Here is a 60,948-nt window from a genome sequence, read left to right as displayed (position 1 = left end):
AAAGGTTGATTTTATACTGACTAAAAGTAATTAATCAGTATCTGGGGGCACGGCAGTGCCCCCGCCAAGACGAAATTTTGTATGTAAGCTAGTATTAGCACACAAACAACAAAAAAATTATAAAACTTGTAATTTTCATCCCCCAACCCCTTAAACTAGGGGTTGGGGGATAACCCCTTAAACTAATTTTAAATTAAATTTTGATGACGCTAGAGGTCTAATCTAATTATCTAAAACTTGGTTCCCCTAGATATATTATATATATGTATAGGTACTCCTTGTTAAAAAAAAATAAAAATTTAATCGACATAATACATATATTGAGACTTGATTGAGACATATACTTCAGATCAGATCATATAATTCTAAGATATAAATATGAATGAATAGAAGTGTTGCGAACGTCTCCTGCCTCTTACGTCCACACAGTAGCTAAAAATAAAAAAAAAATTGTCCTTGACAAGAGAGTGGGCTATAAAAAAGGCGTCTCTGATGTGCAAGAAATACACCCCAAAAAATGCATGAGATCTGATAACTTTTTGACAGTGCGAGTCATATGGGCTCGTCTTGGCAACATTTTACATGAAAATGTTTTTGGTGGGATTACTTATTAATATAATGTTTTAACCGGGACTTGTAAAAAGTACAATATCTATCTAAGAGATGGCGTTAGTAGCTGTAAAGGACTAGTTTAGGCATTGTAATCTAGTCTCCTCTCCTCCTTATTGTTGTTAAAATGTGCCATAGATGGCGTGAGTTGTACAGTAACTTACAATAATATTCTGTTATTAATTATTTTCATAATTTGAATTTGTTCATTAACTTTCTTTTTAACTGAACTTCTATTTCGGTGATAAATGATGATGATATATCTAATATTACGAATTATAACAATACAGATTTTGATTGATTTGTATTTATAGAAACAACAACGTTACAGCTGCGTACCTATTTAAAAAGCATAAGGAGGTTTATTTCACTCCAAGAACTTTAATTATTTGAAAATATTAACTTGGGATCCTTCGAGGCCATAGGAAGACGTCTTTGGACCGATGCTGCAATATACTGTCAGAAAGTTCTCCTTCATTTAGTCCGAACTTAGTAAGATAGTTTTCCGCCTGATTTCGGATTGTTGCAAATTTAACGCAGAGTCAAAGCGAGCTGCTCCGATCGCAAAGGCACTAAATTAGATACCAGTTTAGAAACTCTTCGCTGACTTAGAATTATTTACCAATAAAAATATCTCTCATGGCTAATAGAACCTACGTGAAAATAAATTTAGAGTAACGTTCTGCATACTTACATGTTTTAATTTTATCTTCACAATATTTTGGCAACTCAAACTTTATTTTGAGTATGATCTTCCTTATTTATTTATAGCCATTATTGACAATTCTCGGTTCCTATAATCTTAATTTCCTGTTAATGTAACGAATGTTTAAATGATATCGACTCTATTAAATTTTAACTACCTACCACGATTTCGGAATATCGAAATTATTAAATTAAGTCAGTACATAAAATGGTAAATGGTATTTTTGGTACAGTTTAATCGAAACAAACGAACAGAAATAAAATACATTAGTAGATATACATCGAGTTAATTAAAATACAAACTAAAGTCATTGGACTAAAATTTTCAACTAATTTAAACTATTGCCGCCAAATCGAATATATAATACAAAGATCGCCGGGTCTATTTAGGACAGGTGTCTCTATGTCAAGCGAAATAAATAGCTGCGGTGCGATGTCTGCCGGAAGGTGTTATCAATTTGTCGCACTGAATGAGATTGTCGCCGCTTTCTGTATTGTGTACTTAGCTTTTATAGTCCATTTTACAAGGGACATCTTCGGTTCAATCATACACGCTCTATCTTACTATGTACATTGTACATGTTTTAGGCTCTTCAGTGAAGGACATCTGGCTTTCATAAAAGTATGGACTCTTTTGTATGTAAATTGTTATCGCAAATTCAAACTCATCAATATCAAAATTCACCTATTACTACTACTACTAAAAGTAGTGTTTACTTTTTATCGCATTTTGTCTTCTCGGAGTTATGAGTTTTATAAAGAAAGACTAATATTTATTGTTTACTAGATTTCCCGCCCGCGTTTGCAAAGGAAAACCCGCATAGTTCCCGTTCCCGTGGATTCCCGATTTCCGGGATAAAAACTATCCTATGTGTTAATCCAAGTTACCCTCTATATGTGTGCTAAATTTCATTGTAATCGGTTCAGTAGTTTTTACGTGAAAGAGTAACAAACACCCATACATCCATACTTACAAACTTTCGCCTTTATAATATTTAAGATAATACACATACACATTGTATAAAACAATTAGAATTATTATAATTATACAAACAAAACAATTTTTTAGTGTTTTTCACCTATAACAGTGACTATTCCAGTGTTAATTTCAACTATGACAAAATACTATTGACTCAAGAGGATAACCGATGCACGATTCCGCTTTAATTCAGGGAATGCATTATTTGCTGGCAACACCACGGTTATTTAAAAGCATCTATATAAACAAACCGGTTTCATACATATAGTACTTCAATAAGGAAATTTTTATTGTGCGGTATACCGCCACTATATAAACTTGTCTTAATCTGAAGCTCTAAAGTAATATTTAAAATGATTTTCAAGAGTAGTATTGTATTATTTTGTGTATTTTTCGCCGTTGGCGTTCTTGGAGGAAGAAAAGGTATATTTATTATTAAACAGAAATGCATTTTAGTCGTTAATTAAATTTATTCAAATGATAGCCAAAGCTGTCCTTAATGAAATTCATACAATTAGTTTACAATGTGATTTATAATATAAACAACTTACCTACTTAGTTGCGTATTATGAAATTTAAGAAATTTAGTATTGACTAAAATAAATTTAAAGTTCAAAATTTATGAAAATCAAAAATGTTACAACTCTCAAAATAGGTTACAGTTACAGTAAATTAAAATTAAATATTGAACTAATATATTTCGTACTTTTGCAAGCATCTTCAACAAAGGAAGCCCAGGGAAATGACCAAGGTAATTATGGTGAATTAAAGAATTATGAAGGATCTAGTCGTAAAGTCAGACAATATCCTTACTATTACGGCAAGTATTGAACTATAGCAATACGTAATCATCATCACGGGATAGCTACTAAAACGGTGGTATAATTGAAACATACACACACATTTTCCCTAACAAATTATTTGTATTTATTTAATCTGTAACATTGTGTCTTTGCTTTGTTTTCTTGCGCAGGATTCCATGTTATTCTTATGAACCTTCTTATAAACTACATTTTTATGTACATTGAAGAAAAGCCATCTTTCACATTATCCTAGATAATCATTGGGCAAAAGCAGTAACCATTTCACCGTCATTTCAATTTCCTGTTCTTTCCCTTAAAAATTATCAATACAATATATACTTATCCAGTAATATAATTTAATTTTGAAAATATTGTTTGTTTTTAAGATGGATTTTCCTTTTTTTTAATTATGTCATCTCTTAGATCTGCCATAAGTTATATAAGAACTATAAATATGGTATCACTGAATATTTTTTAAAATCATTTCATTTTCTTACAGATGAATATGCAAGAGAAAATAGTTACGATCAGACACAGCAAATCTATAACAATCAACCGCAAAACACGTAAGTAAAATTATAAATACCTATATCAAAGATTAAAATTATTATGTTCCCTAAATTATACTACCTAATAACTTTAATACAAAAATTTAACAAAGTTCAATACTCTATGATTTATACTCTATACCTAATTTATATCTAGGTGTATACAATTAACTATATGAACTAAGTATATTGTAAAATATTTTATATGTAAGTACTTGATTTCATTGCGATTTAAATTAAGTCGCACTTTACTAATCTTTGATTACAAACGTTCCATAAGATGTGCAATATTTTCTATTTATTTTGTGGAGGCCTTGCCTTGTCTATTAATGTTGTTCATGGAAAATGGGGTATATATACAAATAACAGGTATGATTTATTCACAAACTTTAGAAAATGCCATAAATTTAATAAAAGAATGTGGAGATCATAAAGCTGACTTCCTGGTTCAAAATTCGTCGTTTGTAAATTTCAAAATATTAATATGATTTATTTATTGATTTCATTTAAAAATAGTAAAAATGTATTTAAAATTTAAATTGCAATAAAATATTTTCTGCGCCAGACATAAAACGAGCAGTTGCGCATGAGGATAACTTGGCTATTTACTTCTCTAAAAAGTGACGTCAACATGAATAAATCCTCAATATGTTATATTTGTAAACTGGTTTATGCATGGTTTAAATTTCTTCATATACTTCATAAAACTTATTTTAAGTTGGTTTATCGAAAATGAATAAATGTATTTTTAAAGTTAATATTTACCATATTTATTTTCAGAAATGATTACGGTCAGTCCGGACAGAATGATTACTATGGCCAGAACACAGTAAGTCCTTGACTTTTATATTTTGGAAAGACATACCTAATACATAATATGTGAGCAAAATAATTACATCTGTTTGATAACAATATCATATGGTTAACAATTATGGACCATGTTGATAATACATTTTTAAATAACGAAATTATTGTTAGTATACAACTATAAAGTAAAATTTCTGAATTGTACTTGTCTAACTTTATTGTCAGAGCTTTTTAATTTATCGTATATGAATGAGTATGTTGACGTGAAATGAACCTAAGTAATATTTTTGTTCTGTCACTTTTAGCACAGATTACCAGTATATAAACCTGTGATTATTGGTAATGGTCGACAAAACACAAACGTTGTCGCTATATCAGGAAGCGATCCTTCATACATAGTGGGATATACTAATCAAGATGAAGATTACGATCTCTATAATGATAAACGAGGACAACAGTACCCAGGCTCAAAAGGTAACAGTTTTATTGCGGTAAACCAAAGACCTGGTGAGCCAGAAACTGTTATACTGTCGTCTAGATCAAAACACGGACATCAAAGTACTATAATTGTCAATCAAGAAGGAGCCGATCAAAATCCAGGTCCGTACAAAAACTTACCAAATAATAAAAAACACTTTATTGGCAAACAAAACTACAATCAAAATACTCGTCAAAGCCAAGAATTTGGAGGTATTAGGTATTAGGTTCATTATGGAATTGAACCTCTAAAAATATGTCAATGATCACTTTTGAATTGTCAAGTACTAAAACTGAGGTACATAATAAGAATTCTTAATTAAGACAAAATATAATTTGGGAAATTTTCTGAAAGTTTTCGGATTCCTATGTAGGTATAGATTCGTTTAGAAAACTGTGGTGTCATATAGTATTTTTAGGTATTTATAAACGTTTTTATATCACTAAGTGTCTCTTATATAGGTTTCCTATATTTATGAGGTACATTCAAAGCAACCTAGGTAGAAAATAGAAAATATTTGCATTTGTAAATCTTTATAACAGGATATACCTAATATATTACGTACAGTTTACTATAATAATTTTCAAGTTACTTTTACAATCGATATTTTCCAATAAAATTTCTTCACTTTCTTTTGTAAAAGCCACACATAGAAGTACAAAGATCAGTTAAATTATGCATGCGTGCATCATGTAAATAACTATGTACCTATATATTTAAATTTATACATTAAATAATTTAAAAAAAATATTTATTTTTATTGATTTTTCTCATGAAGCTGTAGTCAACACTGTACACCCCGAGACATGAAGCTAAAATAAGTTACCACTTATCATATAGGTAAATATTTATCCACTCTGTGCTTATACCAAATTGATAATTTAGATTTTTTCCAACCTCAATATTATATCAAAAATATGAATAGCCAACCTGAAGGTTGACACACTACAGTTTGATTTGAATAGTTTCATTTTAATTCAAATCAAAATCAAATAAGGGATTATGTTTCCTTTTTTTCTGTTAATTAATAATTTTTTTATAATCAGATCAATACTTCCCAAGATTATACCTTTTTAACATAATAAATTATAAACTTTACCTTTGTTTAAAATTAGTATAGATTTAGAGACTTAGTTATGTTCCAAAAACTAGAAAGCGATAACTAGTAGAAAGAAGGAAAGGTAACAAAACAAAATTCTACGTTTTAACATTTTAAGAATGGTAAAATATATGTAGATATTGAAATACACATCATATTAATATCTTACAGTTTATTATTAATGAGACATCAGTTTATTTAACATAAACAATTTATTAAAAAGTCGGTAGGCATCTTCCATCAGCAGTTCTTTTGAAACCAGTTGAACACCCGCCTCCAAAGTTTTCACGACCATCTTTTTTTTCTGTTGTGCTAGCAGATGCAACAGTTGAAGAAGGTTCCATAACATCTGATTTCACAGTACTGGGTTTTGTTTCCTCTGTATCTGTACTGGGAAAAACAATTGCCGTTTCACTCGCATCCACTTTTTCAATTGTATTTTCCTTTTTTTGTGGTGTGGCTAATGTTGTGCTGGTAGTTATTTCATTGCGTGGGCTCGCATTGGTTGGATGTATTACTCCCCTTATGTCATCTCTTATTTTGTGCGATGTTTCATGTAATGATTCTGCGAGATCTTTCAAGAGCCCCGCATTCGCTAATGCGCAACATAGAATAAAACAGAGTCCAAATAATAAATTGAATCTCTTCATTTTAAACACAAATATTCCACGCAAATAACTCAGCCGTATTACTGGCAACTGTGATCAATTTACTCAACTAAATAAAGATATGTATGTGACCTTTTGGCCTCGGACCAACGAAAGCGATAATACGGCGTTTCCAAGAACAGTAATTTAATATGGTAGGTAATTTAACCTAACTTACTCAAATTTTTATTGGATCTGAAATCAAAATATTGTACATATGAATTGAAATCTTTTAAACATAAAATTTATTAAATCTAAAAACCAACCTTCATAACTTTTGTCTACAGTTTCTATAACGATCACGTCTGTAGCCATCAGGACAATCTAAGTCCGGCACTCTTATGATTTGGCTTGCATCCACGCTTTCCGTCGTTGTTGAAGTAGCCATTCGTATTTTATCATGAAAATTAAATACAACTCCCGATTCTACTGATGTCATAACGCCCAACAATAAAACTGCTAATACTATTGCAAATTTTACGTCCATTTTAATGAATCGTAGATAGCAAACTGCGTCATACAAACAATGGGAAATGGGCAATCCGCTCACTATCAAAAAGGACTTCTACATACTCCGTGTCTGTCTTTCACCTTTCCAGCTTCACATGATATAATGTTTGGAGGCACATCAATCATACTTGTATCAGATTTATCATCAGAGTCACTATTTCTTTTATTTTTCTCAATAACACTTTGTGCGTTTGGTTTCAAATGTGAAGACTGTCCAAGAATGTCTTTGAGAGGATTAGCGAAAATACTAATAATATCTTGAGAGGAAAATGGTAACGAATTCACACCTAACAAAAATTGAACAATAATACTGAACACTACTATATGCAAGAACGATCGCGTCATATTATATGAATAGACTCAGAGAACACAATTCGCTTATCAGTCACAACTTCCAACCGGTCAACAAGAATCGTTATCTATTCATATGATTAATATTTAACCTCGTTATATATTCTAGCACTTATCGTTCTTAGAAATGATTAAAATGTTGTATTCAAAAAGTTTTATATTACACTGATTATGTTTTGTAATCTCATCCCCCTTTTTACCACATTATCATCCATAATATTAAATACAAACACAATATTAAGTTAACATCTATCTACCAACCTTATCTATTATCATAAATAAGGAAATGAACACATTGGTGTACGTATTTATTAACCACTAGCGGTCCGCGCCGGCTTCGCCCGTGGTACATTTTTACGTTTTCTCTTCATAAGAACCATCCTCGTACTTCAAGGAATGTAATAAAAAAAGAATTAACGAAATCGGTTCAGTTGTTCTCGAGTTATGCGCTTACCAACGCATTTTGCGATTCATTTTTATATTATAGATTACATTGTGTTTCATGGCTATTCGAATATTCTTTATTCATAATTGTAATATCAAGCTCGCAATACAAGCTCACCTCAGTGATTCCAACCGCTGAGGGAAAAAGATAGTTAATTTTGATCCAGATTTACGGCTAGGTAAATTTTAAATAATTATTAAGGTTCTTTTTGTTTGTATATTCAAATATTTTTTTATAAAATACAGAGTCGCACAACTTATTAGGTACTTAATTCATTGATTCGCGTGATATTTTATTGTTTATCCATTCTGATAATAGTAAAATCCCAAGCATCCTTTGATAATAATATTGCCGCTTAATGAAATATGTCGGAAACGCAGTGTGAGCATCAAAGGAATTTCATAATTAAAACGTCTACCCTTTTGGATCATAATATCAGAAGCCGAATTTCTATTACAGATACTTTTTAACGTGCATTGAAATAAGATATGCATAATGTTATGACATATATTATGTATAATTATCTAGATTTCTAGATTTCATAGTTACATGACGTCATTTAAGGCTTTCATCTAATCTATAGAATGTCATAACTCTGGGATTGCACAAATCTCACGTTTTTGCCAATGCGATAAAATAAATGTATTGTTTCACTTTAGTTTCGTGAAGTAGATTTGTGTATCCAATATTTTTCCATGTGAATATTTGCGTACAATTCACATTCAACGCACATTCGGACGCAGAACGTTTCACCTGCCATAGTTTATTACCTATTCAACGGACTCGTACAAATAAAATTGTATAATGCATAAGCGAATAGCGAATGGAGAGTTTGATTTACGAGGGAGCGGGTGGCCGCCCGAGTTACGTGTTGAATAACTAACATCAGGCCATTGCCCAATGGAACGCTCTATCATATCTTATAGGGGATGAGACCCTACTGAGGCCTAGCCCAACTAGATCAGTTACCTTGTATTCAAATTAAATAAAAACACATAATTAGGATTAAACAGATTACAACAGTTCCAAAAATTGTGATAGAAAAATGAAAATTTGATTAACAGCTCTACAACATGATATTCTGTGTGCAATTTATATCTTAATATTCATTAAAAACAATGAAAATCGTATCCCGCCTTAAATTAAGTAAACTTATTGTTAACTTTTGTATTTTATCTTTATATTCGAGAGAGAAGCAGCTTTGATACTATAAAGTTTTAAACAATTAATGCGTTACAACATAGCGGGGTGTTCAATTTTAGCATCAGTAATTAATAACCGATGAACTAGTAGCAGATAGAAGGTAATAATATTCTTACCAATTATTACAATCATCTACCAATACACATCCAAATTCAATTATTCATTTCACCTTTTCATTTGAACGTCCATCAAATGGCCTTCACTATACTGCACACTAAACCAGTTTCATTATTATCGATACTGTCTACAAGCCTTGGGAGTATCCTGCCTCCACATACTGGAAAAATGACTCCTTTTTACAATTTACATATTATATAAAAATCACTTTACTTCTATTTCTTTCTAGGATCAAGACTTTATTCGAACACATGTACAAGAAGCATAAACAGCATTTTTTTCTACATAGTGGTGCTTGGATTCATTAAATTATTGGCATAAACATATTAATTGAATAAATATACAAAAATGACATATAAATAGACATTATTTGTTTGCAAAATACATCCTTGTTTGGTATTTTACAAATTCTTTTTTTTATGCATAATGATTGCATTTACTTATTAGTCAATGATTTTTGCCTATAGTTATTATAAATAAAATCAGATTAACACTAAATAATACTGCTTTCATATTTTAAGAATTATCGATTAAAATAGAGCTGAAAACAAGTAAAAAGTACAGTCAACCAAAAGGTTCAATATTTTATTTTTATTTGTGTCAATCAAATACAAAATATGTATATATTTTGATGAATCATCAGGAAACTATGATGTTTGCATCATTAGAAGTAATAAATAAAAGAGGAGCAATTTAATTCATATTTAAATTAATTCTGATAACAATCATAAGATAAAATTATTGAATAGATTAAGTTCAACCAAATGATACGTTATGATAACATCTTATCAAATGTTATGTTTGATCCCTTCAGCAAGAACTACTGATATGTCTTGCAAAGTACAGATATTTAATCAATTCTAATTCAAATTACGTGGAATATTTAAATCAATTTAAGCCTAAGGTTATCTCGAATGGAATTGTTTCGAGGTATTATAAAATACTTATAGTTTTAAAGTTTAATATCCCCAAAAGATCCTATCATGCCATAAACATAAGAAAGTCAATCTTCTCAAATACTGACTTACATAATATTATGTGCTTACTTAGGTGATTACTCTTTCTAACGGTAATCATAAAGATGATGAGGAAGAATCTTCTTTATAATTATATTTCTGGCTTTTATAAAAATTGACCAGTTAGATGTTTAATAATATTTTTAACACGACTAAATACTCCTGAAAAAAAAGAATGTTTGCTCATGTCTGTGAGTTTGTCTTCGCTAAAACCTGAGTTAAGATAGTTAGTTTTTGTTAATTCACCTTAAATATCAATTATCATGTAAAGTTCGGTTTTTATGAAAATATGAATGATATGAGATGATAAGAATGTGATGAAATCTGAAATTTTTTTGTTGCTGCATAATTGTATTTCTCTGAAGCTGAACGTGCTTATGAAGACTACGAAGAATTTTGACTGTAAGATTGCAGTACCGTCGAAGTGTGATACTGAGGAAAGATGGAATTCGGACCTTATAGGAACTGTTACCCTTTTTACTGCTATATTTATTAAAAAGTCATTAGTTCATTGTTTATGGTGTTTCTATGCTCGATTATCCAACCTATACCTGTCCGCATTACCCCCGACTGAGGTGCAAGTAATAATTTATTAGCACATAAATATTATAAATAGTTTCTTAAGGAATGTAAAGCCCTGTTTCGTTTGTGAAACATTATTTCTATAAAACTTTCATGTTTGAAAACGTTCCAATACATTTGTATTTATCAACAATAATAAAATCTTTAAATAGTAAAATATAACATCATATATCTTATGTTGTTATCATATTTATATATATTTACCTTGAAAATAAATATATATTTAAAAAACACGCTTTAATGATGTTTAGCGATCTTCATCTATAGATAAACTCATGAAATGAAATTGCAACTACACAGATTTTAAATTGCTTTTTTCTTATCAATTTCATCATTATTTTCATACACTTATAAATAAATAGGAAATTAGATGGGCCCACACAGAGCGAGCAGCCTTTCTAGGCAATTGCTGCGTGAAGTATCTCGTTTAGTGTAGACGTGGCTGAGCTGATCATTTTCCTGTGCAGCACACGCGTTTTCCTCTATGTAGGTCCGTCTAATTAATTATTATTATATAATGTATTATTTAAACAGTATCAGTCAATTTCCTCATCAATTTAATAATATGTACAATTTGCCTATGTCCCATTAACTATAATGGTTTTCAGCCAAACATTGCTTCGATAGTAAATTATTATCCCTATAGGAACCTTAACACTATCAGTTCTTCGATAAAATTTTATTCAGTAAATGTCAGCAATAATTGCACTTTTATTTAAGAAAAGCTATATCGCCTTTTTACATCACTGCATAGTTATAGTTCAAAGTCTCTATGTGTCTATGTGCCCTTATGAATGCTTAGATCTTTAAGTATGCAATGGAATTTGTTATTATTTGATAGATAGAGATTAAAGAGGAAGGTTTATACATATCACTAGCTGTGCTCCGCGGTTTTATCCGCAGTGCTCCGCTCCTGTTGCTGCATTAGTAAGACGACCAGATGAATTAACCTTTAAACCAACTCTAGATTATGTTATCTCTTACGTAGGTACCTATATTATTTAGTTTTCACCTTGACATGTATATTATCAAGATTTATATTGTTTATATACTAATACTATCATAGCTGACAGCTAATTTATTTATTAATTATATATTCTACAATTTACTTATTTATGATATTTGTTAAATCCATTTGCTATCTTCATATTTTAAAAACTAAACTTCTTACGGTAAATGTACCAAATTCCGAGGTGTTCTAAAAATGGCACTATATTGCGATCTATTTAGGAAACGCACTACAACAACTTTTAGAACAATTTACAATTTTACGTCACTATCCCAACGTAATTGCGCAAGAATTTTCTTCTCTTTTGTATCGATGAAAAAACAGTCATCTTCAGCAACCAACGACCAGCAAACGTTGACCAGAACCCATTCAGAAATATAAGCCCTAACAATCAAGTATACATAATTAGCATAATCTTAAGGTAATAAATAAATTTAAACCAATATATTTTTTTCCAATAGATACAATCATGCTTACCTGTAAAAAGCATTACTGAAATGAAAAAAGAGTGTGCATTAAATGCTTTTTCTTATTTCAAGCAAGTTAGCAAAAAACAAGCGTCTTAAATACGAATAGAAGGGATTTTAATATCCTTAAGTAGTGATGATACTGGTTTTCTCTCTTATAAAAGACTTGCAAAGTAATCCCAAGAAGGCGTATAGATATCTTGCAAATCTGCTTGAGTCATCGCATCCTTTACAAATAAATAGGGTCCAAGAAATGTTTCAATCTCAAAAAAGGGATTTTAACCTAAATTTACAAACAAACATCGATTGTAATTACATTATACAAAACATTAACTTTCTGTTAGATAGGATTCATATCTTTTATAAATTAAAAAACAGAAATGTGATGAAAAAATATATGTTAATTTATTAAAATTGATTTTTTTCATCAAATTTCTCATGGTTTATTTAGATTAAAATTCTTAATAAGTTATTAACTACGAAGTTAAGAGTAACAATCAAATAAATTAGTTTTTATGTATTTTATTTTATTGTACTGTTCAAATAAGATTTTGATGCCTCCCTTTATACAGCAAACACTTGTCCTTTGCCTAAGGGGTCGCCTGGTAGAGATCACTCTGAAGTGATAAGGCCGCCCCGTTACACATATTAAAGCTGTAACTATGAGATTTATTATTTACTTTCAAATTTTATAAAAATAATATCTACACTAATATTATAAAGAGGAAAACTTTGTTTGTTTGTTTGTAATGAATAGGCTCATAAACTACTGGACCGATTTTAAAAATTGTTTCACCATTCGAAAGCTACATTATCGACGAGTACGAGAGGCTATTATAATGCTAAGACCAACAGGAGCGGAGCGACGCGGATGAAACCGCGCGGCACAGCTAGTGTGTAATAAAGTGTTAAATAATTAAATAAATTATAATAAAATAAGGATGGCTGGTAAACTAAACATTTTCCTCACATATTTCCTCATTGTAAATTTCCATATAATATATCCTGCAAAGGTCTCAAACGGAAATTCATCATCCTCATTCCCAAATAAAATAAAATGCGGTTAAAATTAATCGATACTCCATGTTTAGGAAAATGGTATGTGTGATATGCTCGAAATCATTTTCTATATTTGAATTAATTGTATTGTTAACTAAATTAATAATGATTGCTCAAAATACCAATATGTTTTGAATCCGGTTTTAATTATAAAAATATCACAAATGAAAACCAATTTATGTTATAAAACCGGTAACTAAAATATATTAATGGTAAGGAGAAAGAATAAAACACTCATTTCAACAATTCACATTTATTCTTATTAAAAAACTGACTAATTGTGTGACTATCAATGATAGTAAAAGACGGAATATAGTAAAGCATTATTATTACTACAATATTTAAAATATACAAATAATATGTAAACTTAATTCTCCTTAATCCCGCCTTCCCTTGATGTGTTTAAACTTCTTATGCTGAAAATAGAGATTGTGGCACCTTAAGAGTAATTTAATTAAAGTGATATCAAATTTAATTATACTAATGAGATATTTATTTAGGCTAATAAATAAATAAAACGAATAGCTAAACTTTGACCAAATGATAACATAAACCCTGATATTACTTATTAAGGATATATTTTAATCCACAGTCCATTTGAGTTCTAAACTTAATTACCAGGAAAATATAAAGAAATTTAATTGTTACAAGCTATTAATATAATGGGTACCTAAATACATTGTTATAGAAATCTGAATATATCTTTGCAAGAAGGTACTGATTTTAAATCATAACAAATACAGATCTACTTACTTGAAATCCAGAATGATTATTCGACTCATTGCTGTCATCACTTTCCTCCGAAGAGGAAGATGATGATGATGATGATGAAGAATCATCATTTTTATCTCGGCCCTGCATGATTTAAAAAATACAAGATAATTCTTGTGGAGAAGACTTGGTTTGATGTTAATTATCAGCAAATAACTATAATTTATCTTACCTACATAAAAGGAACCTAGAGATTTTTAGCCCCGGTTCAACGCTGACTTCGTTGATGTTTGAATCTTTATTGAGTAAATCAAATTAAAATCTCAACCAGATCAGAAATCTTGTATAATTACTGCACACAACATATTTGGGAAATGATATAACCTAGTAATAAATTAACACAATAAGTATCTACCCAGCTTAATGCAAAACAATAACTCCAGAGTATGATAAAAAAATATAAAGCATGCTTCGCTAAACCATGGATTCAACAACGTTTCTCAATCTGCACCAAACTTAAAATAAAAATGTTGAAGTAGAAGTTGGGCAGGCATTCGTCATTATTGCTCATTAGAGCCGCAATCCAGCCTCGCTTGAAGAAACTCGGCGTAATGCGAGCGTTCTCTAAACAAATTGGAGTGTTTCCTGTGTACACTACTTCACTAAAAATACCAATGATCCTACAAAGTATCCAGTTTTGTACTGGATGACTATGATATTATTTAATTAGCACTATCACACATTATAGATTACAAGAAGCGATTAAATCTGCATTAAATTATACCCATAATTTTTTATTTTAAGAAAGCAGAATATACCATCATCAGGTATGAGCCAATTTTTTTTTCTTGTTTAGTACTTTATAAGACAGCTGTCGCTTCTCTTGAGGTCCTATTTCAATTATAATTGGTTCAGGTCGAACAATTCTGGAATTTTCATTAATCATGCACACATTATTGTTGAAAATGTTTAGTATATTATTTGCTTTTTATTTAAAACCATACATATTTCATACCTTATTGCAATCATTATCTTCCTCTGAAGATGAAGATGATGATGATGATGAAGACGATGAATCATCTTCTTGACACTTCAGCTTGCGATTATTTCGTATTATTATTATCTGAAATGCATAAATAATTTTAAAGAAATAAGATAATTATAGTATTTATGTACAGAATCAAAAAAGTTATTTGTTAGAAATAATATACAGTTTGCTAGTTGCCATATCTAAAACTATCTAGCAAATATTATCACATAGCATCCAGATATCTCATTTATTATACAATAAAATTAAGGAAATCGGATGAAGTCATTACGGATGGATCGGATGAATCATTTGAAGTCATTACCTCGTCACTGTCGTCATGGTGCGAGTGCCTTCTACTGAAAAAAGTTTATCTTTTAGTGCATCATAACAATTTAAATTGAGTATTCATATTATGATTTTGTTGAATAGGAGAATAAGTTTTGATTGGTAGAAAGCATCGGGGGCATTTATTTTATGAGAAAAATACTAAATCCAAAAAGGATATTACATTTTTAAAAGATGCATTGTATATGCGATGCCAAAAAGCAGGAATAAAGGTAGCTTAACGAATTTATCTGTCAATGGATAAATTTTTGCACAATTCATACGTACCTTGATGGAATACATTCTACAACAACTAAGAATGCAAGGGTGAAAGTAACAAAAATTAAAGTTTTCATTTTCTTATAATATCTATAATTATAAATTATGCGCAAATTCTTGTCTACTTCGAAATCACTCCTAACACCGACTAAAATAGACTTGATAAAGTGGACTTTTGAATAAGGTCGTATTGATAAATATTAATTTTGCAATTAACCCTTTTAGAGATTTAAGTCACTGACACAAATATTATTGCACACATTATATCAATTTGTATTCTAAATTAGATCAATGTAAGTAAATAGCATTGACATTTGTATATTAGTATGTATTATATACTCACTAATATCATCAATATGTGTTTTCTAAACATGTCACATTATTTGTACCAACATAATATTATGGGCTTTGAACTAGCACTTTGAAGAAAAATATAACCTATAGAATACGTTTTTTAATTTAATTTTATAATTAAAAGTAAATAAATGTCATAATTATTATAGGTTTTATTATATCTGCAAAAACCTACTTTAAACGATAAAGTAAACGTTAAATATATACCTACACAAAAATTATACAATATATTCAGCACTAACAATTAATGATAAACATTACATGTTAGCTACATAATGTGTACCTACTTAGTGTATTATTAATTACCATTTCTTTCTACTTAGTTGAAAAAAGTCAAATCATTAACCAAAATGGTTAAAATACATACCTACCTAGCAAACCATACCATATTGGTTGGGAATGTGACCCAAACCACTTATTTAATCATTTTAACAGACAAAAAAAGGAGGTTCTCAATTTGAATGCATTTTTTTTTCGAAGATAATCATTTTCTTTTCTGTAAAGCTTGTTATACTATTTTAGCTTATCGTGTTAAGGTTTATCAAATTATAATATACTAAAAAAAGTCATCAGCTATTAGTCTTAGTGTTGCTTTCCTTCCCTTTATTATTTATACTTCAAAAAAGATACCGTTCAAAGCATAGATCACGTAGTTGTAACAAATACAAATTTAATAAATATTACTTTTGTTTTCTTTGTGTATGGTTAACTACATATTTTCCTTATTGTAACATTTGAGGATAAAATATTTTCTATATATTCGGCTTTAAAATTGAAAGCAAATATAATAAAATATAATGAGGTTAAATTATTCATCGGTGTGTCATATTAAGGATAAAGTGTTATGCGAACTATATCATAAGCTCAAACAACATCGTGGTTTCCTTATAAATTTGCGTAATAGGTAACTCGTTTAATTATTTAAGGAAAATATAATGGAATGCAATACATGTAAATTAATATTGTGCATCATCATCATAATAATCATAATCATTTGAATTCAATATTTTAAAAAAATTAATTGAATTGTTCAATTAATTTATGTAAGGGGACATATATACACACTAATATTATAAATGCGAATGTAACTCTGTCTGTCTATCTGTCTGTTACTCAATCACGCCTAAACTACTGAACCAATTTGCATGAAATTTGGTATGGAGATATTTTGATACCCGAGAAAGGACATAGGCTACCTTTTATTGCGAAACATGTACCACGGGCGAAGCCGGGGCGGACCACTAGTAATATATATATGGGGTATACATAAATAAATATTTCTGGACTTTTTTCACACACGTTACGATCTGATCCCACACTAAGCTTTTGCTTGTGTTATGGAAACCAAATGGCTGATACACATACATAATATATAATATTAAATAAATATTTATATAGATTAAATGGGAGATAATATTATAATAATACATTTGACGTTTTATGTAGGTACGTCAATTCCACTTGGAAAACCAAGACAAGTATTTTTAATACAAATTAATTCCCCGTCTTGCGCAATGTAATCGTTTTGAAAAACCTTACTCATAGCACATAGTGTATACCTTACATAATTACAAATACCTTTTGAAAAACCTTACTCATAGCACATCGTGTATACCTTACATATTATACCTTATTCCTAGTTTATAAGTCCTAAGTCCTTCCTTACGTCCTAAAGAACCGCACCGCCGCGCCTGTAGCGCCTTTAGTCCGGAGGTTTAAATTTATGTAGAGATATTTTACACCTAAACTTCTGTAATCTTAATTTTAACTAGGTATATGCTGTTTTTTTTTTTAATTTATTATACAATGTAAGTACGTTTAAATGTTTGTAGGAATGATTTCTTCAAAAGGTGAAAATATTTCATTAGTAAGAAATTATGAATATCACCGTATATTCTGATTTCTGCTACATACGTACCTTATAAACATTTACATAATGACCATAATTCAAACCAGTTTTTAATGACACATAAAAAGCGTCTCGTGCTGTTCAAACGGACGATCGGTATTTTTGTTTCGTAAACGACAACGTAAATAAGGAAAATATACCGATTATTATTTTAAAAAACTAAAAAAATTGCTAATACATTAAATATTTCGAAATCAAGGCTGATTATTATAATCTTATGCTAAAAACGAGTTTCAATGGCGACAGAGGTTATGTAATATAAAAATAGGACTCCTCAAAAATGCAGTAAAGTAAGTGTTAAAAGTTAAATAAAACTAGTAAAATTACTTATAAGTTCACTTTATTTCCAATAGTTTACCTGGTTTTTATATTGATATAAATCTTTGACAATTTTGAATTTTTATTGAATAAAGGGAACTTTGAAATGGCATTATAAATTCAACAGTGTGCAATCAAAGCGCCACCGGCCGAAGAAAAAAACCTTAGCGGAAAACTCGTTCTAACTTTTCCTATTTTTCTGCGTTAATTTCACCTGAACCCATTACACTTTACAACAATTCTTAGTGCGAACGATTCTATTAGGATGTTTAAATTGTAATTTTAAATGACTTTCTGAACTTTTAGCGACAAAGAAATAGTAAGAGATCATTTAAAGGAACAAAGGGGAAAGGATTTATTACAGAACGGATAGATTTTTATGGGGCATTGTAATGATACTGTAAATTATTGAATACTAAATTTAGGTAGTTATATAGAATATGTATAAATATGATCAACAGAATCGATTCTAAATTACAATCTCGTTAAATATAATACAAAAAACAATTTATGAAATACCTTTACGTTGCTGTTTCAAAAAGAAAAATATAAAATCGATCAGCTTCAATAGCCAAAAAGATTGAATGAAGGAACCGATATGAAATTGGTACTAAAGTTGAGCAATGAAATGTTAAGGGTGAATAAGTTAATTGGTCCCCCGAGCGTATCGGCGAGTCTCTTGTGGTACAGAGGAATGCATTTAAATTGGATTTTAAGAGTAGAAATCGCCAGCGCTCCACCTCTCCGAGCCTTGTTAGAGTCAATCTCAAAGTTTACGTAAACGAATAAAGCTTCGCTGTGAAACTGAATTTATTGGTATCAATTGAAGATGTATACGCGGTAGGTACGCCTGATTTACGTAAACTCACGGTATAGGCACAGTATTACAATATTATGGTAATACTGTGGCATAGGTATATTATATGTCTACATTTATTTACATACTGGTTTAACATTCGGTTTTTGACTATAAAAGAACAATATTATACACAATGTTTTTATGTAAGTTCGTATTTATTTACCTACAGATTACAATCGGACTATTATAATACCTATTCATACCCACGTTTATCTGTGCATAGTCTGAGAAGGGAAGCTGTTTTCTTTACGAGCTATTTCGCTTAGCCAATATTTCTCTGCGACAGTACGCGCTATCATAAAATAAAACGAAAAATTCCTGTTCACTTCCTTCAGCCACGGTCGTCATGAAAATCATAAGAGGCGAGATTTTATGACCGCCGCGGACAATACGTATGGTTAATAATAAATACAATAAACATTTATATAATGTTATGTCCATAGATCATATTGCATATGAAATATAATAAGACTTAATGTTACGAGGTGAATTTTCTTAATAACATTATAATATAATGTTTAAACTAATATTTTAATTTCTGAGTAAAAAAAAATATGACTAGCGAGGTTTTCTCTTAGCTTATGTGCTAATTGATGTTTTCTTCCATCCAGCTGATTTTCATCGAAATTAATGCTATGGGTCGCGAATTTCTCACTACTCACGCTTTTATAGCACATATTTAATTAACCGACTTCAAAAAAAAGGAGGAGGTTATCAATTCGGCCGGTATATTTTTTTTTTTTTTTTTTTTTATGTATGTACACCGATTACTCCGAGGTTTCTGAACCGATTTACGTGATTCTTTTTTTGTTCGATGCAGGATGGTGTCGAATTGGTCCCATAAAAATTTTATTCGGCTAGGCCCAGTAGTTTTTATTTTATGAGCATTTTTGTCTGTACTCGATGACTTAATTGGAATGTAGCAAGTAACTTTGATTCACTTCCCGGTAACCGATTGAGCTGAAATTTTGTATAAGTGTGTAAATTGGATAGCGATGAAACATTATCATGACATAGAGCTGATTTGATGATGGAATCGGAAGGTGGCCATAGGAACTCAGTAATATATTGACTCAACTTTATCGAGTTTGGGCTCGTTTGATTCGTGTTGAAAATTACACTAAAAAGTATTAAATAAAATTAACTGCGTTAAAAACAACCGACTTCAAAAACAGAAAAGTAAAAAATAAAAAAGATTTGATATTATTAATTGCTACATATTATTTAGATGTGCTATTTATTAAATAGGTTTGAAGTCGGTGCCAAACACTAAGCACTTAGTATTAAGCCCGTGCACCGACATCAAACCTATTTAATAAATAGCACATCTAAATAATATGTAGCAATTAATAATATCAAATCTTTTTTATTTTTTACTTTTCCGTTTTTGAAGTCGGTTGTTTTTAACGCAGTTAATTTTATGAAGTATATTATTATCTATCGACTTTTAATTAAGTGTGGTATCTAAAAGTAGGTGCATATAATTTGTGTACGAACACGAGTCTCGTACGACAAACGCATATAGGTATTATACTCCGCCGATTGTCGCAGCGCCGCCCTCAATTGTTCTACATGAAAAATTGCCTATTCGAATTGTTCGCGAACAAATGCGTACCGTGCGGGTCATTACGCTTTGTTTTAAGAGTAAGTACGACAAAAAATTGCCGTAGTAAAAAGCTAAAATTTTTCGCTTCCGCTCTCTTTAAATGAGGGTACTAGAACGCTGTATAAACTCCGTCTAATTGTTCCTGAGCCTGAATCTTTTTTAATCTTTTAATTTTCGTAAGAAAAATTCCCTTTATGTGAAGGCTTATTTTTTTGACAAAAGCATTGTGGACCAACCTCGCTGCCCCTAAAACCGCACTACTCAATGAGATTGGTATTTGGCCGTATAATTTTACTTCAATAAGTAGTAAATAAGTAGGTATCACCGTATCAGTTCTATAATTTGACTCTAAAAATACCTACAGAAATTAAATTAAATTCAACTATTAAGCGCGTCACACACGGTGAAGATAGGTACTATAATATGTTATGTTAAGATTCTCTAATATAAAATATTACAGTATCTTAAGGTATCCGGTATCAGCGTTCTGACCATCATTTTTCTTTTTGTCATTGCGTACTAAGACCCCTGTAGAACCGCCATCCTGTTACAAATGACACGAAACAGTAAACACTGACACAAAATACACTTCAGTTTACCTACACATTTACCAGTTTTACATTACAAAGCTAATTTGATTAAACATAAGAAATTTTAGATACTAGATGATACTAAGTACTAATAGAATTAAATAAGTGTGTCGTTTCTCTGCCATTTTATTTTCTCACTTCTTCACAAATTCACAATACATAACAAATAATAATCTTTTTAAAATATAATATAAGCGTCAGTATGTAATCAATGCATGTTTAAAACTCTACTTATAGAGTAGCTGAGGGAGATGAATGGCCATTAATTAATTAAGTCTGGCCCTTGGTGATTACACCCTTAGGATCCATTACTTAATTAACATTACTCATGTGTTGATTTCGACCCAAGTTTTCAATGGAACATTATCGATTAAATTGTCATACATTAGGTAAGTAATAATTTATACAATTCTTTTATCGTCTTTTTCCGTTGCTATTGCTCAGGCATTTTCTGCGATTTCGCGATAATATCAAGATAATAATGTTATATTTGCTTTTCTGATTAATTCTGTTAACACCGAGGAATCTTTATTGGTGTAATATTTGATAGAAACATTATTTAAATTCTAAATAATTTGATTATCAGTAAATGACTAAGCCAGGCTTGAGTCAGTGAAATATTTTAGTGAAAATGTATTAAATTTTTCATGACTTTATCAATTTGAGCCATTGATTCGATAAGCACTATCCATAAGCATAATGAGTAAACATACCCATATAATAATACTTATTTTTATTCTATTATTCATTGTATATTCATCATATTTAGGGTAGTTGAAAAGTTAACTTTTCTTTATTCTTATTTATTTAATATACAAATAAAGTGTAAACGAAAATGCCGGTTAAATCATCCAATAAGAATTTCCCTAAATAATTCAAGTCAACCTAATTGGTTGTTATATTTTTTAGTCTGGCAAGAAAGCCGTTCAGTAATCTCAGTATTAAGAATTATGCGTGACGAGGGATTTGTAACGTGTTTTTCGCGTATTTTTAGCCCGCGCGTCGCGTTCTAGCACCTTCTGGGATTCCATTCCGAAAAACCTCCATAAATATTTCTTAAAGTATTTGTATCTTCCTTGGGGTATCGTTAACACAATGCTTTCGTTTTTCGAATGTATTTTTCCGCTCTCGCTGTACAAGAGTTGCCACTAAAATTCAAGAAGTTATATTATGATAGATAATAGTTAAATATGTTTTATTTTTTTATTTAAAATATCTAAATGCATTGTATCTATATACATATAATAGAATTAAGAATTTACCAGGATATCCAATAAAATAATTTTTAACATAATTTATGAAGTGTAAAAAGAGTTGGCAATATAAAATATAATATTAGTAATTATTAAATTTGATTACATACTTATTATAAATTATTAACATCTAGCAGGTTTAGTATGGATAGAGCTAAAATTAAGAAATACCATTTGCAAATAGAAAGTCCTAAACTAAAAGAACCAATTTTAGCAAATGCCATAGACTGGGTAGTTTCAGCTTTCTAGGTCCATACATGTTATTCAACATTCTATTCCGAAAACTATCTATGTAGTATTATGTTCATTAGTAAATTGAAATTGAATTGTCCTTAAAGTATGTTTCTATTTATTAGATACAGCATTGTTTTTAGTAAAATGCTTAAGTTCATAATTCATGAATTTGTTGTATAAAATAAGATAAAAAATACAATGTGTAGAGTTCAATGGTGATATATATTTATCACCGCATTCAACACTCAAAATAAATCGCTGTTATCAAAATGCGATTATACTAACTGTTTACAATCTCATAAAATAGCAGACGTCGCCAAATCTAATTTCAGAGGATAATAAACAAGCAATAAACGGCGACATTTTACAACCTACCCCCCCATTATGTGAACAATAATTATTACCGTTATAAGTAGATCTGTATCTGATCTGATTTCATTACTTTCTTTATATTCATTCCCAAAATCATTCAAAATCATCAATCTTGCATCTTGTATCATCCTATAATAGAGACATTCACGAGACATTTATATGACAAAGAATTTACATAAAATAATTTTAAGATCATAATTGTGACTTCTCAACACTCTCTACAAATTAACAATAATACACTTGATAAAATTTAATGAACAGAATTTGTGATAAGTATTCTTTTTATGTTTATAAATAATGTACTGTTTTAAATAGATAGTTTATTTTAAAATATAATATAAGGAAAATTTGAATAATTATTAATTATAATCTTTATGATAATGTTTGAGGAAATAATAACCAGTAGGTATCTATTAACTGTAACGCAAAATGATATAACTGACGTTATTAATAAGGAAGACGATTCATATGCCCACAAGTCAGTCTTCAAGTGTTGACAAAGCAAGAGCACATAATGATTAATAATATTAAAATGAATCACATAATTATTATGTGCGGTTGTCTACTTTTTACTATATGTGTCGATTCCAGATCAATTGAGTAAGAACTACATTATAAAGTACTAAAAACCACCTTTCTGTAATTTTTAAAATATTGTTTCAAGCGTTCAAATTTTTCTGATACTTATTAAATTTTCAGAAAAAACAACAATATCAACATTCATCCCGTAGAAAAGTTTGTTGAGGTACATTCAAATATAAACTGTATGATGATTTAAATAAGTTTAAAAAGTATTAAAACACAAAATTAAATATTTCGTGTGATTTTAGGTAAAAAACAGATACAAAAGGGACTTTTCATATGAAGAAATATTAAACAGACTTCAATTTCCTGTACGTAGATTTTTTTTAACATAAGTGAAATCATAAGTATAGTTTAATATTTTTGGAAGATAAATAAAGTTAAAGGTCAGGTTTTATTATATTAACTAATCACTGCTAACTAGCCATGAAAAAGCACGGTTCCGATCAAATTGGAGACAAACTTTACTTTCTCATTAGAAAGCTATGATTGAACTGAATGTGCAACAATATACCTATTTATTAATTTCAAATGATTGTGGTTTGTTAACCAATTAAACATATATTATTGAATTCGGTAAAAGATTTGGATTTTTTGACAGGATTTTTTCCTTCACTTTGCTTTAAAAGAATGATTCCCCTTGAGTCTAGAATGTTGATCCCTTGCTAATGTCAAAAAATGTTGTCATTGTGATTTTTTGATTATTTGATTGATTTTTTTCAGGACGTGACATCTACTAGTTATGTAAAAAAAATTATTGGTACTGGACCATTAGCCAACAACATTGTTATGGTTGGCTTTGGAAAGGATAATAACAATTATATTTCTTTCCGATAAGAAATGATTAATTGTTTGTTGTGAGTAATGTGAATATTGGAATAAAATTTTCTAATTAAAATAAACGTTTTGTGTAACTTGTTTCATTTTCCTTGTTATTCCTCGAATATGGTAGGTACCTACAGAATGTTCACTTTGTTTTTTGTCAAATAATTCAATATACTTTTTATTCAAAATATTGAGTATGCAATGAGATAAAATTTAAGGTGTTGGAAAGCTCCGTATTACTATACAAGCTACTATATAGGTTTCACAGGAAATCCATTTGAAGTACATATAATATGTATTATGATAAACTTTTAAGGAATACCCTGAATTCCCGAGGTGGGATTTTTTTTTAAATATTCATCAATATTTTTTAAAAGAAATAAAGGGTTCTTTTATTTTTCATCTAGTTTTGATTGAAATCAAAGAACACATAGATTATAACTTTGAAATTTTGTTATCAGTGGTTAACTTGCTATTATAAATCCAAGAGGTCCTGTGTTCTATTCTCGTTGGAGAATCTATACTAATATTATAAAGCTGAAGAGTTTGTTTGTTTGTTTGAACGCGCCAATCTCAGGAACTACTAGTCCGATTTGAAAAATTATTTCGGTGTTAGATAGCCCATTTATCGAGGAAGGCTATAAGCTATATATCATCACTCTTATACCAACAGGAACTGACCAATACGGGTGAAACCGCGCGGCACAGCTAGTTATAAATAAAGTCTCAGCCGGGCTGGACAAAAAAGGCCACCTTATCGCTGGGGACAAACAAAATCGACAGTGAAACAGATATCAAATACATCTGCCCCATACAAGGTGACACAAGACTATATAATACAAGTCATACAAGAATTTAATGTCTATAAGTGACGAAACTTTTTTTTAACAGTTTCCGCCAAGATTCGCCCATCAACATTCATCAAATCTGCTAAATAAAAGTTTACCATGAAAACAAGGTTTAAATAACATAAATTACAACAAAAATTAAACCGCCTTTTCGTCATTTTCCTTCGTTTCTCAAAATACTCATATATTTTAACAACGTATAAATTATAATAGTTCACTTGAATTGATATTTGAAGGAAGATTTACCATTTGGTTTTAAGAAATAGGGCTGCCCAAGTTATTGTACCTATGTATAAAAAATTAATAGATACGAAAATATTCCACACATTTTGTGAAATTGAATTTTATAATATATGTTATAATAACTTTATACACAAATTTGATTTGAATTTCTAGATATTGATATCTATATTAATTCTCGTTAAAAACAAACATAATAATATTATAGTATTGTACTATTCTAATCTTTAAGGCCACAATTCGCTCTGACTTGTTTTATATTGATTCTGTTACAAGATGATATGAAATAGTTATATTGTATGCTTTTAAAGTATCACAAGTTTTTTTCGCTTTCAAGGCAGTTTAAGTTTTTGTTAAAATTTGTTTATTAGTCAATTTTAATATAAGTTATGCCGTTTAAATGTAGACGAAGAAAGAAGAGAAGAAACGCCAGTTCTAAGTTCCTCTCAATTTCTTTGGATTGTCAATATCAAATTCTGGTCCTGTTTCGAACCACGTTGAAAATGCGCTACCTAAGACTTGACAATACGCTACATTTTTTTTTTGTAAGTGGGGAAATCTTGCATAGATTATTATTATTACAAACCCACGGCCTCCGGGGAAGAAACTTTTTTCTTTAATAAATTATACTTACCTAATTTGTATTTTGTCAACCCTACTTCCATGTTAACGAGGTTGAGATACTTTATAATATGTATGCAATTCCTCATTATCCCCATATGCAAAATCATCGTTCTAAAATAAGGAGTATTAGTTACATTATTAAAATCATATTCGTGTAAAATTACCACAATGAAGTTATTGATGGTAACACTTATATGTTTATTACTTGTTTATAGCACTTTATCTGCACCACAGTATTATTATTATATGTAAGTATGTACTTAATTAATAAGTAACTTTAAGTAACTCAAACGGTTTCACCCGCGTATTCAAGAAAACCCTAGTATGTCCTATCCCCGTGGGCTTTCCGGAATTTAAACCTCTCCTATGTACTTTCTCAGGTCTCAATCTCAAACTATATCTGAACCAAATTTTATCCAAATCGGTTTAGTGGTCTAGGCGTGAAGAAGAGACAGACAGACAGAGGGACAGACATTATTTCTAAACACTCGCTTTTACATTCTAACTAAATTAAAATTTCCACCCTGTGTACAGATGAGACTATTTACCTACCAGTGTATTTTAAAAATCATCATTTCCACTATCGTTAGAATTATAATTGAGTTATATAATTTCATTTACTTTTAGGGTGAACGGAAACTACTACTTAGTAAGTTTGGTAAGTGTTGACTTTCAATGTTTGCTAGTAGGTACTTCTTATCGAAAGATAATACCTATAATAACCTTAAATCACATTGGTTTATTTTACTTGAGTTTGCCTCGGGTCCACCTGGGACTTGGTTTTATTTAGATTTCACATTTTTTAAGAGTTATTATGTTTATCCAAGCGGAGATAAATTCAATACAGCTCAATAAAATATGTTCAGCCGTTCTTGAGTTCCTATAAGTGATGTAAGTGTATCTAACGACTTTGTTTAATATACATAAATTTTATATTTAACAGCCAGGTATATCTATTATTAGCTGCTCTTCGCGGTTTCACCCGCGTTTCTACGCTCGAGCTCCTGCTGGTCTTAGTGTGATGATATATAGCCTATAGCTCTCGATAAATGGGCTATCTAACACCGAAAGAATTCTTGAAATCGGACCAGTAGTTCCTGAGATGAGCGCGTTCAAACAAACAAACTCTTCAGCTTTATAATATTTGATTAATCGGGATATAATAAATAATATTTGATCTCATTATCTTGTTTGTTTAAAACTTCGATATGAACCATAATATATGATTTACAAAATTAATTCCAAGCTATGATTAAGGTTATTTTAATAAAGTTTATATTCATTGCAGGTTCCAGGTCAGTGTCATAACTGTAATTATATAGGAAATGGATCCAAAAATACCAATACTGTATATTTAAAAAGTGATTCTCTTAATCCTAGATGATTATATCTAAAAGATAAGAAAAGAATTACACTATAAAATTTAGCCAAAAATAAAGTGACATCTGATTTTAAAATATTTTAAAATAACTTTTACTTCGTTCATTTTGTGTAATTTTGAACTATGCATAAAAAATTAACACATTAAAAAATGTAGTTAATAATTATTGATATTATTAATATTAATTTATGTCTTATTGCTCCTGAATAAAGTAAGAAACCATTGAAAAATTGTGGCTATTTTGTATATTCTTGGATAACAAAATGTGATAAATTATGAAAATTATTTTTTTACAAAAAAAATGATTTAATTTCACTCTATTACATTAATGATTACAAATAAGAAATCACAGAAACTGTTGTTGATTTTACATTCTTACTAATTAATTATAGTAGTACGTAATAAGTAGGTACTTTAATTAGTATAATATTACCTTAGACCACAACCTTTGAGCTTTGCGCAAATACTGCGTTATGATGCATTTTAATCGTGATGTAAGAGATTTTTGTTAATATAAGAATTCAGAAAGGTATTTTGTTTAATTTTATAAAAAAATCTTGCTCTCTTATATCTATTTTCCTATCTTATGTGATACTAGCTGTGCTCCGCGGTTTTACTCGCTGTGCTCCGCTCCTGTTGGCCTTAGCGTGATGATATACAGCTATAGGCTGTATATCATTACGCTAAGACCAACCCTCATAAATGGGCTATCTAACACTGAAAGAATTTTTCAAATCGGACCAGTAGTTTCCGAGATTAGTGCGTTCAAACAAAAATACTCTTCAACTTTATAATATTAGTATAGATCCCTTATTAGATTACCTATTTGAGAGGCAGCTACATTAATGTGATTTACTTTGCTTTAATTCTATTACCAATGCTCAAGTTAGGGTGCCATCAGACAGACTGCATCGCAGCAACTGCGCGCGGTCGATATATATAACTGCAAGCAGTTGTGTGTTCGACTTCATGCTGTCATGATATCAACTGCACGCAGTCGGCTGCAGTCGAGTGAAGTCAATATCAACTGCATACAATCGCGCGTTCAACTTCGCGCGGTCGGCTGAAGTCGGGTAGCGTCGCCGCATGCTGTCCACCGCTACTGCATACAGTTAGTGTGCAGTCAGTCAAAGAACCGAACGCAAAATAATAGCAAAATAATATTCCGTATGGCAAAATAATAGCAAAGGATCAATCCACATTCGTGGTGTATTTTGCAGTTTTTTAATTCGGTTATATCGCCGGCGGCGGCGGCGCCGTAATAATATTAAGAGGCCTACCTACCTACCTACCACCGAAACTAGCACCACCGAACATTTTATTTTTTTACTCCTTAACCAGATCAAATTTAAAAAATCTAGCTCGGTACTTTGCTAGTACTTATATTACTTGTAGTATTTTTGGTATTACTTTTCACTATTCTAACTGTTCATTATTCTAGAGAACTTTTGATTACCGCCAAAAGTGGCCACTTTTGGCGGTAATCAAAAGTTCTCCTTATTTACCGAATGCAAAATAATGAAAAGTAATACCAAAAATACTACAAGTAATATACTAGCAAAGTACCGAGCTAGATTTTTTAAATTTGATCTGGTTTAGGAGTAAAAAAATAAAATGTTGGGGGGGCGCTAGTTTCGGTGGTGTAGTCGCCTTAAGAGACGTAACGTGTGTGCTTCCATTTCGACGTCAAACCTTACACTAACTCTTGGCCTACATGCTTGGTTTCGACTGCGTGAAGTCGGACCCGACTGCAGACAACTGCGTGCAGTTGAGTATAGCAACTGCGTGCGGTTACTAATGCGACTTCGTGCGGTTGTTGTGTTGCAGTCTGTCTGATGGCAGCCTTAGGCTGATTTTTTAAATTTGATCTGGTTAAGGAGTAAAAAAATAAAATGTTCGGTGGTGCTAGTTTCGGTGGTAGGTAGGTAGGTAGGCCTCTTAATATTATTACGGCGCCGCCGCCGCCGGCGATATAACCGAATTAAAAAACTGCAAAATACACCACGAATGTGGATTGATCCTTTGCTATTATTTTGCCATACGGAATATTATTTTGCTATTATTTTGCGTTCGGTTCTTTGACTGACTGCACACTAACTGTATGCAGTAGCGGTGGACAGCATGCGGCGACGCTACCCGACTTCAGCCGACCGCGCGAAGTTGAACGCGCGATTGTATGCAGTTGATATTGACTTCACTCGACTGCAGCCGACTGCGTGCAGTTGATATCATGACAGCATGAAGTCGAACACACAACTGCTTGCAGTTATATATATCGACCGCGCGCAGTTGCTGCGATGCAGTCTGTCTGATGGCACCCTAAGATGGCAGACGTACCTAGGTATAAATTGATTTTTAACCGACTTCAAATAAAAAGGAGGAGGTTATCAATTCGGCCAGTATGTTTTTTTTTATGTATGTACACCGATTACTCCGAGGTTTCTCAACCGATTTACGTGATTCTTTTTTTGTTCAATGCGGGATGGTGTCGAATTGGTCCCATAAAAATTTTATTCGGATAGGCCCAGTAGTTTTTATTTTATGAAAATTTTTGTCTGTATTTGTAAATGTTGCAAGTGCAAGTTTGAAGTCGGTTGTTTTTAACAATTAACGATTTAACGCAGTTATAATAACTCCACTTGTTCAATATGTTAACATCACCACTGCTCGAACAGTGAAGAAAAACATCGTTATATCATCTTCACTTATACTAATAAGAGAGAAAATATTTTGTCTTTATTTATTTGTATCGAATTTACTACCTACTACAATCATTGATATATATATTGATTTCAGAGATTCTGTTACCATTAGAAAACTAAGTCATAGGTACCTGTAAATTCAATATGTATTAAAATAGAGTTCGATTTTGAACGCCTCTTTTGTACAGTGGTTAACGCACGTAAACCCACGCACAATCTAAACATATAATAAAATCGTAAAAAAGTCAAAACTGTACAGTGTTTTTCTTTTTTTATAGGAATACTTGAAATATCGAAGCCAAAAATATAGTTTTTAAAATTTTTCCCTGTTTGTCGATAAACAAAATCGAATAGATACAGAAGTGGCACTGTCCTTTTCTTATATAGTTATGAAATTGGTATCAAGATATTAATCCTTTCTTTAGATTGTATGATATGTAAAGACAGCATAAAAGTTCGCCAAGTAAAAAATATTTCACGATTTGATCAGACTGTTCTGTGTTTATTCACCAAATAGATCCAAATAAAATTTAGTATGGATATCTTTTAAACTGTTCCGGATCAGGAATGAAATGAAATACAATATAATAGTTTTATCTTGAAAAAATCCCATAAAATTGCGTTGACGAATACAAACAAAGTAAATTCTTATCTATACAAATAGTAATTTACGGGGTAACGACCCAGATAGAGCCAGGCCAAGCATATTATAGTTATCTATTAATAAAAATAAAAAAAAAATTTAATTAGGGTTAACGCAACAATCACATACATACAAAACATAAATGTTTGAGTTTGAGTTTGAATTACACATACTTAAAATTAAAGTAGAACCAAATTTAGAATCGAGCTTTAAGTGAAAGTTTCTTATAAGCTTAAAATAAATAATTGTTTTCAATTGTAAACGGTTATGATGTTACTGTGAAAACTTGTTTGCGATACAAAGGTTTTAACACGTTATATGATTTAAGTAGTAGTACTAGTATCCCTGGATTCACCCGTGTGCTCAAAGAAAATTAAATTATCAAATACGCATTATATCCGATGTTTCCTTTTCGACGAAACAAAGATTTTAAATTATTTTTTTATCATATCATTATCACATATCGATTAAAATAAAAATTAGGCATGTACAAAGAGCGGGAAGCAATATCTTCAACGTAGGTAACCTAAAAAGTACTAATTGAACTATTAATATAGGTTACGTTGTATCCTAACGATGATATCAAAATTTAATATTTTGAAAATGTTTTTTATTAAATAACTTCCTCCTCCCACAAACACAACACAACAACTTTGACCCTTAGTGCCCTTACGCACTAGCGGTTAACCGCTAGTGCGTAAGGGCACTTATGGTGTTGCAATAAATAATATTTAAATACAAAGAGCACTACAGACTCGCAAAATTATGACAAGCACTGACAGATCTACAAGATAGGTATACCTAATAGAATCCTAAAATAAATAACCTTAGTATATTACGCCTACTGCCTAACCTAATACAACAATATTATTCTCATCTCGTAATTATTGTTTATCTACTAATGGTTTCCAATAAATGAGTTTTCTTTCATTATCTTAGGACTGTCTTAGGAGCCTGGGTCGCTCTAATTTGTAAATGTTTTAAGTGAAATAAATGATTTATTTATTTATTAAATTTTCATGTTGCAAAATAGCAAATGTGACGGTGACAACACTGTGTAAAGTTGGAAACCAGTTCTTACTAAAATCAGTTTGAAGTTTCCACTGACGTCCAAGACGAGGATAAACACCGTACATGTCGTAAAGTAATCAAGTTACAATAGTACAGTGAAATAACCTTCGGATACAAAATAAATTTTAATAAATAATAAAATGAAGAAGCTACTGATAGTCGTGATATCTTTGTTATTATTAGTAAACATTTGCTATACGAGACCTATGCCGGGGTAAGTTTGACTTTTATAATAACCGTATTTATATCAGATTTCTTATTAACTCTATATCGTCATTTTATACGTGTAAAAAATACCAGTATTTAGTATACAGTTTAATCAAAGTAAAAGATAAATAATACAGATAATAAATATTATACGATTGATGTTAATAACCGGCAAGCAATTTATATATTTTAAAAATATATTTTATTTGGATGTTTCAGGACATAGTTTGTAAATTATATGGAAAATTATTGATATTTTTTATTTTCTAGGCCCGATGACTGGGAGGAGTTTGAAGTAAGTATTTCACTATTCAAATATAGCAGTGAATTATGACAAATATAACAATAAATAGCAGTTTAAGAGTGATCAGTTCCTCGTAATAAAATTTACTAATTCGATGAAAGTGAGGCTGAAATCGACGTTATACTTATGCACCTTATAATATACGCCTATTCTTCGTCATCATCGGGAATCGAACCCAGAACCCCACGGTTCTAAGCTCACGCGCCACCCACAGTGCCAAGGATGCGGTGGCAGCGGTTCGTATTAAAAAATATTTTTTCACTTCAAACATGAGATTATGACCTCGTTTCAACGTTTAATAACTTATTTGCATCGTGCTATAATGAAAAATTAATTGACATGATTGTGTTCATGTTACTATTAAATAATATATTTCCTATTATTAAAGTACTTATCTATCTTTAATATAAAAATGAATCAAAAATTATTATATTAAAAATGAACTATAAAAAGCGTTTTAATGTTTATTTAAAAATAAATGTGTTCTGCAATCTTATTACAGGTTGACAAAGATGGTTTTCCAAAAGGCTGGTTTTTCGGCAAGTGCGATGGCTGTAGAGTGACAAACATAGGAAATGGACGAGAAAACACTAACACGGTGTATATTAAAACATAACAAATAACATTTAAAAGTAAAATTTTTTAAGTATTAGTATTTATTTTATTAAATATTCATTAAATACATTACATACTAAATATTTCAATGTTTCATAAAAAACCTTAATGTTTGTTGATAAATGTTAAATAATTGTTATTGTGTACACTACGTCATACAAAATAAAATTTGACAGTTCCACTTTCTCTTATTAAATATCATCGCTATGGCTTTGTTTTCTATATGTATATTGTTTAAAATGTGTTCAATAATATTAATATTGATTTGCCCTGTCTTGAAAAGGGGAATAAATTAAAAGATTGAAATGATGAAAACTTATCGTTTTATATTTTAATAACATAGTCAATTATGTTAGCTGCCTACATGTCTAACTTAAGAAGTTAATTACTCTTATTTTAGTAAAATACGCAGAGTAGGTACAAGTACCTAGGAGTTTATTAGATACTAAATGTAACAACTAGAATAATATTGTATGTTATAAAAAATGTAACATTTTAACATTAACTAAAACGTATATAAAGGCGTTTATGAAAACGGATAAATACAGAATATTTTTATACTACTACCTACTCCTATGGCGCTGTAACCCCGAAGTGGGTCTTGGCCTCTGAGACGAGAATCTCCATCTTCCCCGGTCCTGAGTGGTCTCTTGCTAATTATTATTATTTGCTCGTACCACGGGCAGGCGCAGAATGTCTTATAATTATTGTTAAAGCCTAGCCTTTGTTTATACAAATGAATATAACATTTAATATTTTCTGATTCTAATATAAATCAAGTATGAAGATACATTGCCCATAAGTATCGACGGATTGGAAAGCTACATAAATATAATATCCTTTGCATATCAATATGTGTAGTGCCCAGATTAGCTAATATGTATACCTTCGAACACAAAATGTAACTGGGTCCACAAAGAGCACATCTCGGTCAGTGTGAACTTATTATCCTTGCCGACGACGACGAGCCGCTATTTTCCTTAATCGAGCCACGTTCACACTGACCGAGCTGCTACGCGCGGAAAATGATTCACGAGACTACTCGATCTGTGTAGACCCGCCTATGATCTCCGCAATTATTTTCCGAGGCTGCTCACTCTAGGTATATGAAACCACCTATGTATTGAATTTATTATCATATACTTTGATATCCAAGACGTATGCAAAACGCAAGAGCTGCTATTCTTTATATTATACCTAAACGTATTTACTTCCAAAGAATGTCTTCTCCTCTCTCCTCATATATCTTAAAAGAAATATTTAAGAAATATTTTTGGGGGCCGAGTCACCTCCGTCCGTAGGAGTATACCCAGAACTCTGAAACCCTACACGTGGCCCCTGGGTGGTGCTAAACAGGTGACATGGTGGGAGACAATCGTCGTGGCTAGAATGACCACCCATCAGCTGAAGACGAGTCGCCAAGCGTCCGTGTTCCGACTCGATGAAGCTGATGTAGCCTTAGTGAAGACGGGTCGAATCAGTTGCGCTTTGACAATCGGGACGATCTGACGCACACTGACGTTTCTGCATCTGGTGGCTAGTCATGGAGGGTAGCGGGATCCGAGGCACGGTGCACCGCTGGCCGACCGCTGGTCAGTAGGGGGCCCAAGTAGCCTGCTAGCCACTCGCGAAAGGCTGCCCCGCCAACCAGCGAAAAATCCCAAGTTGCGCCATAGTGCCGGTCGGCGACCGGATGAGAGGGCCCTATGGACAACTTGGGGGGGCTCGGGCGTCCCCGCAGTCTCCAGACTAGTCCCCAATAATGCGGCTGCTAAGTGTGTGTCTCTGGTCCTGATGTTAAGCGCCTCGATTCACTGCCGTCTTCACACCTACTTCACTCTCCTCTAACAAAATCATGAAAGCAAGATACAGAAATAAGGTTGCACAGCGGCAGCACTCCCTCTCGCTAAAAGTGGACCTCACTAACATCAGAGGTCTCCACTCAAATCTCGCTGCAGTCCACTTCCACCTGGAGACTCATAAACCCTGTATCTTGTTCCTCACGGAGACGCAGATAAGATGTCCGTCTGATCTGGCGTACCTTTCTTATCCCGGCTACACCCTGGAGCACAATTTTAAAGCTCGGTCAGGTGTGTGCGCGTACGTCCGAGACGACATCTGTTGTCGGCGTCTCCGATATCTTGAAGACCCCCATTTTTCCGTACTATGGATGCTGGTGGACACAGGCCCTGAGAAGCTTCTCTATGCATGTGTCTACCGGGCGCACAGCGGAGACCAGGAGACGATCAGGCTCACAGAGTACCTAAGTGAGGCGGCGGACGCTGCTCAACACAAATACCCTTCCGCTCAGCTTGTGTTACTGGGGGATTTTAATGCCCACCACCAGGAGTGGCTATACCCATACCAGTGCACTGACCTCGCTGGGAGAGAGATGCGTAAACTCGCTATAGCATTGAATCTCACCCAGCTGGTTCAAGGAGCGACGCGGGTTCCTGATGTTGAGAGCCATACAGCCAATTGCTTGGACCTTCTGCTGACAACAGATCCAGACCGTTACTCGGTAGCGATTTCCTCGCCGCTTGGCAGCTCCGATCACTGTCTGGTGAAATCTGTATCTGTCTACTCGCCGCCCGATCCCAGTCCTAAGGGCTCTCGGCGCGTGTGGCAATACAAGTCAGCAGATTGGGATGAGATGCGTTCTTTTTTTGCGTCATATCCTTGGCGGCCTGTCTGCTTTTCTTCTGAAGACCCTTCGACCTGCGCGGATGCTGTGACTGATGTGTTGCGACAGGGAATGGAGTACTTTATTCCATTCTCGGACGTAGCCATGTCCGGCAAAGCTCAGCCCTGGTTCAGAGCCGATTGCAGACGCGCTGAAGCGCTAAAGCATGAGGCATACCTAGCTTGGGTTGACGCTCGACACCGCAAAGCGAAGGACGTATCAGAAAAGAAGAAAGCCTTTAACCGGGCCGCCAAGTCCTGCAAGAAGGCTCTACGGAAAGCTCGATTCGTCCACGTTAGCCGTATAGGGAGCAAACTGGCTTCTTACCCCTCCGGTAGTAAAGCGTTTTGGTCCCTGGCAAAGTCGGTTGAATCGAATTTCTGCCGCCCCTCACTTCCTCCACTGCTGAAACCAGACGGGACACTGGCTCACACCGCCGTAGAGAAAGCGAACCTATTTGCTACTCTCTTTGCGGAAAATTCTCGTCTAGATTCCGCCAGCGCAAAACCTCCCAGTCTACCTGGATGCGAGGCGAATATGCCGGAAATTCGCATCCGTCAGACGGAGGTTCTCAAAACGCTGCGGAATCTTGATGTGAATAAAGCCAGTGGCCCTGATGGAATTCCAGCCATAGTTCTAAAAACCTGTGCGCCTGAACTTGCTCCTGTTTTGACACGCCTCTTTCGCCTTTCGATGACGACTGGAAAAGTACCGAAATCATGGAAACTTGCCAACGTGCAGCCTGTGCCCAAAAAAGGCAGTCGCGCCGACCCTTCCAACTACAGGCCAATTTCAGTCACGTCCATACTCTGTAAGACTATGGAACGTGTACTGTACAGCCGGCTCCTGGCACACCTAGAAGCGAACGACCTCCTCAGTGACCGACAGTATGGGTTCCGCCGAAACCGGTCTACTGGGGATCTTCTAGCGTACGCCACCTACATCTGGAGCGAGGCCATCGAGAATCATGGTGAAGCACTTGCTGTCTCCCTTGATATCTCGAAGGCCTTTGATAGGGTCTGGCATGATAGTCTTATTGGCAAGCTTTCATCCTACGGTCTGCCTGCTGGTCTCTGTGCCTGGATCTCAGATTTCCTGAGAGACCGGTCGCTTCGGGTAGTCGTCGACGGCTGCTCGTCCGACCAAATGGCTATTAATGCCGGGGTCCCTCAGGGATCAGTTCTCTCCGCAACACTCTTCCTGCTACATATCAACGATCTGCTGAAACCCGGTATCTATGGGTACGCAGACGATAGCACTGTTGTGGAGAGATATGTATCCAATGCGCGAACCAGTACGGCACAAATTCAGTCTCTACGAGAGGCGATGGTCGATCGCATGAACTTGTCCTTACAGGCGGTCTCCGATTGGGGCGATGCCAATCTGGTCAAGTTCAATGCGTCTAAGACCCAGGCGTGTCTATTCTCCGCTAAACGGAGTCCATTCCATCTGACTCCGACTTTCCAAGGTGTGTCCGTGCCGATAACTAACCACCTCGAGCTTCTTGGTATCACCTTAACGCCTACTCTGAACTTTGGTTCCTTCATAGAATCAAAAGCCCAAGTTGCCTCAAAAAAGCTTGGAATTCTGGCGAAGGTGAGACAGTATTTCAGCCCGGGACAGTTGCTCAATCTTTATCAGGCACAAGTCCGATCGTGTATGGAATACTGCTCTCACCTCTGGGATGGTTCCGCCAAGTACCAGCTGGAGGCGCTTGAGGCGATAGAGAGGCGTGCCAAGAGGCTCATTAACGACGATGATCTTGTAGGCAGAAAACTCCAGAGCCTCGGTCACCGCCGTAGAGTGGCTAGCTTATCGGTCTTCTATAGGATACACTTTGGTGAGTGCGCTGCGGAACTGCACGATCTTGTTCCGCCATCCCCGTTCTTCCATCGATCGTCGAGGCGCACAGATTCTAAGCATCGCCATATGGTGGACGTTCCATGTACCCGGACTAAGCGGTTCGATTCCACATTCTTTATCCGAACCGCAAGGGACTGGAACATGCTTCCTGAATCTGTGTTCCCCGACGAGTACAATATGGGGGTCTTCAAGCGTAGAGTGAACAGGTACCTTCTAGGGAAGCGCGTACCATCTTAGACCACATCTCAGCTTAACATCAGGCGAGATTGTGGTCAAGCTCTTCCCTATCGTCAATAAAAAAAAAAAAAAAAAAAAAAAAAAAAAAAAAAAAAAAATAAGAGGGAAAGGTTCAAGGATGCTTACAATATACATAGTTAAAATTAAGGACGGGAAAGATTTGTTATTTATTTATTTTATTTATTATTATAAATTCGTTATATAGTCGTAGATGTAATAGTTGAAATTATTATTTTAAAGGAGTAAGCTGTCATAAGTAACATCTATGAAAAACGCGAAAATGATACCATTGCATCCAACCTTTATACCCGTCGTTAGGAGGGATTCCTGAAAAAACTGAACGTGAACTCCAAACTGTAAAGCTTTTGGTGTGATCTTCTGTCATGTTTCAGAGATACTGATAGATAGACATACCTATACCTAGATAGATATACAGCAAATGCGGGTCCTTTTCAATCGCGAGCAGACGCTTCACCCACAGACCATAGTAGCACTGTGGGTGAAGACAGTATGCCTTTCGAGTAGGACTCTCTTCTTGAAAGTCTCCAGTTCATAGTCGTATGGAAATGAGAAAGTTTGTTCCAGATATCTGTTGTACTCGGGAAGAAACATCTTTTAAAGCTCGCAGTTGTAGATCGCCAACTGTCAAAGTGAGGGTGGTATTGACTATTGTTGTCGATGTCGTGCTGTCTGATGGTAGAATTTTCTGTTACTAGAGAACCCTCAATCGTTCTCTTAGAACGCAACAACTTATGGTGTAAAAAATGGGTTTATCCTGTGTGGTTAAAAATATCTACACACATATTTAAACGCGAACATGATTAAATTATATTTACGTAATAAAAACCAAATATCTAATTGTATCTGGCTATCACAGGAAGAATTAGTTTTCCTGTAGTGTATATAATAAACTGTACGGGAATTGGTCCTTCATTATGTGCGGTAGACTCGCCTAATTTACCATTAAATTAAAATTATTTTATAAACAAAATCATGAAAATACTTCATATATTAGTGATAACGCTTCTTTTCTGTGTAAGTTTATATGAAGCAAATCCCAAACCAAAGTAAGTAAAAAACCGAGACGGTGAACTCTATAACAGTTTTAAGTTTATTTGTCATATATTAATTATTTGATATTACACTTACACTTGTACTGTTGCTAATTATTTTAATTTTTGTTGTTGAAATTTTTTCTTCTAAAGTTTTAACTGTTGAGACTAGAATTTAAGATTGTCTATTGTGTTCTTCTCCCTAAAAAATTCAGCCCTACGAAAGCTATATTATCACAATTATTTTACTTCAAATGCATTTTACTTCTTATACCTATCGGACTAATCTAAAGGTACTATCTTAGAGTATATATTACAATAGTATAGAGCGAGTGTATTGCACAAATTGCTTAGTGCGCATCGTAGGCAGATGAGCTAATCCATACTAATATTATAAGTGCGAAAGTAACTCTGTCTGTCTGTCTGTCTGTTACTCAATCACGCCTAAACTACTGAACCAATTTGCATGAAATTTGGTATGGAGATATTTTGATACCCGAGAAAGGATATAGGCTACCTTTTATTGCGAAATATATACTACGGGCGAAGCCGGGGCGGACCGGGCAGTAGATACTATATAGATGTGTGTGTGACAAATAGGGATGGGTAGGTATCAATTGCGTGTTGAACTATCGATAAGTAATGTAAATAATGTATCATAAGTAAATTTTATGTTCAATAAGCTATATAAATATGTAATTTTAAATTTGTTTACCAACTGAATAAAGTTTGTTTATTGCACGACGATGCGAAGCATCAGAGAGTGCTTCACGATCGAAACATTTTTTTCGCCTCATTTTTGCAGCTATTCTTATTATTATAGCCTTGTTAGTTCACGGAATCAAGATATTTAGCATACTATTGTCGAGATAATTTAATGGAGATTAATCCCATACTTTTTAAAAATTGATTTACTTCAATAGAATTGGAAAAAAACACCGAAGTAGGTCAAAAAATTTTCCTGTCCGTCATGTGTGAAACCTGAAAACACTATAACTTGTGAAAAAATCCATCATTTGAGTTAATTTTTTTTTTTTAACCGACTTCAAAAAAAAGGAGGAGGTTATCAATTCGGCCGGTATATTTTTTTTTTTTTTTTTTTTTTTTTTACGTATGTACACCGATTACTCCGAGGTTTCTGAACCGATTTACGTGATTCTTTTTTTGTTCGATGCGGGATGGTGTCGAATTGGTCCCATAAAAATTTTATTCGGATAGGCCCAGTAGTTTTTATTTTATGAGCATTTTTGTCTGTAGGTATTTGTAAATTTTGCAAGTGTAAGTTTGAAGTCGGTTGTTTTTAACGCAGTTATCACTTGTTAATATTCTAATCGACGATTGTAGGTCACTGAATGCGAATGATTAATTAATTCAGTGTCGTTTAATTGCAATTAATAAAAAACGAAAACTACAAGACTGTATATCTATATATATATATATATAGATATCTCCATGGGCACTATGTTGATCAAACGTGCCATATAGTTAGTAATTATTTGATCCGTTTTCACTTGTTGATCCGGTTGGTATTTGTGGATCCATTGCCACATCACCGTTTTATTAATGGCCAGCACTGCTACCTAAATAAAAATGTTATAATTATTATGGATTAAGTAAAACATGTTTTTATTTTATAGAATGATCTAAATAAATTAATATATGTGTTAAAAATAAGTTAAGTTTTGCTTCTGATTTATAAAGCATTTGAATTCAATAAAATTAAAAATAAAATATAGACATTCATTCGTATTAATCGATATATTCGACTTTTTTACTCCTGACAACACTGACAATCTCTGCTTGATAAGACCGGTAGTCATAGAAATCTAAATAACAATGCCGGTAGTGAACACATTATCTTTTTTTTCAAAGATTTGTTTTCCCATAGAATCAGAAGTAAATATTTTACCAAGAATTACTAAAAATAACATAATGAATTTTAAATATATTATGATTTCTGTAATAGTTAGGCCCAGTTTCGCCATTCTCCTTTTCACATAAAATCTGCAAAAGTGTTTTAGATGTGTATAAAGTGGATTAAAACGTGTTTTAGTAGTCAAAATTTCAGTATAAATGTTATCTCAGTGTTTGGACTAGTGTAACAGTGAAAATAAAGAACAGTTCTGCTACTTGCTTCAGTAGTACTTTGTGTAATATAGCGAGTAATACAGTATAATATTTTGTATAAGCAAAAACAAAAGTATAAACAGTGATATTAATAGGTATGTGTTATATGAATTAAATGAAAAGTACAGTTTTTGTCATAGCCCAGTGACATTTCATACATAAACAAAGACTTGTGTAGTTCAACTAGTGACATCTGTTGAGTGTGCTAAACAAGTTTGTGATCTATGATAAATGATAATATTTATCTATGATAATAATTACTTGACATCTCGTGATTGTCTTGCCTAAGTAGCTAGATTAGATACGTAGCATAAATTAGCACGATATCATTAAGCTTCCGTGTCACAATAGATACACCACTAGAAATAATGCTGAACGATTCATCTGACCGAGTTCCAGTCTCATCAGAACCAGTGTGCTTTTTTTTTTGTTTGGTTTTTGAACTTTTGTTTTTGAACTTGACTTTGAATACTGAACTTTCAGTGATCCTGGATTTTTTTTTTCTCCCACCTATATTCAGCATTATGAACTGTGCTGCCTGTCTCGTTCCTTTACTCAATGACGAACCTCACCTGCAGTGTGCCATTGATGACTGCAAAAGAAAATTCCATCCTGCGTGCACAAACGGCAAATACCAATCAGATGTATGCAATGTATGGATCTGTCACGAGTGTCTTCATGCATTAACTAGGGGGCGCAACATCGTGCATACTGATCTGTCGGCGGGTTGTCATGATCCCAACGTTACGTTTCGGAAAAAGGTTGTCGCGCCTCACTCCCACATTCCGAACATTGCAGTCGAAGATCTACGCTGCTTGCGTAATGAGGTGTCATTATTAAAGGAGCAACTTAGTAAAGCGGTGACCTTAGTGGAGAGCTATGAAACGAAGTTGGATTTCTACTCCAACCAAATTGCATATCTTCATAGTCTTCTGATGAGTTCCACAGTTCCCAATCTCCCCACACAAGGATCTTCCACAAACAAGGCAGCCATGGTGCCCGTTCAGACTTCGAAGCCTAAAAAGAAATCGAGCAGGCTTAACGCCGTGTCTGGGCCCAAATCCAACCCTCCCCAGAAGGCCTGCTCTGAAAAGGCTGAACTTTTTGAGACTGTCGAGGCAACCCCTAGCCACCCTAAATCTGAACAGCATCAGTGGAGGGAAGTAAGGCAAAACCGCCGGCCACCTTCTCTATGTGGTGCAGCAGGACCTAATATAACCTCCCTTAAGACTGTTGAGCCTCGTAAATACCTACATCTTTGGAATATGGAATCCAGTGCTGATGAAATCCGTGACTACCTCCGCCATCTCTGTCCCGTGGGTAATTGTACTGTTGAGGAACTTCGACCCCGAGGCGATTATAAATCGTATAAACTTGGTGTTCCTGTGGACTATATTGATTCTTGTCTGTCAACTGAAGTATGGCCGGTCAATGCTAGAATCGAGGGCGTCAAGTTGATGTACTTTACTTTGACTTCCAGAAGGCCTTTGATAGAGTCAACAATGACATCTTGTTGGCGAAGCTCTGTGCTATAGGTTTTTCCCCGGGACTTCTTCGGCTGTTGGCGGATTATTTGCGTGACCGTCAACAGTTCGTCAGACTCGGTCTGCATGAGTCTAAACCCTACCACACGCGTTCAGGAGTTAGTCAAGGTTCCATACTGGGGCCTCTCTTATTTTTGATCATGGTAAACGACCTACCTAGAGTGGTATCTCATGCTAGGAGTCTTCTTTACGCTGATGATTTCAAATTGTATTTGGAAATCGGGTCTGAGTTAGATTGCTTAGCTCTTCAGCATGACATCGATGCTATTTATGAGTGGAGCATTAGAAACAAATTGGAATTTAACATAGCGAAATGCTTTGTGATGACCTTCGGTCGGATGAGGCACCCGATAAACTTTGATTACAAGATCAAAAATACATCCATTACCAGAAGCACTGTAATTAAGGATTTGGGTGTCACATTTGATCGCGGGCTCACATTTCGCGATCATGTTGCAATGATGGCACGGGAATCTTTTAGACGGCTTGGGTTTGTTCTTCGTAATGTACGTGATTTTCAAACCGTACACGCTATAAGGCTTGTATATGGAGCCCTGGTCCGCAGCAAGTTGGAGACTAGTTCTTGTGTATGGAACACACACGAGGGAAAATATACCCTGATGCTCGAAAAGATCCAAAAGGCTTTCCTTCGGTTCCTGTTCAAGCATCAATTTGGGTACTATCCCTATTTATATCCGACAATGTTTTTGCTAGGCTGTCTTGGGTACAACTCATTGGAGACACGGAGGAAATACAATCAATTAGCCTTTGTCTGCAAGATTCTGCGCGGCAAAATTGACGCTATTGATTTGAGTGATGAGGTGTGTAAATTATTTGTGCCTGATAATTACTGTCGAGCGCGCAAGCATGTGCTCTTTGCTATACCGCCGGCTCACACTACAGCCCGAGCCTTATCACCAATTCCACGCACTCTCACTGCGCTCAATGCTCTCCTCAATAACAACCCCAAATGCGATCTGTTCGCGGATAGATGGGGCTCGTTGTTGTCGGCGTGCTTGAGCTTTTCTGAAAAGTTTTGAATGGTTTTTGTTTTTAATACTAGCAATCAATTTATTTATCATATCTATTGCTGGTGTTGGGAACAGAAACCATTCATTATATTAATTTATTCTTTTTCTTTTTATATATAATTTGTAATCTGATTTAATTTATTTTTTTTGTTCATATTGTTATATAATTTATGTAATTTTTTATAATTAATGTAATTGGAGCAATACCGTTTTAATTATAATAATAAATAAATAAATAAATAAATAAAATTAATTAATTAATACAGATACAGATAAGAAGTTATTACTACAATTTATTCATTAATGTTATTGTTTTATTTATTTACAGACCGTTCTGGGCCTCGGAAAACGTAAGTTTTTTTTTATCTTCATCTTTATATTACATATGTCCAATCCGCCTTCTTCACTTGACTTGATGTTATAATTATTCATGAATCTATACTTAATATTATAAAGCTGAAGAGTTTGTTTGTTTGTTTGTTTGAACGCGCTTATCTCGGGAACTACTGGTCCGATTTGAAAAATTCTTTCGCTGTTAGATAGCTCATTTATCGAGGAAGGCTATAAGCTATATATCATCACGCTACAACCAACAGGAGTGGATCCACAGGGGTGAAACCGCGCGGAGCAGCTAGTATTGTAATAAAACTTATTTATTTAACAGACCCAGAGAAGGGAATATAGGCGTATATATAGTATATATAGGAAATGGTTCTCGCAATAAACACAATGTATATTTAAGCAGAAGACATTAATAGTCGAAATAAAGAATGAAAAACAGCGACGAATCTAAATTCTAGTCTGTCTCTATATAGATATAATATGTTAAGTCCCATGTACCCTAGTCGGGTGCCAGAAGTATTATGCACTCATCCTAAGCACTCATCTGTTATTCATTAATCAATTTTCTTCAGGGACAAGTAGGTGATTAGCCTTCTGTGACCTGCACTTTTTTTCGTCATCGTCGGGAATCGAACCCAGAACCCCACGGTTCTAAGTTCACGCGTCAACCACTGTCCCAAGGAAGCGGTCTTATTAAAAAATATTTTTTTAACTTCAAATATGAGATTATGACCTCGTTTCAACGTTTAAAAACTTATTTGCATCGTGCTATAATGAAAAATTAATTGACATTATTGTATTCATTTTACTATTAAATTAAATATTCCCCATTATTTTAGCACTTATCTTTAATATAAAAACGAATCGAATTTTTATCTTAAAAATGAACCATAATAGGCGTTTAAATGTTTTTTTTTTTTTAATAAATGTGTTTAATCTTATTTCAGGATGACAAGGATGGTTTTTTAAAGAAGGTTTTCCAAATGATTTTCGGAAACTTAAATGGCTATGTGAACATAGGAAATGGACAAGAAAACACTAACACGATATATATTGAAACAGGAAATAATATTTAAGTAAAATTTTAAGTATTAGTTTTTATATTATTAAATATTCATTTAATACATTGCATACTAAATATTTCAATGTTTCATTTAAGTATGTAATAAACCTTAATGTTTGTAGATAAATGTTAAATTAATGTTAATAATATGTTATGCACTACGTCATATAAAATAAAATTTTACAGTTGCACTTCCTTTTATTAAATTTCATCGCTATCTATAGCTTTGTTTTCAATATATTGTATAAAATGTGTTTCAATAATATTTATATTGATTTGATATTTGAATTTATTATAAAAAGGCCATAAATAAAAAGATTGATGGAAACTTATCGTTTTTATTTTAATAACACAATCAATTGTGTTAGCTGCCTAACTAACTAATTTAAGAAGTTAAGGGGCCATAGACCGAAATTCATGTTTCTAAATCATGTTTTTTTCAGAGAAATTTAAAATCCTAAAAAAATATATAGTACAGATAAACGTTTGATCTAGTGGAATTTTTGGATAGAAACACGATATTAAACATTTAACTCGATAAAAAAAAATCAGAAGTTGCATCGATTTTGAAAGCAGATTCAGTTTTATGCGAATTAGGGAAACGCTATTTTTATGAAAATTTTACATTTCATTTACTAATCAGGTTTTACAGTAAAATTTTTGGATAGATATAATAATTTACCCCTTATTTTTTTATATAAAATATAATACGTAAATTACGACTCGCGCGCACCACGCCAGTGCCGACAAAGTCCAACCGGACGCCATCGAGGGAGGACCTGTGCTAGTTTTACTCCCGACCACGTTGTAGTCGCCGCTCGTATAATTAGAACCGAGTGGCAAGTACAACGGCGAGCACGCCACAATATAAATAAATCAGTAGTTTAATTTTATTACCTATCCTAGGATTGTTGGTGTAAATAAATTAACTTCTTATTCTATACTATTAAACGAGCAATATTTGCATATATTATATATTTGTTTGTAAATACAGTGTGGAAATTTTCGATGTGCCCTGGGTGAAAGTACTAGAAATACTGGAGATAGCAAATTTTGCTGAAAGGAAACATTCCTTTATTTTTAAAAAGAAATAGCATAGCATTCAAAGATTTTCAAGAATTCATTTTCTTCGACCGGGAATCGAAAGAACTAAAAATGTAAAAAAATAAAATTTTCTATTTTATTCTTCAAATCAACACAAGTTTCATATTACAATAATTATTTGTAATTTAAAATTATGTTTTAAAAATTACCTTGCCTGAGATCCTCTTTTTTATGGGTTGTTGAATAGGAATAGCGGCAAAGTTTTGAAGTACTAGTGGGAAGACTATTATGATGTTGGTTGATCTGTATGAGTATGACAAATATTATTTTTATGAAACAACAATCCAAGATGGCGCCGACGAAAATTTTACATCTTTTCGTCATGGGTGTCATTTTCATGGTTTTTGGGGTAGCTATTAGCGAATATGAGGTCAAAACTATAATCCAAGATGGCGCCGACGAAAATTTTACATCTTTTCATCATGGATGTCATTTTCATGGTTTTTGGGGTAGCTACTAGCTATTAACCAATATGAGGTCAAAACTATAATCCAAGATGGCGCCGACGAAAATTTGACATCTTTTCGTCATGGGTGTCATTTTCATGGTTTTTGGGGTAGCTATTAGCGAATATGAGGTCAAAACTATAATCCAAGATGGCGCCGTCGAAAATTTTACATGTTTTCGTCACGGGTGTCATTTTCATGGTTTTTGGGGTAGCTATTAATGAATATGAGGTCAAAACTATAATCCAAGATGGCGCCGACGAAAATTTTACATCTTTTCGTCATGGGTGTCATTTTCATGGTTTTTGGGGTAGCTATTAGCGAATATGAGGTCAAAACTATAATCCAAGATGGCGCCGACGAAAACTTTACATCTTTTCGTCATGGGTGTCATTTTCATGGTTTTTGGGGTAGCTATTAGCGAATATGGGGTCAAAACTATAATCCAAGATGGCGCCGACGAAAATTTTATATCGGCTATATACCAAATTATCGACGTTAACATTGGGGATTTGTCACAAAAGCCTTGAAAATGACACTCATGCCGTAAATATGTAAAATTTTCGTCGACACCATCTTGGATTTTAGTTTTGACCTCATATTCGTTAATAGCTACCCCAAAAACCATGAAAATGACACCCATCACGAAAATAAGTCAAATTTTTTGTCGGCGCCATCTTGGATTTTAGTTTTGACCTCATATTGGTTATTAGCTACCCCAAAAACCATGAAAATGACATTCATGACGAAAAGATGTAAAATTTTCGTCGGCGCCATTTTGGATTTTAGATTTGACCTCATATTGATTAATAGCTACTCCAACTCTTTGAAAATGACACCCATGACGAAAACATTTAAAATTTTCGTCGGCGCCATCTTAGATTTTAGTTTTGACCTCATATTCGTTAATAGCTACCCCAAAAACCATGAAAATGACACCCATCACGAAAATAAGTCAAATTTTTCGTCAGCGCCATCTTGGATTTTAGTTTTGACCTCATATTGGTTATTAGCTACCCCAAAAACCATGAAAATGACATTCATGACGAAAAGATGTAATTTTTCGTCGGCGCCATTTTGGATTTTAGATTTGACCTCATATTGATTAATAGCTACTCCAACTCTTTGAAAATGACACCCATAACGAAAACATTTCAAATTTTCGTCGGCGCTATCTTAGATTTTAGTTTTGACCTCATATTGGTTAATCGCTACCCCAAAAACCACCCACATTTGCTACTTAGGGAAAGTTCAGATTTAAAGATATCATAGGTAATGTGACGATTATAATAATTTCATTCCGACCATTTCTCGGAATAACATACATTTATTATGAAGGGTTTAATATATTGCCGGTAATATAATATTGTGATGTATGATAGATAATAATTAATAATTCATAAAAAAGTATTTTATACATTTCTTAATAAGCTTCGATATTGTATACATTATACAATAATACAATTCATTAATTGATTATTATTCAAATTATTGTTGTAAAATAGTCACACTTTTTTAAGTTGGTTGAATACACTAATATACTTATCAGGATCGTACCTACTAATAAAAAAGACAAAATGAATTTTTAAAGTTCCCAGTAATCTTCTATTATTTTATTTCAATAAAAATAAAATAATATCAAGTATGAAGATGGTCTATAAAACGGAATGTGCTATGTTTACGTGAGCGTGATGTTCCCGCGCACCACGTTGCGACGTTAGATACCTAAATTTGAGTAACGCAGATTTGTGACAGCGTCCTTAAACAAGTTTGCGGTGCAAGACTTCAATTTACAAAATTCAATTATTATTTTGCCTTTTTTATTTGTTTTACTTTTAATTATTATTACCAATATTTTCAGAAGAAAATAAATTATTGATGTATCCAGAACGAGAGTTTCATTTTAAACTTTAAATGTATTTTTAAAATTATAGACCAACTAGGTTTCCGCCCGCGGCTTCGCCCGCGCAGTCAAAGAAAAACCCGCATAGTTCCCGTTCGCGTGGGATTTCCGGGATTGCGTCATTTTCCCGGGATAAAAAGTAGCCTATGTCCTTTCTCGGGTATCAAAATATCTCCATACCAAATTTCTTGAAAATTGGTTCAGTAGTTTAGGCGTGATTGAGTAACAGACAGACAGACAGACAGAGTTACTTTCGCATTTATAATATTAGTATGGATAAACCAGAAGCGTTCTTTATGTTTAGATGACGTTGATGCTACAATAAGAAACATGATTTTTTTTTCTAAGAGCAAATATTTTTACGAGAAATTAACAATAAATTATCTTTTATATTGTTTCTATAAAATTTGAAAAAGGAATGTTTCCTTTCAGAAAAATTTGCTATCCCTCCCTTTTCAAGTACTTTCCTTTCAGGGCACATCGAAAATTTCCACACTGTATATATACAAACAAATATATAAATATGCAAATATTGCTCGTTTAATGGTATAGGATAAATAGTAAATTTATTTATCACTAACATTCCAACGATAGCAAATTAAATCGAACTACTGATTTATTTATACTGTGGCGTGCTCGCCCGCCTCCATAGGTCACCGGAGTTCATGTCGCGCCGGCTCCTGCGCAACGCGGGCGCGAGCCGTCTCAGTTCCTAAAATGCCTAAACTTTCTGGAAAATGGGCTCTTAATTACTCTTATTTTTGTAAAATAGGCAGATTACATACCTACCTAGGAGTACAACAAGTGTAACCACAGTGTAACGTAGTGTAGTGTAACTAGTAGAATAATATTGTATGTTATAAAAAATTTAACATTGTAACATTAATCAAAACGTATATAAGGCGTTTATGAAACCTATAAATACAGATTATTTTTATAGTTATTGTTAAAATCAAGCCTAGTTCATACAAAGCGTATTCCTATCTTAAAGGCCGGCAACACACTCACAATGTCCCCGGCCGTGGCACGGCGTTGTGGCTTATGGGCGACGCTGACCGCTTACCATCAGGCGTCGCGTCTGCTCTGGTGCCTCCTCTCTCATAAAAAAAATATACAAACGATAATAATATTTACACTTTTCTGATTCTAATCTCAATCAAGCATGAAGATACATTGCTTATAAATATCGACGGATTGGAAGACTACATAAATATACACTATGCAATATGCATATCAATACGTGTAGTGCCCAGATTAGCTAATACGTATGCCTTCGAACACAAAATGTAACCGGGTCCACAAAGAGCACATCTCGGTCAGTGTGAACTTATTTTCCTTGCCGACGACGACGAGCCGCTATTTTCCTTGATCGAGCCACGTTCACACTGACCGAGCTGCAACGTGCGGAAAATGATTCACGAGACTACTTGATATGTGTGGACGCGCCTATGATCTTCGCAATTATTTTCCGAGGCTGCTCACTCTGTATGAAACCACCTATTTAATTATCATATACTATGATATCCAAGACGTATGCAAAACGCAAGAGCTGCTATTCTTTATATTATAAGTATTTACTGCCAAAGAATATGTGACCAAGAAAAATGAGGGAAAGGTTCAAGGGTACTTAAAATATAGTTGAAATTAAGGACGGGAAAGATTTGTAATTAATTTTTTTTATTTATTATTATTAATTTAATTCGATATACAGTCGTAGACGTAATAGTTGAAATTATTATTTTAAACGAGTAAGCTGTCATAATTAACATCTATGAAAAACGCGAAAATGATACCATTGCATCCAACTAAAATAATAATTTGAACTATTACGTCTACGACTGTATATCGAATTAATAATAATAAATAAAATAAATTAATAACAAATCTTTTCCGTCCTTAATTTCAACTATATTTTAAGTACCCTTGAACCTTTCCCTCATTTTTCTTGGTCACATATTCTTTGGCAGTAAATACTTATAATATAAAGAATAGCAGCTCTTGCGTTTTGCATACGTCTTGGATATCATAGTATATGATAATTCAATAGGTGGTTTCATGCAGAGTGAACAGCCTCGGAAAATAATTGCGAAGATCATAGGCGCGTCCACACATATCGAGTAGTCTCGTGAATCATTTTCCGCGCGTTGCAGCTCGGTCAGTGTGAACGTGGCTCGATCAAGGAAAATAGCGGCTCGTCGTCGTCGGCAAGGAAAATAAGTTCACACTGACCGAGATGTGCTCTTTGTGGACCCGGTTACATTTTGTGTTCGAAGGCATACGTATTAGCTAATCTGGGCACTACACATATTGATATGCATATTGCATAGGGTATATTTATGAAGCTTTCCAATCCGTCTATATTTATGAGCAATGTATCTTCATGCTTGATTTAGATAAGAATCAGAAAAGTTTAAATATTATTATCGTTTGTATATTTTTTTTATGAGAGAGGAGGCAACAGAGCAGACGCGACGCCTGATGGTCAGCGGTCAGCGTCGCCCATAAGCCACAACGCCGCGCCGCGGCCAGGGACATTGTGAGTGTCTAAGGTGAGTGTGGTGCGGCCTTTAAGATAGGAATACGCTTTGTATGAACTAGGCTTGACTTTAACAATAACTATAAAAATATTTTGTATTTATAGGTTTCATATCCGCCTTATATAGCCGTCGCAGTCTCTAGACGGCGAGCGCCGCGACGAGCCGCGAGCCGCGCACACCGATACATACACACGCAGATTTGACGGCGGACTTGTCGCCAGGCTCTACAAATCCAGCGGATGGGCGCGCTTGTGAATGGTGGCCATTAGAATGCAGACTCGTGATGTAAAAAATCGGTTTACCACATTAAGTTACTATGTACTACGTACCTCAATGGTTTACCATGTGTTGTTAAAAGTATCTACTTACATATTTAAACGCGAACATGATAAAATTATATTTACGTAATAACAACCAAATATATAATTGTATTTGGCTATCACAGGAAGAAATTAGTTTTCCTGTAGTGTATATAATAAACTGTGCGGGTATTGGTCCTTCATTATGTGCGGCAGACTCGCCTAATTAAGCATTAAATTAAAATTATTTTAAAAACAATACCATGAAAATTATTCATATATTAGTGATAACGCTTCTTTTCTGTGTAAGTTTATATGAAGCAAATCCCAAACCAAAGTAAGAAAAAAACTGAGACGGTGAACTCTATAACAGTTTTAAGTACTTTATATTTATTATTTATTACACTTAAACTTGTATTGTTGCTAATTATTTTAATTTTTGTTGTTGAAAATTTTTTTTTTCTAAAGTTTTAACTGTTGAGACTAGAATTTAAGATTGTCTATTGTGTTCTTCTCCCTAAAAAATCAGCCCTACGAAAGCTATATCACATTTATTTAACTTCAAATGCATTTTACTTTTTATACTTATCGGACTAATCTATACTATACTAATATTATAAAGCTGAAGAGTTTGTTTGTTTGTTTGAACGCGCTAATCTCAGGAACTACTGGTCCGATTTGAAAAAATTGTTTCGGTGTTAAATAGCCCATTTATCGAGGAAGGCTATATATTATCACGCTACGGTCAACAAGAGCGGAGCACTGCGGGTAAAAGCGCGGAGCACAGCTAGTAAAGGATAAATAGGAAGGAATAAATATTACAGATACAGATAAAAAGTTATTACTACAATTTATTAATTAATGTTATTGTTTTATTTATTCACAGACCGTTCTGGGCCTCGGAAAACGTAAGTTTTTTTTTATCTTCATCTTTATATTACATATGTCCAATCCGTCTTCTTCACTTGACTTGATGTTATAATTATTCATGAATCTATACTAATATTATAAAGCTGAAGAGTTTGTTTGTTTGTTTGAACGCGCTTATCTCGGGAACTACTGGTCCGATTTGAAAAATTCTTTCGCTGTTACATAGCTCATTTATCGAGGAAGGCTGTAAGCTATATATCATCACGCTACAACCAACAGGATTGGATCCACGGGGGTGAAACTGCGCGGAGCAGCTAGTATTATAACAACACTTGTTTATTTAACAGACCCAGAGAAGGGAATTTAGGCGTATAATAATTATAGGAAATGGTTCTCGCAATAAACACAATGTATATTTAAGCAGAAGACATTTATAGTCGAAATAAAGAATTAAAAACAGCGACGAAACTAAATTCTAATCTGTCTCTATATAGATATATGTTGAGTCCCATGTACCCTAGTCGGGTGCCAGAAGTATTATGCACTCATCCTAAGCACTCATCTGTTTCATTAATCAATTTTCTTCAGGGACAAGTAGGTGATTAGCCTTCTGTGTCCTGCACTTTTTTTTCGTCATCGTCGGGAATCGAACCCAGAAAGTTCCCCGGTTCTAAGTTCACGCGTCAACCACTGTCCTAAGGAGGCGGTCTTATTAAAAAATATTTTTTTAACTTCAAATATGAGATTATGACCTCGTTTCAACGTTTAAAAACTTATTTGCATCGTGCTATAATGAAAAATTAATTGACATTATTGTATTCATTTTACTATTAAATTAAATATTCCCCATTATTTTAGCACTTATCTTTAATATAAAAACGAATCGAATTTTTATCTTAAAAATGAACCATAATAGGCGTTTAAATGTTTTTTTTTTTTTAATAAATGTGTTTAATCTTATTTCAGGATGACAAGGATGGTTTTTTAAAGAAGGTTTTCCAAATGATTTTCGGAAACTTAAATGGCTATGTGAACATAGGAAATGGACAAGAAAACACTAACACGATATATATTGAAACAGGAAATAATATTTAAGTAAAATTTTAAGTATTAGTTTTTATATTATTAAAATATATTCATTAAATACATTGCATACTAAATATTTCAATGTTTCATTTAAGTAGGTAGGTAATAAACCTATGTTAGTAGATAAATGTTAAATTAATATTATTATGTAAAGCACTTCGTCATCCATACTAATATTATAAAGTCGAAAGTAACTCTGTATGTCTGTCTGTTACTCAATCACGCCTAAACTACTGAACCAATTTTCATGAAATTTGGTATGGAGATATTTTGATACCCGAGAAAGGACATAGGCTACTTTTTATCCCGGGAAAATGACGCAATCCCGGAAATCCTACGGGAACGGGAACTATGCGGGTTATTCTTTGACTGCGCGGGCGAAGCCGCGGGCGGAAACCTAGTATAAAATAAAATTTTACAGTTGCACTTCCTTTCATTAAATTTCATCGCTATCTAATAAATTAATAATAGCTTTGTTTTCAATATATTGTATAAAATGTGTTTCAATAATTGGTAACGCCAATATAATTAAAATAGTAAATGTAGAAATTAAATGTTTATTATTTGTGGTGTACTCCTTCATCCTTCCCTACATACGAGCACAACCAATCACCGCGCGCTATTTAGCGCTCGTCACGTGACCTACCTATGTCACGAACGACAGCCAGTAGTTCTCTCCGATCTTTAGCGAGGATCGGGACTCACCGCCGGAGAGCTTCCACGAGGCTCTCTAGATCATCAGGCATTGTGCTTTTGTAACACCCCCGGGGCATCCCGTGCCCCGGCCCTTGGTCGCGCTCACCGCCGCGTGTGTTTGTGTGGAGTGTTGGACTGGACCCGTTCTTCCCCGCCGCGAGCTGGAGGACCCCGACCGCGTGGCGCGGCGTGTGTTCTGGACGCTACTCCCTCCGACGAGGTATGTGCCGTGTGTTCCCGTCTTTCCCCTCTTTGCTAACACCACGTTGATCTAAATACAGTCCACTTTTATATCGAGAATATATTTACGTATATTTTTATATTGGCGCGACCATAGAGTGGTCCATTACGAACCGGATAAAACCTGATGATTCCACCGCCCTTATTAGGATACTCATTGTGTAGGCCCTAATAAGCGTATTAGTAGTATCTTCAATGCGAAATACTATTTAAAATACCGCGTAGAACGACAGTGCGTCTTCTACTATTCATATAAAATATATTTTAAACCCGCCCTTATTAGGATACTCATTGTAGGCCCTAATAAGTGATTTAATAGTACATTCATTGTGAAATAACTATAACCGCATAGATCGACATTGCGTCATCTATTATTTTCCGCTTAAAATATATTTTATTCCGCCCGTGACAATAAGTTACCCGTATATTATTATTAAAATAGTTAGTTAAAACTATATTCATATCGTTTATCCGCAGTTAAAACGCTAAAATCATTATAAATCGAACATATTACATCATAATATTTATCTACGGTCTACCCGCACTCGAAATTTATCGAGTACCTACATTCCGCGATCCGCTGTTATAATCCGACCATATTGTAATTGCATAGTGCATACCTACTCGGTTCTTATTACGCTTGCGTCACTGACCTACTTTATTTGGTCGTATTACTTGTTATTGTAACTTTTATTGTAACATTCTCTGTTTGAATATTTACTTTTGTTATTAAAAATGCCGCCTAAGAAAATGACTAAGTTACCTGATAGTGACGCTTCGGATGTTAATGATTCGGAAGATATAAATGATTCGCAGTTATCCATGTTATTAGCTAAACGCGAAGTTATATTCGAAATGGTGCAACAAATGTATGATTTGTCTTTAAACGTTCATAACAACGCCTCGCTTATGGAAAGTTTCCTTGACGAGTGCGCGCAGATAGAATCACTACGTGGTCTACGTGAAAGATTTGAAAAATGTTTAGACGAATACAATACTCGCTTATTATCGTTAACACCTACCGCGAAACCTGATTATAAAAGCCTCGTTGCATTCGAGTCTTTATATAGCAGAGTTATAAGAATTAAATCTCAATATTCGCAACCAATTCCGTCACACGGAGATATTAATAACTTGCATAAAAATAGGCCTAAATTACTGCCTATCGAATTAGTAAGTACCATTTTCGGGTGATATTCGCTCATTTCCGCTGTTTCTTTCGAATTTTGAATCAATTGTTCATAACAATCCCGGCCTTACAGATGCCGAGCGTTTATATTATTTACTAGGTAAATTAACGGGGAAGGCCACAACTGTTATAGCTGGTATAACCCCCTCCGCTGAAAATTATAATTTAATATTACAAACTTTAAAAGATAAATATGATGATAAACGTATGTTAGTTTCCGCGTATTTAAATCAAATGTTTGATTTTAAACCTTTGCATTGTGCGTCCGCAACAAACTTTGATTTATTTACAGATAACTTTATTAGCGCAGTGCGCGCCTTACAAAATATAAAGTTAGATAATATTACAGATTTAATGATTGTTCATATCGCGCTGAAGAAGTTAGACTCAGACACTGTTCGCGCTTTCGAGACTGAGTTTGGTAGTGAAATGCCTACTTTTGATAACTTAGTTCAATTTATTCAAACTCGTGCGAAGGTATTAGAACGCATTCATCCTTCCACAAATTCGGGAATAAATAAACCGCCTCGAAAGAATAATAATTATAACCGCAGTTCAAATAATACTTCTTCCGCACCGCCTAAGACGTATCAGTCTTACATAACAACAGCTGATTCCGCTTATAGTTGTCTTTGTAAAAATATTACGCATCAACATTTATATAAATGTTCGAGTTTTCATAAAATGAGTCCGCAGGAACGTTTGAAATACGTTAAGGATAGAAACGCGTGTATAAATTGTCTCAGTATAAAACATCGAGTTTCTAGTTGCTCGTCTTATTCTAATTGTCGCGTTTGTAAATTAAAACATCATACAATGTTACATTTGAAACGCGAATCTTCCATACCCGCGCCTGCGTCTCACCCCCCGCCGCGCAGCTCCCCGCCGTTGCCTGCGCCGACGCCCGCCGCCCGCGCCGTCGGGCGAGTGCCGCTCTGATATTGCGCTATGTACCGCTAGCTATACAGCTGATACTGAAAACGCATTTCTATGCAACCCGCCCGCGAATAAACAACATACTATTTTATTATCAACCGCTGAAGTCGTAGCTTATAATTGTAAAGGCGAACGGCTTATTATTCGCGCGCTTTTAGATTCCGCTTCGCAAAGTCACTTCATTACGAATGAATGTTGTGAACGTTTAGGTATTAAACCGCAGAAAACCGAACGTACTATTATAAAGGGGTTCGGTGGTTCAGAAAAAATTATAAATAGTAATTCCGTAAATATAAAATTTTATTCGCGTCTTGACAACAACATATCTTTTAATATTTCACCGCTAGTTGTTGACCATGTTACGGATTTATTACCTACCGCTGTTATAGACACTTCTGTCTTATCGCATATTTCGCATTTACCGCTCGCAGATGAGAGTTTTGGTACGCCAAATAAAATCGATTTATTAATCGGTGCTTCTCTGTTCCCTCATCTGCTTCTCCCCGACGTAGTTCATGCATCTCGTGACTCGTCGGCGCCCGCTGCATTGCGCACGGTGTTAGGCTATGTAATAATGGGTGCAGTACCCACCATACCTAACATACATAAACCGCCCTTGACGTGTTGTCACGTTCAAGAGACCGCCGCTATTGACTCATTAGTCAGGCGTTTCTGGGAGCTCGAGGAGCTTCCTACCGCACCGCCCGTTCAACATCCCGATGATGTTGAATGTGAAGAATATTATAAATCAACTACAACCCGCGACCCCGTGAGTGGCAGATATATTGTTTCGCTTCCATTTAAGGATGATTTCTACACTCTCGGTGACTCATTTAATATTGCCCGCAAGCGTTTCATGTGCCTCGAAAGAAAGCTACAGGCTTCACCTAAATTAAGGTTGGCATATGATGACGTCATAAAAGATTATCTAACGAAGAATTATATTTTACCCGCGCCTCCGTATGATCCGCGTGACCCCACACCTATTTATGTTATACCGCATCACGCTGTTCTGCGCGAGGATAAATCGTCGACTAAGCTGCGCATGGTTTTAGATGCTAGCATGCCAACTTCTGGAAGCCAGCGTTCATTGAATGACCTTCTGCATGTTGGGCCGAATTTACAAGGCAATTTGTTTACAATAATTTTAGGTTTTCGTCTCCACGCGATTGCCATGACCGCCGATTGCCGCCAACAATTTCTGCAGATTTTCGTGCGTGAGTTAGATCGTCGTTTTCAATGTTTTTTATATCGTTTCAGCCCGCAGGATCCGCTGCTTCTTTATCAATTTAATCGAGTTTGCTTCGGCATCAAGTCTAGTCCTTATCATGCACTGCGCACGGTAAGACAGCTCGTAGAAGATGACGGCGCGAAATATCCGCTCGCGAGTAGCATTGCGTCTTCCTCGTTGTATATGGATGATATCGCCTTCTCTATTCCCACGGAGTGTGAAGCAGTTTCCGCGTCGCAGCAGCTCATCGATTTGTTTAAGGGAGCTCAGTGGGATCTAGTTAAATGGAATAATAATAGTAAAAATGTGTTAGATAATCTTCCCGCTTCGCACAAACTTTTACCCTCCGCGGTGGAGTTTGATAAGACCGTGCAACATAAATTACTTGATCTGCATTGGTCTACTGTTGATGATTGTTTTATTTTAAAATTACTGCACCCGCCGATGTGACGTGCATTAAGCACTCCATCTTGTCAATTACCGCCCGTCTGTGGGACATGATGGGCTTCGTTGCTCCCACAGTCGCGTATAACATCCCATCAGATAACTACTACCATGTTTCTGGTATTGAAAATCCCGCTGACGTACTTTCGCGTGGCATTACGCCACAAAATCTCATCTCGCACCCTCTGTGGTTCCAAGGACCCCAGTGGGCTCGTTCGGACCCATCTGATTGGCCTCTTAGGAGTCTCGATGGTGAGTCTATTGTAGACCTTCCCGAACGAAAATTATTAGCGCACACTGTGTGCCCGCCTATAAAGCATTGCGCTTTATACGATACCGCCCTTCGCGTCTCGTCGCGTCGTGTATTTTATATTAATAGGTTCCTTATATTATTACCCCGCCGCGGTGTTATGATCACCGTAGAGGAACCTAATTTTGCTGAGAATAAAATTATTCCCGCCCTGCAAAATAAATATTTTGCAGAGGAGTATTCTAATATACTCTATTATAAATTTTATTCGCAGGCCTTCAACCGCTTGAAGCCTTTTATTCGCAACAGACTTATCCTCATCGGACGTCTAAGCGATACCGCCCTGGAATATGCACGCATCCAGTGATATTACCGCGCAATGATCACATAATTATCATGATCATTGATTATTATCATATTAAATATATGAATATTATAACGCATTTGTTTCGTGTTATTTTAATCACCGCGCTTTTATTAGCATTACCCGCGCCGCAAGTCAAATCTGATCACGTCAGTTTGCTTGATAGGCATTCGCTACTGGGCAAGTTAGTCCAGTCGTTTTGGAAACGTTGGAGAATGAAATACTTACACGGTCTGCAGGTTAGGCAGAAATGGAATACGCCTTCCACACCTATTACTCCTGGAACGGTCGTGGTTGTAATAAATGATAATGCACCGCCCCTAACCTGGCCTTTAGCCGTCGTAGAGAAAGTACATCCTTCAAAGGACGACGTCGCGCGCGTTTGTACAGTTAGAACCGCCAAGGGAACTTACCTTCGCCCGGTCGTTCGTTTATGTCCGCTTCCAAGACAATAGTTATATCACACCCCGGACACTCCATACAAAATTATCGTTTTGACAGTCACACTGTAGAGACTGCAAATGTGTGTGTTAACGCTTTATGGTTGGCACATTTTTGACTAGCGTAAAAAAAATTCGCGTTTTTCTGATGAAATACATCCGTAAACAGCACAATATCTAACCATTTTCTACGAAAACGATAATCACAAATCCAAAATAATAAAATTACTTTAAGTCAATTTGATTAATGTTGTCAATCTTCGTTGCGTATCGTCCCTGTAGAAAAATATGGACCATTTTATGTCTGATCGTGCGGGGTGAGGTAAGTGTTTAATTTTGGCGGGAGGCAGAGAGTGTCCGTTCTGTAGCGTTTAGCTACTATTATGTATTCTGTGGTTATATCGTATTAATATATTACCGCAGTTAGTTAAGTTTAATTTTAAGTTTTTGCACCGCTTTCGTTATAATTTCTTAGTTATAACTTATAATACCGCCGTGACTTTAGGAATTTTTATACCCCGCTCGCATTACGCGATCCTAGAGTCATAGAATTTGTTAGTTATATTTTCCGCCGTGACTTTTAGGATTTTTTATTATCCCGCTCGCATTATGCGCTCCTGGAGCCATAGAATTTGCTATTTATATTACCGCCGTGGCTCTTAGGACTTTATAAACCCGCGCGCATTATGTGATCCTAGACTCTAGAGTCATAGTTTTTCGCTGTATCTTATGATTGGTTTTAAATGGTGACCCATTTAGGGCGGGTGGATATGGTAACGCCAATATAATTAAAATAGTAAATGTAGAAATTAAATGTTTATTATTTGTGGTGTACTCCTTCATCCTTCCCTACATACGTGCACAACCAATCACCGCGCGCTATTTAGCGCTCGTCACGTGACCTACCTATGTCACGAACGACAGCCAGTAGTTCTCTCCGATCTTTAGCGAGGATCGGGACTCACCGCCGGAGAGCTTCCACGAGGCTCTCTAGATCATCAGGCATTGTGCTTTTGTAACACCACCGGGGTATCCCGTGCCCCGGCCCTTGGTCGCGCTCACCGCCGCGTGTGTGTTTGTGTGAAGTGTTGGACTGGACCCGTTCTTCCCCGCCGCGAGCTGGAGGACCCTGACCGCGTGGCGCGGCGTGTGTTCTGGACGCTACTCCCTCCGACGAGGTATGTGCCGTGTGTTCCCGTCTTTCCCCTCTTTGCTAACACCACGTTGATCTAAATACAGTCCACTTTATATCGAGAATATATTTACTTATATTTTTTTATATTGGCGCGACCAATAATATTTATACTGATGTGATATTTGAATTTTTTTTTTTTAATTATGTTAGCTGCCTAACTAACTAACTTAAGAAATTAATTACTCTTATTTTTGTAAAATAGGCAGATTACATACCTACCTAGGAGTACAAAAAGTGTAACGTAGTGTAGTGTAACAAGTAGAATAATTTTGTATGTTATAAAAAATGTAACATTTTAACATTATATTTTTTGGTTTTTATGGCATTCAAATGCGGAATTCGGAATGAAAGGAAAAAATTCGGAATGGCGCGAAGGATGCGGGTTCAAGTCCCGCCTCGTGATCGAATTTTTTCTATTCTTTATAAATTTATATTTATAAAGCATTTGAATGCCATAAAAA

At 34.1% G+C, this 60,948-nt stretch overlaps 4 protein-coding genes and 3 long non-coding RNA genes across 12 annotated transcripts; 6 read left to right on the top strand and 1 right to left on the bottom strand.

Moving 5' to 3' along the window:
* Nucleotides 1–2,554: 2,554 nt before the first annotated feature.
* Nucleotides 2,555–5,264, top strand: LOC123692067. Of its 4 annotated transcripts, none has more exons than XM_045636707.1 (5): nucleotides 2,555–2,716; nucleotides 3,009–3,044; nucleotides 3,596–3,662; nucleotides 4,425–4,473; nucleotides 4,757–5,264. In XM_045636707.1, the coding sequence occupies exons 1-5, from the start codon at nucleotides 2,647–2,649 to the stop codon at nucleotides 5,153–5,155; spliced, it is 621 nt and encodes a 206-aa protein (XP_045492663.1). In that variant the 5' UTR covers nucleotides 2,555–2,646; the 3' UTR covers nucleotides 5,156–5,264. The 4 variants fall into 4 exon arrangements, with proteins under 4 accessions (XP_045492663.1, XP_045492661.1, XP_045492664.1 ...); XM_045636705.1 differs by having other exon boundaries at nucleotides 3,009–3,113; XM_045636708.1 differs by lacking the exon at nucleotides 3,009–3,044.
* Nucleotides 5,265–13,671: 8,407 nt separating this feature from the next.
* Nucleotides 13,672–15,961, bottom strand: LOC123692072 (uncharacterized G-patch domain protein DDB_G0278987-like). 2 transcript variants are annotated; one of them, XM_045636713.1, is made up of 5 exons: nucleotides 15,788–15,961; nucleotides 15,498–15,531; nucleotides 15,161–15,268; nucleotides 14,188–14,289; nucleotides 13,672–13,850 (listed from the first exon to the last, which is right to left on the bottom strand). In XM_045636713.1, the coding sequence occupies exons 1-5, from the start codon at nucleotides 15,853–15,855 to the stop codon at nucleotides 13,812–13,814; spliced, it is 351 nt and encodes a 116-aa protein (XP_045492669.1). In that variant the 5' UTR covers nucleotides 15,856–15,961; the 3' UTR covers nucleotides 13,672–13,811. The 2 variants fall into 2 exon arrangements, with proteins under 2 accessions (XP_045492669.1, XP_045492670.1); XM_045636714.1 differs by having other exon boundaries at nucleotides 15,498–15,528; nucleotides 15,788–15,954.
* A 7,766-nt stretch (nucleotides 15,962–23,727) lies between these two features.
* LOC123692073 lies at nucleotides 23,728–24,769 on the top strand. Its single transcript, XM_045636716.1, has 4 exons — nucleotides 23,728–23,873; nucleotides 23,973–24,018; nucleotides 24,104–24,166; nucleotides 24,579–24,769. Exons 1-4 carry the CDS (start codon nucleotides 23,788–23,790, stop codon nucleotides 24,690–24,692), a joined length of 309 nt encoding a protein of 102 aa, XP_045492672.1. The 5' UTR covers nucleotides 23,728–23,787; the 3' UTR covers nucleotides 24,693–24,769.
* Nucleotides 24,770–26,486: 1,717 nt separating this feature from the next.
* Nucleotides 26,487–28,303, top strand: LOC123692079. Its single transcript, XR_006751477.1, has 3 exons — nucleotides 26,487–26,640; nucleotides 27,020–27,050; nucleotides 27,681–28,303. It is a non-coding gene; the product is annotated as an uncharacterized LOC123692079 (long non-coding RNA).
* A 3,595-nt stretch (nucleotides 28,304–31,898) lies between these two features.
* LOC123692076 lies at nucleotides 31,899–33,352 on the top strand. Of its 2 annotated transcripts, XR_006751474.1 has the most exons (4): nucleotides 31,899–31,913; nucleotides 32,152–32,403; nucleotides 32,667–32,691; nucleotides 33,203–33,352. It is a non-coding gene; the product is annotated as an uncharacterized LOC123692076 (long non-coding RNA). The 2 variants fall into 2 exon arrangements; XR_006751473.1 differs by lacking the exon at nucleotides 31,899–31,913 and having other exon boundaries at nucleotides 32,053–32,403.
* Nucleotides 33,353–51,412: 18,060 nt separating this feature from the next.
* Nucleotides 51,413–53,576, top strand: LOC123692081. Its single transcript, XR_006751479.1, has 3 exons — nucleotides 51,413–51,883; nucleotides 52,433–52,454; nucleotides 53,383–53,576. It is a non-coding gene; the product is annotated as an uncharacterized LOC123692081 (long non-coding RNA).
* Nucleotides 53,577–57,137: 3,561 nt separating this feature from the next.
* On the top strand, nucleotides 57,138–58,244 carry LOC123691909. The gene has a single exon (XM_045636495.1). It carries the CDS (start codon nucleotides 57,138–57,140, stop codon nucleotides 58,242–58,244), a length of 1,107 nt encoding a protein of 368 aa, XP_045492451.1.
* The last annotated feature ends 2,704 nt before the right edge of the window (nucleotides 58,245–60,948 follow it).

Source organism: Colias croceus, chromosome 5 (genome assembly GCF_905220415.1).
Source record: "Colias croceus chromosome 5, ilColCroc2.1".
NCBI classification, from domain to species: domain Eukaryota; kingdom Metazoa; phylum Arthropoda; class Insecta; order Lepidoptera; family Pieridae; genus Colias; species Colias croceus.
Note: the sequence above shows the minus strand (reverse complement) of the source record. Positions and strands in the feature narration are given on the sequence as shown.

Bases quoted from the DNA above. Each gene is read 5' to 3' on its own strand.
- LOC123692067 (XM_045636705.1), top strand. From the start codon at position 2,647: ATGATTTTCAAGAGTAGTATTGTATTATTTTGTGTATTTTTCGCCGTT. The intron at 3,114-3,595 runs GCAAGTATTGAA...ATTTTCTTACAG, and splicing joins ACAATATCCTTACTATTACG to ATGAATATGCAAGAGAAAAT. The intron at 3,663-4,424 runs GTAAGTAAAATT...ATTTATTTTCAG, and splicing joins AACAATCAACCGCAAAACAC to AAATGATTACGGTCAGTCCG.
- LOC123692072 (XM_045636713.1), bottom strand. From the start codon at position 15,855: ATGAAAACTTTAATTTTTGTTACTTTCACCCTTGCATTCTTAGTTGTT. The intron at 15,269-15,497 runs GTAATGACTTCA...TATGCATTTCAG, and splicing joins ACCATGACGACAGTGACGAG to ATAATAATAATACGAAATAA. The intron at 13,851-14,187 runs GTAAGTAGATCT...CTCTATTTTCAG, and splicing joins ATAATCATTCTGGATTTCAA to CATAAGAAGTTTAAACACAT.
- LOC123692073 (XM_045636716.1), top strand. From the start codon at position 23,788: ATGATTAATAATATTAAAATGAATCACATAATTATTATGTGCGGTTGT. The intron at 24,019-24,103 runs GTACATTCAAAT...GTGTGATTTTAG, and splicing joins CCGTAGAAAAGTTTGTTGAG to GTAAAAAACAGATACAAAAG. The intron at 24,167-24,578 runs GTACGTAGATTT...GATTTTTTTCAG, and splicing joins TAAACAGACTTCAATTTCCT to GACGTGACATCTACTAGTTA.
- LOC123691909 (XM_045636495.1), top strand. From the start codon at position 57,138: ATGGGTGCAGTACCCACCATACCTAACATACATAAACCGCCCTTGACG.